At 45.8% G+C, this 71,883-nt stretch overlaps 3 protein-coding genes across 11 annotated transcripts in view; 2 read left to right on the top strand and 1 right to left on the bottom strand.

The window, feature by feature from the left end:
- Positions 1-19,911: 19,911 nt before the first annotated feature.
- EDA3 (DnaJ/Hsp40 cysteine-rich domain superfamily protein) lies at positions 19,912-22,355 on the bottom strand. Its single transcript, XM_087542896.1, has 5 exons — positions 22,157-22,355; positions 21,872-21,954; positions 21,234-21,411; positions 20,608-20,700; positions 19,912-20,278 (listed from the first exon to the last, which is right to left on the bottom strand). Exons 1-5 carry the CDS (start codon positions 22,263-22,265, stop codon positions 20,148-20,150), a joined length of 594 nt encoding a protein of 197 aa, XP_087399022.1. The 5' UTR covers positions 22,266-22,355; the 3' UTR covers positions 19,912-20,147.
- Positions 22,356-22,451: 96 nt separating this feature from the next.
- On the top strand, positions 22,452-59,675 carry LOC125532061 (uncharacterized). 9 transcript variants are annotated; one of them, XR_015615635.1, is made up of 5 exons: positions 22,454-22,724; positions 22,828-22,914; positions 47,214-47,284; positions 47,424-47,477; positions 47,572-47,860. XR_015615635.1 is itself a non-coding variant. In XM_087542899.1 (3 exons), the coding sequence occupies exons 1-2, from the start codon at positions 22,515-22,517 to the stop codon at positions 22,888-22,890; spliced, it is 273 nt and encodes a 90-aa protein (XP_087399025.1). In that variant the 5' UTR covers positions 22,454-22,514; the 3' UTR covers positions 22,891-22,914; positions 47,572-47,860. The 9 variants fall into 9 exon arrangements, 7 of the variants coding, with proteins under 7 accessions (XP_087399029.1, XP_087399025.1, XP_087399027.1 ...); XR_015615634.1 differs by lacking the exon at positions 47,214-47,284; XM_087542899.1 differs by lacking the exons at positions 47,214-47,284; positions 47,424-47,477.
- A 4,600-nt stretch (positions 59,676-64,275) lies between these two features.
- LOC147983380 (uncharacterized) overlaps positions 64,276-71,883 on the top strand; it is a 13,354-nt gene continuing 5,746 nt past the window's right edge. The window contains exons 1-3 of the mRNA XM_087539488.1: positions 64,276-64,455; positions 64,564-64,717; positions 68,603-68,613. Coding sequence (XP_087395614.1) covers positions 64,276-64,455; positions 64,564-64,717; positions 68,603-68,613 — 345 coding nt within the window. The remainder of the gene's footprint in view (positions 64,456-64,563; positions 64,718-68,602; positions 68,614-71,883) is intronic.

Here is a 71,883-nt window from a genome sequence, read left to right as displayed (position 1 = left end):
GCAATGAAAGAGCTAAGCTATATAGAGAAACTTAATGACAGGAGTAGTACTACTTACAGATAGTAGCAGGCGACCGTTGTTTTATCGAGGGCCAATTGATTGAAAAACTGATAGAACTCCTCAAATGGAACAGGCAACAGATCAGTTCCAACGAGGTCATGCTCTTTTTTAACTTTCACATACAAAGTACTCCTCCCCCCAGAGTCTCTGCAGATTTTCAAGTACCAATCATGCAATCTTCGCATCATCGTCGATAGAGATCTTTCATCTTTGACGAGAGGCTTCCCGTACTCGTATCTTTGTATCTGCACCTCCATGGGTTCATAATGTACTTCGTCGGGCAGGTAATCTGCAAGATTGCTATAACCGGGCACCATCCTCGGATCATTATCGACGTTGTGGCTAGGCACCTTGAGCGGGGGGCACGATTGCTTCGCTTGTTCGCTGAGCTGGGCAATTTGTTTCCCAGCTCGTCGTTCTTTCAGCCTTTGATCACTGACAGTACTTCCCGACCGCTCCGCTTCGGCAAATTCCTTTCCAATAATGCGGTCATAGTTTCCTTTCGGTGGATCAGACTTCGGTGGTTTTGTCAGGGCAGCCAGAGTGCGCTTCACTTTCACCCGATCTACCTTCTCCTCCGGAGGTGGATGTTTCTTTGCTTTCACCCCTTCAAAGAAGCTCCTCACTTCTTCTCACACGATCTCGGCGTTCTCCTCCAGGGTCCTCTCATATGGTAACTTCTCTGGAGTCTTCAGAGAAGGACCGAATCTGTATGTCCTCCCACCTCTGGTTGTACTGCTAGACGCCGACCGAGAAGACGTAGCGGTTGTCTTCTTTACTTGCTTAAGAGGTGGACGAGAAGGACTACGACACGCCGGAGCAGCTGGAGCGGCGGCAGGTCTCTTCCGCCCTTGCTGACGAGGCGGAGAAGGAGGAGGCTGGCTGCTCGGGCGCGTCGGCGCAGGCGGAGAAGGAGGCGGAGTGCCGCCGCGCGCCGGAGAAGGAGACGGCCGAGGGCCCTGATCGTCACTCGCCGGAGGAGGAGGCGGTGGAGGCGGAGTGCCCTGACTCGCCGGAGGAGGAGGAGGAGGAGGCGGTGGCGTCCAGTTCGGAAGGTTGATGAGCTCCTTCCGCCATAGGCATGGAGTCTTCAGAGCAGACCCCAACCGAGTCTCCCCTTCACCGGTAGGGTGGTCAAGCTGGAGGTCCTCAAATCCCTCCGTTATCTCATCCACCATCACCCTAGCATATCCTTCTGGAATCGGCCGGCAGTGAAAAGTTGCGCCGGGTTCAGTAGGAAAAACAGAGCCAACAGCCGCCTTGACCTTCAAATTCATCCATTGCGTCATAAGGTGGCAATTTTGAGACTCCGTTATAGCATCCACGGGATAGCTGGCAGGAGCCGTCAAGGCATGCTCCGGCTGAAGCAGCTCGGTGGAAGCCACGCTGCTTCTGCGCTGAGATGGCGGGGTAGCTTCGGGGGAGGCTTCGGCAGTACGTTTGCTGCGATTTGCTTCTCGTTCCTCTATCGCGTCTACCCTTGCTTGCAGCGCCTGCATTTGGGTCTGCTGCACTTTTTTCCTCCTCTCATGGGATTTGTAACCGCCTGCGTCCGGAAACCCAACCTTCCACGGAATGGAGCCTGGCGTGCCTCGTGTCCGTCCAGGGTGCTCAGGATTCCCGAGGGCCATTGTGAGCTTGTCGTTCTCTCTGTCTGGAAAGAACGTCCCTTCCTGCGCTGCTTCGATATACTGCTTAAGCTTACTGACTGGTATGTCCATTTGATCGTTCGTCCAAATGCACTTCCCTGTTACAGGGTCCAGTGTTCCGCCAGCCCCGAAGAACCAAGTCCGGCAACGGTCTGGCCAGTTAATTGTCTCTGGTTCGATCCCTTTATGAACCAGATCATTCTCAGTCTTGGACCACTTAGGCCGGGCTACGAGGTAGCCACCTGACCCCGTGCGATGGTGAAGCTTCTTCTTCGCAGCATTTTACTTGTTTGTCGCCGACATCTTCTTACTCTTTTCCGATGTCTTGTGGGCCACAAATGCGGGCCAGTGATCTCTGATATTCTCATATCTGCCCTTGAATTCTGGTGTCTCATTATTTTCGACAAACTTATTCAGCTCTTTCTTCCACCTCCTGAATAGTTCTGCCATCCTCTTCAGAGCAAAAGACTTGATTAATTCCTCTTTAACTGGGTTCTCTGGATTATCCTCAGGCGGTAGGGTGAAATTTGACTTCAGCTCAGTCCAAAGATCATTTTTCTGCATATCATTGACATAAGAGACCTCAGGGTCTTCTGTAGCCGGCTTAAACCATTGCTGGATGCTTATCGGGATCTTGTCCCTAACCAGAACCCCGCACTGAGCAACAAATGCGCTCTTTGTCCGGAGGGGTTCAATAGGTTGGCCGTCGGGCGCGATTGCTATGATCTCAAACTTTTCATCCGAGCTCAACTTTTTCTTCGGGCCTCGTCTCTTTACCGAAGTTGTGCTCGATCCGGAGGGCTAGAAAAAAGAACAAAGACTTAATTAATATGTGTACATACCAAAACAATGAATGCATCAATCAGCTAGTCAGCATAGGCTTAACTAATATATATACCTGGCCGGACTCGGTTCGGTCACCGGAGCCGTCATCACGGTCTCCTTCTTGCACCGGCATTGGGTCACCGGAGCCGTCCTCATGTTCTTCTTCTTGCACCGGCATTAGGTCACCGTAGCCAGCTTGTTCACCCTCTCCTTCCAGACCATCGGTTTCGTTGAGAAACAACGAGATGGCATCACTTCCTTCTGCGATTATGTCCCTCAACAACGCTTATTTTGTTACTTCGTCTAGGGCGGTGTCCATAGTTTCTACAAATATTTACAACATGGCAATTATTATTCAAACATGACAGATGGATATATTAGTGCCAAACGTAGAACTAGCTACCTAATCATAGTAAGCTATCGGGAGGGGTATATATCGACAACGACGACACTACATCTATGTCCCTCGACGACCCTCGTTCCCGATAAAAAAAAGAGGAAGAAGAAGAAAAATAAGAGGAGAAGAAAGAATAGAGGAGAAGATCTCCTCTATTCTTTCTTCTCCTCTTTTTTTCTTGTTCCTCTTCTTTTTTTATCCTCTTCTTCCTCTCATGTTCGATAGGATCGCCGAGGGGTCGGGAGGTTGCCTAGTGTCAAGGGATTCAACAAAACCATGTCTTCATCATTAGGCGAAAGTAACATGTGCATGATGGTACGAAGCTCTTCAAAGTTGTTCTGGAACGGAGTCCCAGATAGGATAATTCGCATTTTGGTACAAAGTTCAGCAAGAGCCTTCCGAATATTGCTATTTGGAAGGCCTTTGCTGAATTCGTACCAAAAGGCGGATTATTCTATCCGGGACTCCATTCCAAAACAACTTTGCAGAACTTCGTACCAACATGCCCTGGTTACTTCCGGCTAATGATGAAGGCATGGATTTCTTCAATACTTTGACACTAGGAAACCTCTCTCTACTTCCGGCTAATAAGAATAAGAAGAATAAGAAGAAGAAGAACAAGAAGAAGAAGAAAAGAAGAAGAAAAAGAGGAGAAGAAGAAAGGAATAGTGGAGAAGAAGAGAAAATAGAATATATTCTATTTTCTCTTCTTCTCCACTATTCCTTTCTTCTTCTCCTCTTCTTTTTCTTCTTTTTTCTTCTTCTTATTTATTTCTCCTCTTCTTTTCGGTAGAGGAAACCCTAAATAGCTAGCAAGTATCGTGGGTGTGAGATACATGTGGCCTTCGGTGTCGGACACTACATCCACGTCCCACAAGTGACGTGGGCGTCGAAGCCCGCGCCACTTGTGGGATGTGGGTGTAGTGTCCGACACTGACGGTACATGTATCTCACACCGACGATACTTTCTATTTAGGGTTTCTCCTCTACCGCTCGGCGACCCTCTCGACGACCCTCGTTCCCGATAAAATAAAGAGGAAGAAGAAGAAGAAAAAAGAAGAGAAGAAAGAATAGAGGAGAAGACTTCCTCTTCTTCCTCTCCTCTTCTTCCCCTTCTTCCTCGCCTCTCTCATGAATGTCCGACGTTCTCGACCCCCCCCCCACGTGTTGAAGAAAAAAAAGAAGAAAAAGAAGAGGAGAAGAAGAAAGGAATAGTGGAGAAGAAGAGAAAATATTCTATTTTCTCTTCTTCTCCACTATTCCTTTCTTCTTCTCCTCTTCTTTTTCTTCTTTTTTCTTCTTCTTATTTATTTCTCCTCGTCTTCCTCTCCTCTTCTTCTTCTTATTTAGTTCTCTCGACCCCTCGTCCCTCTCTCGACCCCTCGATGACCCTCGTCCCTGATAACATATTTTTTCTCCCCTCGACACATCTCGACCTCTCGTCCCACTCTCGACCCCTCATCATCATCTATCACCCCCCTCGTTTTCTTTAGCATATATCCATGAACAAAATAGAGGAGAAGATCGAAGAAAAAAAAGAAGTCTTCCTCTTCTTATTTTCCTTTTTCCACTCCTTCCTTTTCTTCTTCTTCTTCTTCCTTCTTCCTCTTTTCTTCCTTTTCCTTATTTTACTTTTTCCTCTACACTAACCTAAAATTGATATCTACTAATTAACAACCTACATAAAAAAATGAATACATATATGAAAAAAAAACATCATATAAAAAAACATTTTTGACATATTTAGCATATTCTGATCCATAGTTCAAAATTTTCAAATTTCATTCAAATGAAATTTGAATCGGATTCAAATAACTTGTTGAAAACCTATTCTAAACCTCTCCAAAATTTCTGAAATTTTGCCATCGCCTTTGTCTTGCATCAGTACCTCACCACAATTTTTTTTAAATTCCAAAAATGCCCAAAGCCATCTAGCATTTCATCAAACACCTTCTATATGGACAAAAAAAATTCAGAAATTCCAAAAAATTCAGAAAAGTGGACAGCGTGTTGCTGCTGCTCCACTTCTCCTCTCCTCTACTTCTCCTCTCCTTCTACTCTTGAATGCATCGGGGCCGGCGGCGACCATGGAGCAGGGGCGGAGCAAGGGCGCTCGGGCGCAAGAGTGGCACTCGAGAGGGGGGCTCACTTTGAGGGGGGCGGCGACGGCTGGAGTCCGGCGACGAGGACGGCGGGCTCGGGGCGGCACGCGGTGACGGGGACGGCAGCCTCGGGCCGGGCGGCACGCGGTGACGGCCGGGGACAAGGAGGCGGGCTCGGGGAGGCACGCGGCGACGGGGACGAGGGCGGCGGGCTCAGGGATGCCGGCGACGAGGACGGCACGGGCTCACAGAGGGCTCGGCGGCGACGAGGACGAGGAGCAGCCTGGCGGCGTCGTTGGAGGAGAGGACGAGGAGATCGATCGAACTGAATCGAGAATTTCAAAAGTGTTGGCTTATATAGCCAGAGCATTGGTCCCGGTTCGTGAAATCAACCGTGACCAATGCCCCCCTTTAGTCCCGGTTGGTGCCACCAACCGGGACCAAAGGGCGACGGCCTTTGGTCCCGGTTGGTGGCACCAACCGGGACTAAAGGGGGGCATTGAACCATGACCAATGCCCCCTTTAGTCCCGGTTGGTGCCACCAACCGGGACCAATGGCCTTTGCTGCCCCGAGCCCAAAAGTTTAGTCCCACATCGCTAGCTGAAGGGCGCCGGCACTGGTTTATAAGCGCTGGTGTTCCTACCCATTCGAGCTCCTCTCTAATGCAGGCTTTCGGGCCTAAACTTGCTACTGCCTGTGGGCCTATTGGGCCTTCTGCGGGCCTGAATCCTGGCCCATGTAGGGTTTCTAGTCGTATTCAGGCCGTGGAGGCCCAGTAGGAGGCATTTTTTTTGGTTTTTTCTTTTTTATTTCTACTTTTTTTTGGTTTTTTTATTTCTACTTAAAACTAAATACTTATAGTTTTTTAGTGATTTCTTTTTGCTTTTAGGTCACAAAATTATAAACTTTCTGTTAGTGCCATTAGTTTTAAATTTTGAATAGTTTAAATTTGAATTTTTAAAAATTTGTGTGAATCACTAGTTTATGAATAACTTTACTATAAAAATAGAATTTTTTTTCTATTTATTTTTATTTATACTTACAACTAAATACTTATAGTTTTTTAGTGATTTCTTTTTGCTTTTAGGTCACAAAAATTATAAACTTTCTGTTAGTGCCATTAGTTTTAAAATTTTGAATAGTTTAAATTGGAATTTTATAAAATTTGTGTGAATCACTAGTTTATGAAAAACTTTACTATAAAAATAGAATTTTTTTTTCTTATTTGCTATTTATTTTTTATTTATACTTACAATTAAATACTTATAGTTTGATTTTAGGTCAAAAAAATTATATTCTTTTTGCTATTGAAGAATATTATAGTTTTATTTTAGTTGATCATAACATAATATTTTAATTGATTGTTTTTATTTTCATAAAAGTTTTGTAGTTCATTCTGTTTGCTATTAATTCATTCTTTGAGCTAAATGACTCTGAAATTGGAAAGCATTTCAAAATGAACTCTGAAAAGGTTGAAAGTTGGCATGGTATCATCATTTCACCCACATAGCATGTTCCAAAAAGTAGAGAGGGTTACGACAAAAACTTGATGCACTTCGTGTACAAAATGGACAATCACTTTCGAAGTATCAAAGTTTCGAACCATAAGACATGAAAGCATTTCAAATGAACTCTGAAAAAGTTGAAAGTTGGGATGGTATCATAATTTCACCCACATAGCATTTGCTTATTGCGGGAGAAAGTCTTCACTTTTTCTTCGCTTGTGTCATTTGCTTATTGCGCCGTAACCATGGATAATCTTCATTGTTTATCAGGATATTTGGGTCAGCCTTGACATTGAAGGGAGGAATTTCATGAAACTTTTCATAATCTTCAGACATGTCTGTCTTGCCGTCCACTCCCAGGATGTCCCTTCTTCCTGAAAGAACTATGTGGCGCTTTGGCTCATCGTATGATGTATTCGCTTCCTTATCTTTTCTTTTTCTCGGTTTGGTAGACATGTCCTTCACATAGATAACCTGTGGCACATCATTGGCTAGGATGAACGGTTCGTCAGTGTACCCAAGATTTTTCAGATCCACTGTTGTCATTCCGTACTGTGGGTCTACCTGTACCCCGCCGCCTAACAGATTGACCCATTTGCACTTAAACAAAGGGACCTTAAAATCAGGTCCGTAGTCAAGTTCCCATATGTCCACTATGTAACCATAATATGTGTCCTTTCCGCTCTCGGTTGCTGCATCAAAGCGGACACCGCTGTTTTGGTTGGTGCTCTTTTGATCTTGGGCGATCGTGTAAAATGTATTCCCATTTATCTCGTATCCTTTGTAAGTCAATACAGTCAAAGATGGTCCCCTGGACAACAAGTACAACTCATCACAAACAGTGTTGTCACCTCTGAGACGTGTTTCCAACCAACTGCTGAAAGTCTTGATGTGTTCACATGTAATCCAGTCGTCGCACTGCTCCGGGTGTTTGGAGCGCAGACTGTTCTTGTGTTCATCGACATACGGGGTCACCAAGGTAGAGTTCTGTAGAACTGTGTAGTGTGCTTGAGACCAAGAATATCCGTCCCTGCATATTATTGAGTCTCTTCCAAGAGTGCCTTTTCCAGTCAGTCTCCCCTCATACTGCGATTTAGGGAGACCTATCTTGTTAAGGCCAGGAATGAAGTCAACACAAAACCCGATAACATCCTCTGTTTGATGGCCCATGGAGATGCTTCCTTCTGGCCTAGCGCGGTTACGGACATATTTCTTTAGGACTCCCATGAACCTCTCAAAGGGGAACATATTGTGTAGAAATACGGGCCCCAGGATGACAATCTCGTCGACTAGATGAACTAGGACGTGCGTCATGATATTGAAGAAGGATGGTGGGAACACCAGCTCGAAACTGACAAGACATTGCGCCACATCACTCCTTAGCCTTGGTACGATTTCTGGATCGATCACCTTCTGAGAGATTGCATTGAGGAATGCACATAGCTTCACAATGGCTAATCGGATGTTTTCCGGTAGAAGCCCCCTCAATGCAACCGGAAGCAGTTGCGTCATAATCACGTGGCAGTTATGAGACTTTAGGTTCTGAAACTTTTTCTCTGGCATATTTATTATTCCCTTTATATTCGACGAGAAGCCAGTCGTGACCTTCATACTGAGCAGGCATTCAAAGAAGATTTCTTTCTCTTCTTTCGTAAGAGCGTAGCTGGCAGGACCTTTATACTGCTTCGGAGGCATGCCGTCTTTTTCGTGCAAACGTTGCAGGTCCTCTCGTGCCTCAGGTGTATCTTTTGTCTTCCCATACACGCCCAAGAAGCCTAGCAGGTTCACGCAAAGGTTCTTCGTCATGTGCATCACGTCGATTGAGGAGCGGACCTCTAGGTCTTTCCAGTAGGGTAGGTCCCAAAATATAGATTTCTTCTTCCACATTGGTGCGTGTCCCTCAGCGTCATTCGGAACAGCTAGTCCACCGGGACCCTTTCCAAAGATTACGTAGTGTAAATCATTGACCATAGCAAGCACGTGATCACCGGTGCGCATGGCGGGCTTCTTCCGGTGATCTGCCTCGCCTTTGAAATGCTTGCCTTTCTTTCAACATTGATGGTTGGTCGGAAGAAATCGACGATGGCCCAGGTACACATTCTTCCTGCATTTGTCCAGGTATATACTTTCAGTGTCATCTAAACAGTGCGTGCATGCGTGGTATCCTTTGTTTGTCTGTCCTGAAAGGTTACTGAGAGCGGGCCAATCGTTGATGGTCACGAACAGCAACGCCTTAAGGTTAAATTCCTCCTGTCTGTGCTCATCCCACGTATGTACACCGTTTCCATTCCACAGCTGTAAAAGTTCTTCAACTAATGGCCTTAGGTACACATCAATTTCGTTGCCGGGTTGCTTAGGGCCTTGGATGAGAACTGGCATCATAATGAACTTCCGCTTCATGCACATCCAAGGAGGAAGGTTATACATACATAGTCACGGGCCAGGTGTTGTGATTGCTGCTCTGCTCCCCGAAAGGATTAATGCCATCCGCGCTTAAAGCAAACCATACATTCCTTGGGTCCTTTGCAAACTCATCACAGTACTTTCTCTCGATTTTTCTCCATTGCGACCCGTCAGTGGGTGCTCTCAACTTCCCATCTTTCTTTCGGTTCTCACTGTGCCATCGCATCAACTTGGCATGCTCTTCGTTTCTGAACAGACGTTTCAACCGTGGTATTATAGGAGCATACCACATCACCTTCGCAGGAACCCTCTTCCTGAGGGGCTTGCCGTCAACATCACCAGGGTCATCTCGTCTGATCTTATACCGCAACGCACCGCATACCGGGCATGCGTTCAGATCCTTGTATGCACCGCGGTAGAGGATGCAGTCATTAGGGCATGCATGTATCTTCTCCACCTCCAATCCTAGAGGGCATACGACCTTCTTTGCTGCGTATGTACTGTCGGGCAATTCGTTATCCTTTGGAAGCTTCTTCTTCAATATTTTCAGTAGCTTCTCAAATCCTTTGTCAGCCACAGCATTCTCTGCCTTCCACTGCAGCAATTCCAGTACGGTACCGAGCTTTGTGTTGCCATCTTCGCAATTGGGGTATAACCCTTTTTTGTGATCCTCTAACATGCGATCGAACTTCAGCTTCTCCTTTTGACTAATGCATTGCGTCTTTGCATCGACAATGACCCGGCGGAGATCATCATCATCGGGCACATCGTCTGGTTCCTCTTGATCTTCAGCAGCTTCACCCGTGGCAGCATCATTCGGCACATCGTCTGGTTCCTCTTGATCTTCACCAGCTCCCCCCGTTGCAGCATCACCGTATTCATGGGGCACATAGTTGTCATCGTACTCTTCTTCTTCGTCGTCTTCCATCATAACCCCTATTTCTCCGTGCCTCGTCCAAACATTATAGTGTGGCATGAAACCCTTGTAAAGCAGGTGGGAGTGAAGGATTTTTCGGTTAGAGTAAGACCTCGTATTCCCACATTCAGTGCATGGACAACACATAAAACCATTCTGCTTGTTTGCCTCAGCCGCATCGAGAAACTCATGCACGCCCTTAATGTACTCGCGGGTGTGTCTGTCACCGTACATCCATTGCCGGTTCATCTGCGTGCATTATATATAATTAAGTGTCCAAATTAATAGAAGTTCATCATCACATTAAAACCAAAGTGCATACATAGTTCTCATCTAACAACATATAGCTCTCCAGAGCATCTAATTAATTAAACCATACATTGAAACTATGTAAAACATTTCAATGCGAAAACAAATGCGATCATAATCGCAACCAAGGTAACAATTGATCCAACGGCATAATGATACCAAGCCTCGGTATGAATGGCATATTTTCTAATCTTTCTAATCTTCAAGCGCATTGCATCCATCTTGATCTTGTGATCATCGACGACATCCGCAACATGCAACTCCAATATCATCTTCTCCTCCTCAATTTTTTTATTTTTTCCTTCAACAAATTGTTTTCTTCTTCAACTAAATTTAACCTCTCGACAATAGGGTCGGTTGGCATTTCCGATTCACATACATCCTAGATAAATAAAATCTATGTCACGTTGGTCGGCATAATTTTCATAAACAATAAATGAACCAATAGTTATAAAGATAATATACATACCAAATCCGAATCATAGACAGGACGAGGGCCGACGGGGGCGGATACCAAAACCATCGCACTATATAAGATGCAATAATAAATGTAAGAAAATGATACAAGTATCTATCTAAACATACAAGTAAGAATATTTTTCCTTTCAGAAAGAAGATAAGAACAAGAGGCTCACCACGGTGGTGTCGGTGATGAGATCGGCGCGGGTGATTGACGGCGGTGAAGACGGGGATGGGGCGTGACGGACCGCTAAATCTAGACAAATCTCGAGGAAAATGGAGCTTGGAGGTCGAGCTTCGAGAGGAGAAAGCTTAAGTAGTGTGGCTCGGGCATTCCATCGAACACCTCATGTGCATAGGAGGTGAGCTAGAGCACCACAAAGCCCTCTCCCCCTCGGCCAGAAAAAACAGAGCACTGTGCTCTGCTCTTGCGCGAGGGGGTATATATAGGCACCGCATTGGTCCCGGTTGGTGGCATGAACCGGGACTAAAGGGGAGCCTTTGGTTCCGGTTCAAGCCACCAACCGGGACCAATGGTGGTGGGCCAGGAGCGAGGCCCATTGGTCCCGGTTCGTCCCACCGACCGGGACCAAAAGGTCCAGACGAACCGGGACCAATGGCCCACGTGGCCCGGCCGGCCCCTGGGCTCACGAACCGGGACCAATGCCCACATTGGTCCCGGTTCTACACTGAACCGGGACTAATGGGCTGAGCCGGCCTGGACCATAGCCCTGTTTTCTACTAGTGAATGGGGTTAAGCGCTAATTATCCACTGCTCGCGGTTGCATGCTGGAGTACCCGTTCATCCATGTTCAACAAAAAATGATCTAATTTCAGATGGACCGTCCGCACACAAGCAATGAATGGATGTTCAACAATTGCAAATGATATGTGAGACTAGTGCACTATTTCGAAGGTTCCAAGCCAGTAACCGGGGTGCATGTGAGATGGTGTGGTGATCAATATATAGACCTTGACGAGCAGACATTATTTCCCCAATATGTTTAAATCATATGGTCAAAACATAATCTATAATGGCCAAATAAAGTCCAAGCTATCATTTTCAACCAAACGCATCCATAGTTATAGAATTCCGCACATACACATGTTATAGTGATTACCACATAAAGATCTAGTGATTCATCCCTCTTGATTGAGAATGCCCCCGAGGGTCACTATAGTTCTAGAACTAACTATCCATGGCATCCTTTTTCGCCACCGACCATCGATGCTCTAACCGCCGGACCAAGTCACCCGCCACCTCTTTAAAGAATGTTTCTATATTTTTCTTTTCAGGGGTAACACAAGGGTGTTGTGCTAGTGACAAATAAATGTGTGGCTCGTCACTTGTTGATTAACAAACTATTTTAATCTAGGCCCCTGTATTTCGGTAGGGCCAAATGCTACTTATGAGCAAACTTAGAACGGTGGGTGCACTTATATAAAGCAGAAGTCTTCTAATGATGGACTTGGAGTCATCCAATCCAGCACGGGCCAATCGATCTCACTGGCCACTTGCAGGCTGCACTAGTGCACCAGCTTGACCAGCTTGAAGTAGTGGAAGTCTTCCAACGTGAGCATGCACATGGAAGCCTAGTGCATATTAGCGCGTGAGCATCCAAAGGGGTTCGCATATACAGTATGTTGCACATGCAAGTCTACTGTTCAGTGGAGCTTCGCTTTGACGTCGAGGTCTTCTAGACGTGTGTGGCTGGCATCCATGAAGAACTTAAGAAGGTGACATATTAGCATACTCGATGGTGAAAGAAGGTGACGTCAAAACTTGTAGTGCCATACCTGCGACCTGCGTCAGACGTTTCAGTCACCGTGACGCCGTCCTTAACAGTGAACCCAATCCGGTGACTCCTTTTGTTGTAGGCACACTGGCCGCCAAGATCATCAAGACAGGAGAAATTTTCAGTATAAAGTCTTCTGGTGAAACTAGAGACGCTCATCGACTAATGCTATATCTACGAAAAATTTCTTACAGACTAGTTTTACAAGTGCGGTCATTTTGGCTCACGGGGAAAATCACGATCAGGTTAGTTGGGAAGAGAACACATAATATCGTATATCCAATCCGTAGTACTGCTCCCATAAGTTAAGCATTTTCGGGGATCATCTGCGCTGCAGTGAGGCAATGGTGCTATCAAAGTAGCAAAAAATGACCCACCGCACGCGTGTTTCCAGATGCCGTTCCCACCGGTGAAGCCACTATACCAGGAGATGAAGAACACACCCCACGCCGCACAACTTCCCAATACCGCCAACAGATCGGCAAGCACACCACCGGACCGCCATAATTGTCACCTATGTAATATACGCTTAGCTCTTGATGTCTAGCCAAGCATTGGTGTTTGCATATTACTTGTCGATAATTTGAAAAATATTCAACATAGACTGTTACACACACATCATGACAGGGTGAACTAGCTAATTAAATTCTAATGGAGACGCAACTTGATTAACCCAGTAGCAGACAACAGTCATATTTTTCTGGTAGACATATGCATCATGGATGTTTGAACACTATTACCATCTTGAGACGTTGAATCGGTAAATCCGACTGCATAAATTTTTGGAAAAAACTTTTTAAAGTCGTGCGGCATGACTCCACCTTGGGGTGGTTAAGCCTCAAGGTTCATGCATGTGCATACATGCTTGTTTCTGGCGTGTTACCAAGTTTGATGCATGGGTGACTCTTGGACCCTATCAAAGAACGCATTAGTGATTAAATTAGTTAACGTGTACGGACTGCACAAATCTAATATTCTCAATTTGCTAAACTTGTACTGTTGGCTTGACTATGCAGCGACCAATTGTTCTGGCCGGCTGGCGGCTAGGTGGTTACATTCCCTGCACCATAAAGTGTCAACAAACGTAAAAGACATCAACTGTAGGTAAAATAATCCAAATGGCTAATACAATAGTTGGTTAGTAAGAATTATTGGGTGGCCCTCACAGATCTAATAACTAAAGCCTAGTGTGTACAATGAAAACGTACACATGGACCGTAGCTCAAATGATAATCAAACCTTGAGAGTTCGCTACCTGCTTTGACATTTCATATGTGATGCACCTCTTTTTGTATCGTACGCACTAGTAGGTACTACCGTACTAGGTAGTTCATTACTAGGTAGTTCATTGGATTGGGTTAATATTTGATGCCATCTGCTCCTATTATCAATATTTTATTTTACTTAACAAGTGATAGGAAACGATGGACCTTTCCTCGCAGCTCCATGGTAGAGGATATTCCAAACCCAGACCAGAATAACAAGACAATAGATGAATAAGGTACAACTATCATCAAACGCGTGAGATTCCTGGTCCGGAGAAAATTATCAAGTGTCGCGGCATGGTGAAATTCTCAAAGCACGGGAAACATATTCTTTTGAGGATGAAACCGAAGCTTCTGGTCAGGGTGTGCGGGGGGGGGGGGGGGGGGGGGCAGAATTACATCAATCCATCCAAGATAGGTCTACCTGTTATTTCCTTGCGGCTGGAGGCAGATAGAGCCCTACATAACTAAGGGCATCTACAACCACGACACCAAATCCGGGCTCTCAAATGCCCACGGACGTGTCCATGGGTGATGATCGGTCACACCTCAAAATATGTCCGCTGCATCCAAGTACCTAAAAGTTGATATGTCAAATCCATACAAACCATGCATAATAAAAAGCCTATGTACTACGTAGATATCCTATCTACCCTAGACTACTCATCGTTTGAGATGTCCACGGTCATCGTGCTGGGGTCCGGGTAGATAGGCGCATCCGTCAACTCTGGCTCATCGTCAGACTCACTAGAGGCAAAGATTCCGTCGATCTCCGCCCTCTGCTGGCGGAGGAACCGACGGTTGGCCTCCACTGCGCCTCCAACTGGATGGACTCCAGGATGAAGGTCTGCTCCACCGCCTCCTCCTCTTGGGCGACTTTGAACCCCGCCATGGTGAAGCCCGCAGCCAGCTCCGCCTCCTCCTGTGGATCCGCCCCCACCATGGGCTGGGGGTCCTGCTCCCCCTCTTGAGGTATTTCGAGGTGAAAACTTGACATTTTGATTAATTAAAGAGAAGTGAGCATTTCTCGGTTAAATGCAAAAGGTTGGGTTTAACCGATACAACTGGCCGACATGGTACACATCGGAATATCACACACACTGTCGAGGAGAGAAGCACACCGAGGTAGCACACAAGCAACATCGTCATTACTCCTCCTCGAGCAAAAGAAGGATCTTGGTATGAAAAATGATGCCTAGAATTTTGAAGATTGATTATCCTTGATCTATTAGTTGTTATGAAACTGTGCTAAGTTCTAAGTTTTGTAATGGTTGCAGAGAAGTAGAGCAATTAAGTAAAGTACGTGTCGGTTTTACGGACTTTGTCAAAACAGCTAGCGGTTTCCCTAATGCAAATCAACGGCAGGCCCCCTTGTTTCAGAAAAAAATAATCAATATTGTATGCAAGGGTATACCTCCCATCCCACTAATTTCTGATGAAACTTCATCAAGCTTTCCGTTTGATGCGACCCGTTCTACCGTGTAGATTCTGTTGGACTAGTTTTCGTTTCTTATGGCAAATCTAGTGAGCTCAAACAGCCCCAACTTTCTTTAGTGAGCTCCTGTCGATAGATACAAACACGCAGTTCTTTGCTTGGATTCATCCTGCCCAACAAGTCATTTCTTAATCCCCATGGCACGTTGAAGTTAACTAATCACATGCCTTATTGGTACAAAATGTATTACTAGCTACACGCTTGCGAGGCTGAGCATGGATGACACATGTGGCATGTGGTAGTGGGACAATTTTATGTGTAGGCAGTCAATTTTATATGGCTGGACGCGCAAGAGAGCCAGACTGATCGGCCAGTATATATTCACACCATCGTATACAGATAGGAAGAACACGAGTATTTAACAAAAACTATCACATTTCACGGAAACGTGACAGAAAACTATCACTTTACGATTTTGTACGGAAAACTACCACTTTTGTCCTAATCAGTGGCAAAAAACTACTAAGTCTCGAAACCGGTCGCTTCACCCGCGCTAAACACCAAACTAACCAGCCGGTCCCACGTTTCAGGCGCCACGGTGGCCAACCGATGCCCGCCGCACGTTAACGGCGCGTCCGCGGTCGGAAACGGTGCTGTCAGAGGATCAACATCAAATGGCCGGTCCCACGTTTTGGCGCATTGAACGCAAACCGACAACCGCCGTTTCCGACCGCGGACGCGCCGTTAACACGCGGCGGGCGTCGGTTGGCCACCGTGGCACCTGAAACGTGGGACCGGCTGGTCAGTTTGGTGCTTAGCGGGGGCGAAGCGACCGGTTTCGAGACTTGGTAGTTTTTTGCCACGGATTAGGACAAAAGTGGTAGTTTTCCGTACAAAATCGTGAAGTGGTAGTTTTCTGTCACGTTTCCGTGAAATGTGATAGTTTTTGGTTAAATGCTCGGAAGAACACAAACAAGCAGCTAGCTCTGCCTAACTTGTTCATTGATCTGATCTGAGCTTGGCTAATCTCTTCGATTCCATCTGTTTTCACCACTCTTCCTCGACCCCACAAATCACTAATGGCGCGGTCGTCGTCTCCTCTCGTCAACAAGGCTTCGTCCACCGAGCAGCGCCGCCTGCTCCGCCCTCGCTGTTCATCGAAGCGCGTCACCGCTTTGAGCCCGGAGGCCCTCCTTGATGCCACCCTCCCTTGCGTCGAGCACCTTGTGCCGGTCCTGCAGCAGGACAACACCAGCGTCGTCGCTGCCACCACGGCGCCGAAGCGAGGTGCTATTCTCTCCGACGAGACCATGGCCGTCCACGCCGGGGAGAAGATGGGTGGCATGGCGGGCACGGACTCGATCGCGACGCCGATCGTGAGCGGCACAACGCACTGGTTCAAGAGCTCGGAGGACCTGATCGCGTTCAAGGAAGGCCGGCGCCACAGCTTCGAGTACGGCCGCTATGTAAACGTACATTAGGGGGGACACATAGGCTTTGCAAATGTGTTATGATGAAGGATGGAGGGGATGCAGGAGCTACAGACATCAAATCCCACTAGTCTAGAGATATATAGCATATGTGAGTATAAGAACCTTTGGATCTTAGAGATATATGGTTGATTTTACATTTATAATCTCCAATTGCACATGTCTCAGACTACACCGCTTGCAAGCATCCCTCCCCGTGGATTAATAGTGAACACACTCCCATTTACCAGTGGCTACCAACTTGTCTGGCCTCTCCTCCTCTAGTGGTTGTAAGTGCACCACTCCAAAGGACATGTGTGAGATCTGCGTGGGCACTTGAGGTCTTACCAAACATTGAGAACTGGCAGGCTTTTCTTCCACTACTAGTAGTCACAGATATTAGACCATCACATATGACTCCATAGTATGCCCCCGTCCCTCTCAATAAGATTCCACAATATTAGACCATCATATTGTAGTTTGTTTTATAGCTAGGAGCCAATGCAGAGACAACACGAAGACTTCTAGGAAGACAAAAGAGTTGCCAAATAAGTGGACTCTACATGCATTCCGAGAAGGAGACCGACCTCCAATGGCTGGTCGCCTTCTCGAATCTCGACGAATGCGTGTCTCATTGGTTCTTCATTCCAATAAGGAGGCCGACCTACAAGTTTGTGATCCCGATGCCATTCAAAACACGGATCAAAGGCGTAATCCTTCGATAATCAAGTTAAAGACATTTCCCTACTCTTCATTATTCTATAAAAAAGGCCAATTTTATTGACTCATAATGTCACATCATGACAAGACAAGTGATGAGTTCACTGCATGACTAAAAAGCACACAACCAATATAACCCCTCCAGAAGTGAAAAAAAAAACTCCAGCAAAAACAAAGTGTACAAGACCAAGACAAGGCCCCTGCTATGGTTACCATAGAAAATATTGTTTGAAACATTAGCAATTATCTGATTAATTTAATCGATAAATAAAACATGCAACAACAGTAGCAGTATCAATCTCATATTGATATCTAAACATGTGAGCATGTACTAAGTATAGAGCATGAACATCTATGAGAACAACAAGTATGCCTAGCACATGAACTAGCAAACAATGAATGACATATCATAACCTCCAATCGGAAAGGTCAAAGCCGACGTGACGGCAACATTACTTTCATCGGCCTTCTTCTAGGCGTCATCAATCATGGTGATCTCGAGAATGTCAAGGACGTAGTTGGAGTAGAGGACAAAGACGAATAATAGCGAGCAGTCACGTCGAAACGCTCCCAAAACACCTAATTGCGCTTCTCTTGGTGCAAGATCGCAAAAGGCGGGATACTGTAGGCATGCACTCCAGTATAGCCATGCACGCAGTCGACAGGATAGGACCACCAGAAGCGACAACAACGATAGGAACAATAGTTGGTTGTGCATGAGGAGGCAGAGCAGATGCGTTCTGATCAGGTGACCATTAGGGTTGCCAAAACCTTTAATATATAGTGGCTCGGATAGGGAGGTGTGAGGTGAGGCCTATGACCGAGTCAATAATATCTCATGATCGACAGTTCAGATATGGCTGTTACATAATTAATTATCTATTTCTAACCGGTAAAAATAAAGCGCACACATGACATAGGTGTGAGATTTGCTTGGTTCGTTCACGAAACACGACTGATGCGAGGCAAGGTGGACGACAGAGAAGGAGCGCGCATCTACCACTCTTCTTCTCAATCTCCAATAGCATGTGAAAAAAACCCTTATATGTTGGTCTCAACTCTCCTCCAAATCGACGTGGTACTAAACTTCCCATCATGTCATGAAACTCCACATGGTCCTATGAGATTTACATGAATTCTTGTTTATATGGGCTTAATGCCCATCTTTAATTCAACAAATATCAGAGGTGAGGCTGATGCCCATCATGAGCCCCCCCTTTCCCTACCCTAGCCGTCAGCAAGACTCCTATACGATGCCGCCTTGGTCCACCTCATCTCTTCTGTCCAGCGGTTCGTCGGCGGCCAGAGGAGTGGGGACACAAGACCCGTTCTCTCATTTTTTTTCTTAGTTCTTGTTTGCCTTAGATTTTCATAGTCGAGTCAATAAGACTCCTCTATGCCGCTGCCTCGGCTCACCTTCTCTCTCCTGTCCAGCAGTTTGGCGGCGGCCCGAGGAGTGGGGACTCACGAGTTTTTCTTAGTTCTTGTTCCAAGTTTTCATAGAGGAGTCAACAAGTCTCATCTACAATGTTACCTCAGTCTACCTCCTCTCCATCGTCCAATGGTTCATTCGACTAGAGGAGTGGGGATTCAAGACCCATCCTTTTTGTTTTTCTTAGTTCTTGTTTGCCTTAGATTTTCGTAGATGAGTCAATAAGACTCCTCTATGCCGCCACCTCGGTCCACCTCCTCTCTCCTGTCTAGCGATTCAGCGGCGGCCCAAGGAGTGGGGATTCATGAGCTTTTCTTAGTTCTTGTTCCAGGTTTTCATAGAGGAGTCAACAAGACTATTCTACAATGCTGTCTATGTCCACCTCCTCTCCACTGTCCATCCAATGGTTCATTCAACCATAGGAGTGGGGACTCAAGACCCGTCCCTCTTGTTTTTCTTAGTTTTTGTTTTCCTTATATGTTTGTTTCCACAGCGGTATCGATGAGGTGCTGGTGGCGATGGCGCATTGGAACAAGGTCTTTCCAGCCACTCCTTACCTCGATGACGTCTAATCCAATGCCGACGAAGGGTCTGTGAGGGTATGCGTTCCCATATTTGTTGGATCTCTTGGGATCTTGGTGCATCGTGTCAATTGAGGGAAGCAGTTGGCTGGGTCTTGGTACAGTGACTTCGACCTCCTCTTTTGAGTTGTTTTGCGGTATGTGGCATGGCCAAGGTTTCTCCAATCCTCTGGGCTGGCGGTGAAGGATTTCTCAAGCTCCGGTGGGCGACGTACAATCAAAGGAAGAAGATGGCCAATACAATTTTTGATGTATTTTTACTTTTTGCTGTCCTGGTGTCTTCTCATTATACTATCATCTACTGTTTGCCTTGATAATATTCAAGTATTAAAAGAAAAAGGAGACAGAAGACCCCTGCTATTCTAGGCACGTGCAACTGAAGCTCTTTGCCGAAGAGCTCATTCTACAACCAAAAGGAGAAGGGCACCCAGCAGCCAGCACCCTGGTTTTGAAGGTCAAATTAAGGGAAGTCGCACGTGCAACTGAAGTGTATGGATTTATGAGCTCCACGGAGAAACTGATCGTTTGCCCTAAACACAACATTTCCACCACCCAGTGGGTAGACTTGTGTACCCATATACAGATAATTGGATGTCCATGGTCTCTGTTTTACTACATGCATGCTTTATCTCCTGTTTACGTGTGCATCCGACACTCGAACAAAATCATACAAGCTTTACGTGTGTGTCTCGCGCAAAAAACGTACTACATCCGTAGATCTAATACGCATCTCAAATTACAGTATTACACCAACACAAAAATCTTCTGCTTTCAAGAGGTGGCCCTATACTTCTGGCTATGCAGTACCGAAGATGCTATGTATCTACGAGCTGGGCAATAGCTTGCCATTGTACATCTTGTCCAGCAGCTCTTTGGCGCCCGGTCGCCGCAGGAGTCCTTTGTTGTTGGGCACGCCGGTTCCGAGACAAATTGGGCACACCAGTTTCCCACGGCCTACATCGACAGGCAAGCACAGATCAGAGAAGCATGATCGACCGGGACCATACGGCTTATAAACGACATGTAAACAGACAAAGAAAATGTATTCAGAAAAACTTTTATGGCCGTTTGTTGTTTGAAATAGGAAAGGGCTGACTTGACTGAAATGCAATGCCGGGTGCTTTTGGCTATTCCACGAAGAAAACTACAAACGGCCGATGTACCAGAATAAATGAATCTAAAAACATATCTTAGATGCGGAGAACTACACTTGATTCATTTACCAGAATTACTGATTCTGAAAATGCAGAACACCAAATCACTAAAGCACGAGTAAAGCATACCATAGCAATTTGGGCATTCTGTGAATTCGTAAACATCTTTTGCTCTCTTTCGGTTGAGGGCCTTCCATTTTCCTGTGCCACCACACATGTCACCTGAATCCAAATGGTTGAAATATCATTCGAGGGAATACATTCTACAAGCTTGATGACAGAAGTACCGCTAAAGTAAAACATTTGTGTGCCTAATTGGCCACTAAGTCAGAAAATAAGATGAAATCGCTACTGCTGTTTTCTTGTCATACACAGTGACAGGTGAAGAGTCAATAAGGTTATTATAAGTGATAAAACGGAAATCATAGGCAATGCAGGAACTAACAAGAAATTGTCGAGTAAGGCCTGACATGAGTATGGCCAGATGATTTTGATTTCTCTGAATTGATGGAGGTAAAACAGGTGGCTACCAGCTCAGCATGTTTTGCTTTTACTGAATGTATTTCTGAACGACATACTTCTAGTACTACTGTACTAGTAATTACAATCAACGAAATTGTTCTTCACAAGCACAATTCCTAATAACACACTGCTGAAGCTGGAAGTCTACTCACCAGACTAATCAAGGGTCAAGGCATGGAACTCAGGAAGACATAACAACATAGAAAGAGACCAAGGTGATGCAAAGCTCTTACATATTATAGCACCGCCGCCACCGCAATTTCTGCATACAGCTTTTTGAATGCCAGGCTTGTTCGTCATGTCCGCGGCAAATCCTTTTGGCGCATAAAACGTTGGGCCCGTTGCACTGATTAATGTTACAGCACAGAGGCAAGCTAGACATCTTCGCCTGGAGCTAATACTTTCTTCTTCCTATATGAGAAGGAGAATGTGCATCAGACATGAAAGCAAAACGAGCCTCACAAAGTTTGCTGCAGAGGAGTAACAAATAAATAAACATAAAAAACCACAAATTGTTCATGGCCCTTTTGGTTCTTCGGTCATTTTATTTTCCAAAATGGTACTGTTCACCATTTGGGTATCATACATCTGACATTTGCCGTAAACATTTCTCAAGGATTCTTTAATTGTATATAATTTGGAATCCTCTTTTCTTAGATAAAACCTGACTAACAGGATATACATAGAGCCTGACTGGAGCAGAATATTGGTTTCTCAAGATGTTGCAAGACCGTAAGGTTCTGACTGTCTACTACCACTCCAAATATGAGATGAAAGTCTCTCCATCTTTGCCTAATCCACCTTATGCTAGTTAGATGAATTTGTATGGCTGAAACAGAGACAACTCAAAGAAGAGTAATACACGGCCAACCTTGGAATCGCTGGGAGGCTCGCTTCTCGCGCAATCCTCCTCTGAATTGTTGGGTTTGGAGCAGCAACTGATCCGAGTTCGCACTGAAACACACATAAGAAAACATTCTCAGCACCTAATTCAGCAGAGATGTCTCTCCTAAAAAAACCATATCCCCCCTCTCCCCAAGCAACCTATGAACTACAACCAATTCTGCCTATCTGAAGAACAAACTAATATCGGAGCCACCCAATTTGCAGCCCCGAAATGAGCACTCCCCTCCCCTGCAGGGATAAAAGAACTCACCTCTGCCCGGCCAGTGGGCGCGGCCACTGACGGCGGGGAAGCTCGGGCGGGAGCGCAGCGGCCTCGCCGGCGCCGGCGAGGTGAGGAAGTGGCAGCTGACGCCCGCCATCGTCGCGGCTCTGCCTTCCGCTCGCTTCTGGTGGCGTTGTGAGGACCGGAGGAGAGCGGGTGGCTCAGCCGTATTGGAGATTGGGGCCGCGCCACATCGCTCGGTCGGTCCTTCTGTCCGGGCCCGACCCTGGCCCGTTCGGGTCCGGGCTCGGCCCAACCCTACACTATAATATCTGCCGCGACCGCACAGGAAGACCAGTGACGGCATCCACCCACCCATCTCCTTCACTCGCGGCGGCGGTTGACCATGTCGGCAGGGAGCGAGCGCTCGAACGCCGCCTACGCGACGCCGGCGGCGGTGCTGGCGGACTTCTCGCGCGGATCTGGCCCGTCCGTCTCCGGCGGGGCCGCCGGCAGCGTCAGCGGCAGCGGGAGGAGCCAGGCGGAGGGCGGGGCGAGGAAGAAGCCCTCCTTCCGACTCGCGGCGGACGACACCAAGCCCATCCTCCGCGACCCGGTCCGTCCGCCCATCCTCCGCACGCATAGATTTATTTGTCGCTGAATCGTTCCTGGCAGTGGCGGTGCTCAACTGATTGGGTGCTGCTCTTGGTGGTGTGCAGATCTCGCGGTCCGACCCCGTGGAGACCGAGCAGGCCGTGCTGCGCCTGCCGCCCTTCCCCTGAAGCCCGGCCGCGTCGTCATGGATGGTACACCCCTCTGCCCCTCTGTTAGCAGTATCTTGTAATTTTCCTCTGTGCTGCACCTGCACACAGGCTCTGTATTTTGGGAATCCAGTGGTAGTCAACTATTGGGCTACTGACCTCATGAGTGATCAGGGTTGCGGGGGATGTGTCAAATGCTTAGGCAGCCTTCAGATTTTTGGTCAAGCATGTCAGCTGAGAAATAAGTAGCATGTGGTGCCTCTGCCTTCTGATTTTGTACACACTGCAGGCCGCTGAAATGTTCGCCCAAATGGCTTGGCTTTGGTGCAATTTGATTACAATAGAAAATAGAACCAACAATAGCATCATTGTGGTTGGAAGTTGTGCGTAGTCTAGGTCTTGCTGATCAGTGTTGGCTTACTATGACCATCTCACAATTTTTTATTAAGATTGAAATTATTCACATACTACAGGCCGTGCTAAGTTTATTGTTAGGGAATCAACATACTTGCATATATTAAATATGATGGAAGAATGGAAAGAAAATTGATTGGCATATGCACCTATCTAGGTCTAGAACTAGAACAGGCTAACGGGGTCTGATATGGGGTTCGTCAATGGTACGGACACGAAGTTGTCTGGTGGGTATATATTGGTACATCGAGTTGTCGAACAAGTTCATCACTAGTCCAAGACAGTCTGTTCAGGCAGAATTTGCCAATCTGGCTCGACTAGGCAGCTCATAGGGTCTAATGTTTTGGAACCTCTTTGCTGTGCTATCAAATGTGACGATCATGTGGATAATATATCTTTTGGCATTGTGCTTTGGGTTGTGCTGACTCATGCTTTCGTTGCCATTTTACAAAATAAAGTCATAATCAACGATATCTAGCACTAACCAACGATATCTTATTAGTCGAGTGAACGGAAGAGTCGACTGGAACCATTAATCAGACATGAAAGTCCTCCATGGTGCCTCCGCTAGATGACCTCCTGGGGGAGAGCTCTCAGGCTGGGCATTCGGTTAGACTGAACCGATTGGTTTGGTATCTTGGTTTACTTTGGCATTCAGTTTCCAAATTTTAGTGACCGATCGGTATTCTGAGAAAACCGAGATTTTGGTCCACTGAGAATTCGGTTCAGTCGTCGGTATAGCTGAAGAGAACTGAGATTCGCGGAGTTGAAGAAATCACAAGTCAAATCTGTAGTAAGAAATGATGAACAGCCGAATGGAAATCAATTAAAACCGTAGAAGGAATGGTAGAAGGAAGTGCTGCAGGATATCGTCACACGTGGGTCGTCGCCCGTGAAGGACTGAAGCTTGTGAGAGCCATGTTGGCCAACGGCCGCCGTCCTGTGGGAGCTATGGGCGCCGGGTGCCGATGGCTCGTGGGAGCAATGGCCGCGCTGGTCGCCGTCACGTGGGAGCTATGGGCACCGGGTGCCGGTGGCTCGTGGGAGCGATGGCCGCGCTGGTCGCCGTCACGTGGGAGCTATGGGCGTTGGGTGTCGGTGGCTTGTGGGAGCCATGGGCGTGCTGGTCATCGCCATGTGGGAGCTATGGGCGTCGGGTGCCGGTGGCTCGTGGGAGCCATGGGCGCGCTGGTCGCCGCCGGGTTGGAGCTATGGGCGTCGGGCACCGCTGCAATGTGGAAGCTACGCGTTGGAGCCATGGGCACCGGTCGGCCGGCCGCCGCTGCTAGGATTGCGGTTGGTGGGCAAATCCACAAATGAAGATGACGGCTCTGGGTGATGTGCGTGAAGCCTCGAGCGCATGGAGATAAGCTGCTACTGCTGCGCGTGTGTTGCGTGCATGAGCACACCTATTGGGATTTTTTTATGTGGGTGGCTATTGGGCTTAGCTTTTCTGAATTTAGGCTTAGTTTTGTTGGCTTGTAATATAATATTTGGTTAATTCGGTGTACCGAGCTCATTGGCCGAAATCATCGAAGCAATTTCGGTTTTTGATGTTTGCTAACCGAGCAAACTACCGAACATTTGGTCCTTGTTTTTTTGGCTTCGGTCTTAGATTCTTGGTATTTTGCCCGCCCCTATCCTCCCCTGCCTTCCCCGACACATGGTCTCCCTCCCCCGTGCCTCCTTTGCCTCATTTGTGCCTCAAGGACAATGTTGAGATCAGCCAACCCTTTTTGCTCGTGGTTCTGTTGTGTGCTTTCTTTTGACACTCAACTATTATGACCTCTTCCTCGACTGCTGCCATGGCCTCACCCTCGTCCTCAATCAGCAACACTACAAGTTGTTAGGGATCATGTAACCATGAGACCACCACTTTGTTAATTGCACCATATTACAAAGTATGGTCGGTGTCTTGTTGTTACGAACAATACATTGGACCATGGTTATCAAACAAAGGCAAAACAAATCTTTTAGAGGCCCACAATGCTCAAGTTTGCTCGAAATATAATTTGATGGAATGATTGACTTGCCATGCATGAAGATAAGTTTATTGAACTATATTAACAAGTGTATTTGGTAATAAAAAAAGATAAACAAAGAAAATAATTATAGAAATACTAATACAAAACTTTGAATTACAATATCATTTATGAGAATTAAGCAACATGACCTAAATAAAAAGAGGTGTGGGCAAACCTAGCCTTGGTGTTCCGGAGACGGCTATTGGCAGAGGGTTGATAGCGATGTGTGTATCACTTATGGGCCCTCAGTTCCACATTAGGCAGCACAAATTAACCATAGCTTAGCAGAATTAATAACAACACATGCATGGAGTTGAGTTCCGGGAAGCCCTACATCCACCACTACCAACCATCCTCCCATGACTGCCTCGGCATTGCCCATGATAGATTTTTGCCAATTTTGCTCTTTATACAGGTCATGTTGCTTGCTTCTTATCAAAAAACGAGATGGTGACTTTAAGTAGTGTGGTAGTACCTTATAATTCTTTCTTTTATCTTTATTTATTTATTACCAAAATATATTAGTTAATGAATATAGTTCATTGAACCAATCGTATTACACGCCTGTCATTTCATTAGATTAAATTTTGTGCAAACTTGAGCCCTGTAGCCCTTTAAAAATGTTGGTTTTCCTTTATTTGATGATCTTTAGGCTACACTAGTAGAATCACCGTGTGTTGCCATGGGCTCTTGAAATAGTTTACAAGAGTTATATGTTAAATTCCACACGTACAAACAATATAACACAAACACAATTATTTAATAACTGAAGTCCATTTTTGCAATGTAAATTGATAACATAAAGAAAAATTAACGACATGTCCATGTAATAAACTGAGCGATGTTTCAACTAAACATCTATTACAAAACTATTAATATCTTGATGACGCGCTTAAGAAATTCTTTCACAATATGAGGAATGTTTCTTTAGCTTCATTCCCACGATGTTTTATCAAGTATAATAAAAATTTCTTCCTCAATTCATACCCATACCCATTCTGCACAAACAATACATGTAGTTAGTATGAAAAAATTTCACGCCAAAGGTCTTAAAACATGTAACAGACAATACTCATCGCGCAAATTGGCTAGACCAATTCTTTACCGTTCCACAGCATAAAATGAAAAATAAAATAACCAGACACATTCCTGTAAAACTTTAAATTAATAATATAAAGAATATAGTGATAACAAAAGTAAATGTTTTTGTTATGAATTCATTACCCGCCTATGTTGGAACACTGAAGGAAATAAATGTTGCCATGTAGATATATCATAATTCTAACCAGACAGCTTTATTTCGAGTGCTTCTTTGAAATTCCTTGCAAAACTTTTTAATTACAGTGCATGCCTCAATTTTTTATCCTCTAATGATTGTGATGTTTGAATAGGATCCATAATATATAAACGAAGTGCCTCTTTGTCGACGACGTACAAGATGTATTGGTTGATGAATGCATAGGGAAGATAAATCTACAAGTGAAGCTATTAGAAACAACAATAAACCATGATAACAATGGACAAAATACTTTACTTGTTGCATAATGAGATGTTGTTGTTCATCCCAGGCTAGCTATCAAATAATGTTGCCAATGTCTGTTTCTTTCTTGTAAAACTTCTGACCTTGTGTTGCCTTTAGCATCATGGACTAAGCAAAAAAAGAAATATTGTTTCAACATGTTGATACTAATGACACATAGAATGAAGAGTTACGATAACTTGCATAAAATCGTAGATCCATGTAGTGTACAGGAGGGTCTGTGAACAATACTCCCTCGTCACATGCCAGGCTGCTTCATGTTAAGTATGTACTGAAGTTTCTTAAGACTTAAGCCCATTGGATCGAGTGTCGAGCTCTGGACCCATACCTTTCTATAAATTGGATGATAAGAAGAACAATAATATACATCCGCACATTAAATATTGATACATGATGCTTACTTCAAACACCCGGCATTATCGATCGACATGATGTAGTTGCAGAGGCCGGCAAGTAATTCATGTTGGTCCGTGGGTATGATAATGATTGGGGCAGGACGTTTGTCTTTGACTATGTCAGATGGATTCTTCAGGATCTCGAGATCAGAATTAGCTAAAGTTTCTTCATCGTCAGGTTGATGGTATATATGGGACCTCTTTTTAGCTTATTCAACTCTGAATCGAGCTAAATTTACAGCTAATTTTTGTTGAAAATGTTTCATGTATTCCTACAAAATATATATATATATATAAACAATTTATATAATATTTTGAGATAAAATAATGAGATAATGTATAAAAACGAAATACCTGGGTGAACTGGTCTGATAGTCCATGTAATGTCCATTATTCCATATAATTTAGCATAAACAGTCCACATAATATGCTATAATATCATAAAATAAAGCTTTAGAATATCACATAGATGAATCAAATAAATAAACCATTGTAACAAGTGCTTACCCATCGGCTTGTATTGTCTCATGAAACTGCTCTACAACTGTCTATTTTGTAACATTGAGATCGGGTCAATTATGACCTCTGGTAAACTTCGGACTATGCTCTACAAGTTTCAGACGCTTCTTGAGTCCTAGTAACTATTCTATATGTGAGAAATATTAGGGATCAAGGCAAACAAAACATATGTTAAGATGAGTAAAAAAATAGATAGTTACTGTAGTACCAAGGTCATTGCGTTTGACCCGAGAACCAAGTGAGTCCAATACTTGAATTTCATGTTTTTTGGCATTGGCGACTGCTAGATACCAATGATAGCCCGACATATTAATCAGAATAAATAATTGGTGTAAATATCATACAAGTCACGGTCGCAATTAGATATAAATATTAATAAATCATTATACATTATGAATTAAATAAAAACAATCCAATTAGATATAAATATTAATAAATCATTATACATTATGAATTAAATAAAAACAATCCATAATTATATGCATGGATAACGAAACAAAAACTAACCATATCTTGCTGTAGATAAGTACGAATATGATGCATGATGCGGTGATATTTTGATGGGTCTGTCTCTTTCCTCGTCTTCTTTTATCTGACCAGATACAAACGTGCTAATAATGTGTACCTTTTCATTCGCACTGTCTTGTAGATGGTCGTGAGCAAGCATGAAATATATGTAAGCATTTATCACCCATAATCAACATTTAAATTATATTTATATTTTATGATACCATATATTGTTCATATTATTAATTACAAAGTTTGTGTAATTGGTCTTACATCGTTATGTAAGAACATATCATCTTTCTTAAGGCATTTCAAATCGTCGGTTAATAACAAGGCATCTCCAATTTCCATGAACTGGGTATTCTTGGGGCAGACTTGATTGATTCGATGACTGTAATATCTTTAGGAGTACAAATATAGTCTGTCGAATTCATAAAAAAATGAGTCAGCTTAGCAATCAAAATGAGCAAAATTAGTTGAATACAAAAGGTAATATCACGAAAATAAGATTGATAATAATATTAAAAAAACATTGTGGGATAACATGTAAATTAACATCCTTTTTTGGTTTGTTACGAGATATAACCTCTTCGACAGTTTTATGTTGTGAATTTTCGTCCCCTTTCAACGACATTACATCTGAATTTTCAATGGATTCTTTCCGTGCATCTCAAAAGTCCATATCCATGTCTTCTATATTCTGAAAAAACAAAAATATAAAAATAGATCTTTCATATTATCATCTCTAATATACATAGAGGAAGGTTAGCTATATGCACCGCTTCTCGTAGTGTTTCAGTGCGGTCTGTCATTGTTACATCAGTGCGTATGTCGGAACCCATCACTTTATATCTATGCTGAAATATAAATAGTATTTTTTGCTGCATCATATAATGTGAAACTAACACAACTATTTTCTCTATGATAAAAAATGCTTTTGATTATAATGCCAAAGGCAGGGGCGAACTGGGCCGGCCCATTTGGAGGTAACAAGCTTCAGCAGCGTAGAAAAATGGCCAAAAACTAACCACATGTCTTAAAGAAACCTAGTGATAGGCTTGCGGAGCGACCTATTAAGTATCAAACTTATTTTGAAAAAATTCAAAAAAATACACACTGAACATTCTGTAATATACGTTGAACATTTTCTTGACATACAATGAACTTTTTTCATTATAGAATGAACTTTTCTTAACATACATGAATATTTTTTTAAACATACGAATATATCCTCTGAACAAATTTTGAATACCCATTGAACATTATGTAATATAAGTTGAACAATTTTTTAATACTCATTGAACATTTGTGTAATATACACTTTACAAATTTTAAAAACACTGATTATATATTCATTGAACAATTTCTAATAAATGTTGAACAGTTTTGTAATGGATGATGAACTTTTGTAAAAAACCATGAAAATTTCCTTAATATACCGATGAACACTTTTGTAACATACAATGAACTTTGTATATTATAATAAAAAGGAAACAATAGAAATAAAGAATAAAAAAGTATAGAAAAAGAAATATAAACAGAAAAAAGAAAGAGAAAAAGGAAAAGAAAAGAAACAGAAAACAGAAGAAACAGCGAGGCAACAGCGAAACAACTCTGGGCCGGCCCAAACGGGGCTGTTGCGAGGCGAAGCTTCAGCGAAGCCACTGTACAATAGCCTCACGGCCCGGCACGACGGCCCACCTGGCACGCAGGCCTCTCGGGCGACACGAGCACTGGAGCGACGCGGCGTCGCCCTTTCCCCTCCCCCGCCGCATTCTACCTACCTTATCCACATCACTCTCTCCTCTCCTTTCAACTCACTCACTCAAACCCTCTTGCCCTTCCCCTCCCCCCGCCCGCGTCGACGAGTAGGCAGCCGCACTCTTCCGCCCGCCGACCACCGCATCGGTCTCCTGCATCGACGGACCTTGGGGCTTCGTGTTGTGTGCTGCGCGACCGAGCGGGACGGACGGGGCGCGCTTCCTGGAGCACCTGCGGGTGCTCGATCCGGTCCCGTTCCGGTCGGATCTGCGGCGGCGCTCCTCTTCGGCGATGTCGCAGGTGGATCCGAAGCGAGGTGTCCCAATCTGCAACGCCACAGCTCCGGTACACCACTCCCCATGCCTGATAAATCCATTCAACGCACGCTGCTCCAATCCGCCCCTTCCTCGTCTTCTTCGAATCTTTGCGTCCCTGATCTCGTTCCTCTGATCTTTCTGTGCCGCGGTGCCGTGACCAAACCTCACATGCACGGCGAGGACGACGACTGCTGCCCGACGCCGTCGCCCTCGGCAAGGAGGGATGACATATACAAGCACTCGGCACGGCGTGCACCGACCGCCGTGCCGCGGGGACACAGCCGCCTCAACCAACGGCGCGGTTGAGCACCCGTCCACATCCCCACCGCTCCAGCCAGCCGGCCACACGACATCGCTCCCGTCCAGCTAGAAGCATGCGCTGTCGTGCCCGCCTCCTGCTGCTGCACCAGGCCAAGATAGCGGAACGCCCCGCGCCGGTGACCTCGGCATCAACTTCCTCTCAGCAACCACTAGCTCGCACGGATCCCGCTTAACTGATGGTAAGCAATTGAATCTTAAGATGTGGCAGCATTTCTGCATCCTTAGCTCTCTTTTTTAGGGGTTTTGCAGTAGCAGTAGTTGCTAGAACTTTGAGCAATTTTGTTTGCAGATGTTGCACTGAATTTCAAAGAAAGAGTACTCAAGGATTACATGGAGTACCCTTTTGGATCTTCTTTACAGTAGATGCACTGAAAATTTCTGAATTTTGTTTGCAGTAGGGGTAGTTGTATCTAAACACCGATAGTTTGTAAACCTCGATGATTATAGGATAGACCTAAACCTCGATGATTATTTGATGATACCCGTGCCTAGGTTTAGAATGTTTGTAAATTAGCTAGTCAAGTTTTATTATCCCGATGAATCAGTGTCGCACAAATTCTAGTTAAGTTACACAAAGGTTAGTGAAGCAGTACCATTGTATTATCACCGGTTCAGAATGCTGCCATTCTTTTATGTGTGCAATTTAGCTGTTTCCTAGCAGCAAGTATATATGTCAAAGTTACATTCTTTCTGTCAAATTGGCAACTTTAGATAACAAATGTTATAAAATTGTATAGTTGATGCGTTCTATTCTTAGTTTAAGCTATCTTTTTAATGCCATCTCTTAATTTTTATGTAATTTCTTTTGCCCTAAAGTTTAGAACATCTGAGGTTAATAGCAACGTGATAAATAGACGTCTAGCTCACAAATAGGATTTTTTTCGTCCAATATCCTTATTCAGAGGAGTGATATATATATACATCTTGCTCTAAAGTAAGACAAATACTTGCAGAGTTGAGTCAACTTTTTCTTTTAAATTTTGTTTTATTATTATGGCTGGTGTCTTTATTATAAATAGGAATTTATCTCTGTATTCCACAAAGGCGTCATTGCCCTAGTGGCTACCATAAGTGTGCACCTGTGCGCCCAGGTGGGATCAGTGCAGTTTAGCATATTTAAATATATGATGTTTTTAGAAATTTCTCAGTCATTGACATATGGGCCAATGCCACGTTGGCACGCCAAGTTGGCAATGCATATGATTGGATACAACCAGAGGCATCGTATTTGAACACTCGGACAAAGTTTTGGCACTCGTTTTTTGCATTTTACAAGTTTAGGCACCAAAACGACCGCGACGGACAAGGTCTGGACCGCAGTCCTCCTTAGCCACCAATAAATCTCAACGCTGCACTAACTTGCTCTGGAATGTTACCCTTTGCTTCATTCTGCCTGACCATCAACATCTGGACCATTAGTCGCTTCCTGAGACTTTGTGGATCCTTCAAATTATGCATAAACAAAATCAGAAGATATATTTAGCAAATATGTGAAAGCTGTAACCTCATTACAAATGCACTTACGTCAGTCCTAGGCATGTTATGAACCATGTCATTCCTGATGGTTTCATACAGATGGGCCATCTCCTGTAGGACTTTGAATCCGGAGTCCATGATGTCAAATAAAAAACACCATTTTGTAATAGTTATATTAGTGCACGCACTAATATGCAAGCCAAATTTAAAATAGTACCGCCGAGATGAAACATGAACGTTCTCTTGTTCGGGCCATTCCACAAGTTCAGTGTCATGGAAGTCCTTAAAATGAAATAAATCTTGGTTCGAATAATCAATAACGATAGTCCTCTCCATTTCCATGTTCACTGCTAAAAGACCGTAGGACAAATCCACAGAGTGCCAGTGGGAGAAGATACTGCATTTGGTATACTAAGGTAAATGGCAAACAAAGTAACCAAACTAATTTATAAGAATGAGAACACGTACAATTGTAGGGGCGTGAAACACGTCGTATCTTGGAAAAAGCTCAAGCACGACATTGTTAATCAGCGCATTGGTGCGCTTTTCTTGGCTTAACCAAGTCTGCCTTAGCGCCCGTGCTTGCTCATGGAATCCCAAATTGAAAAAATGTGTCTTTCCAACAGAGCTGGTGCCTGCGCTCCTCTCTATTGCGTCGGTAGTAATCTTACGCACAGTAAGATTGAAGCATAACGGATGGACAAGTCCATCTCCTCGGATGGTGTCTCGGATGATCCGTAGGCTAGTCTTGATAGGGAATGGGCGGGAGCTCCTAATCCAGATTGTGCTGTAAAAAGGAAGAACAAGGTTCATAACAATTATGCCTTTAAGTAAACGTAAACTCAAACGATAAAATTGTGTTAGTGTCTATAACATATGAATAATTTAACAATAGTATATCTCACATCAAATGACCTAAAAGAGTTTGTAATCTCTACCAAGTTAAGTATTTTTATATTATGCACGGGCAAGAACTTAACAGATTGCAGTGTTTTCATAGTAGTACATGGATTTTGGATGGATGTGGTAGCATAGTAGTTTATCACTTGTTCAACATTGTTGTAGAAGGTGTTAGACCCCATAGTTTTCGACCACAGTTTCTTACATATTTTGTTTGAATAGACAGGAAAGTTTGCTAAATAAGCATATTCACAATATGAAAGTAACCCATGTTTTATGAAAAACAAGTTCTCGATTGTTTTTATGTTAGACGCCGCAAAACACTGTGGTTCTAGACACAATTTACCAATACAATATAATATTTGTTAACATCCATTGAATATGTATTGATATACTGGTTTTAGAAAAATGTTTCCTAATATATGCAAATAAATCAGTGACAGATTAAATGTTTCCTAATATATGTCTCCCTTTCTCCATAACTTTCCCAAATGAAAAATAGAAAGAAACCGGATTTACTCTTTCGCGAGCGATCGCTGCAACGCTCGATGCCCACACGGAAAGCGTTGATGGTTGCGTGTGTTGTGCGGCCCAGTGTTTTACTTATAATACATCTGTCCCCCTCTAAATAAATCTGCACCCCCCTGATTTAACCGGTGGGGCACTGATTTCTTTCCCTAATAAATCTCCTCCTGATTTCAACTGTGGGCCCCGATGCCTTTCCTCTAGTAAATCTTCCCCCTCCTTTTTTTAGACGGAAATCAAAGTTTCCATTAACCAAACAGCTCAGCACAGTCGCTGGCTACAAGACCGTGCACAAACTCAGGTGCTTGATCCGGCCACATGACTGTGGCTATAAGATCCGATTCTGCACCAAACGACGCTAACACATCCGCTACTTTATTACACGCCCTGGGGCAAAAAGAAAATACCACTTGGTTAAAGTTTAAGCTAGCAAAGCATCTGATTTCTTTGAACATCACTCCATTGGCTGCAAGGTCAAGGTCCCTAGTGTTGAGAGCCTGGACCAAGTTCAGTGAATCTGTCTGCACTTGCACTCTCATCATACCCCAACTCTTAGCTGCATACAAACCCTATAGACATGCTGTCGCCTCCGGTTGGAGAGGATCGCAGATGTGCTGTATGTGATCCTATAGGCAAATGGTCAGCTGTTAAGTAGTCTTTATGGTCATTATAGCACTTTATTAGGGGCGTTACCAGTAATGCTCGAGCTTAAATGTACCTTAAAACCCTGCATTACTGAGGGCAGGAGGGGGCCGACGAACTCTATATAAGCCACCCCCTTCTTAGTATGAAGGGTTCGCATCCCTGTAATTCACACGCGCATAATCCAGTCGACCGCCTCCGGGCTTCGAGACGTAGGGCTATTACTTCTTTCGAGAAGGGCCTGAACTCGTAAACCTTGCGTGCTTACAACTTCTCCATTGCTGAGATCTTGCCTCTCCATACTTACCCCCTTACATCACTGTCAGAGTTAGAACCACGACAGTTGGCGTCCACCTTGCGGCTGGAATCTTAGCGCCTGATTGGAGAAGTTGTGATTTTTTCGATCCCTTCGATCATGGTTTCGTGCGGAGTTTTGGTGGAGGGCCGCGAGATCCGCCTCGGCGCGCTCACGTTCATCGCCGACGACTCCGCCTGGCTTCAGGAGGCGCCACTCGACATCGACGCGCTCCCCGTCCGCGGTGCGACGCATTTCCGCGCACGCGTTCGTGGCGTCCTCCTGCGGCAGCCGTCGACCCAGTATCGGTCGGCCCCTGTATCGTCTTCCCGCTCTGTCTCCCACCGGCGCAAGCGTTCCGGTCGGTCGAGACTTCAGAGGTGGGTGAGGCATGTCGTGGCTCGCCAGTCGGTCGCCCCGCAAGTCGCGGCAATCGAGCCCGACGAATCCCTCTGCGGCCTGTTCGACCTGTCGACTGGCTCCGCGGAGACCGCATCCGAGTGCGACCGCAGCGACCCAGCGGCTGAGATTCTGGCGGTCGATGGAACGCACAGTCCTCCCGGTTTCCCTCGCGCTGATGGAGGCGCGGGTGGGGGCGACCCGTCGCATCCCCACGATGAGTATCTCCCTGAATCTCTCACGTCATTACAGCGAGAGGAGCTTCGCCGCCGGAACATGGACGCACTCCGCACTTCTATCGTCGGAGAGACCCCCGAGGCCCGGGCCTTGGAGGACGCGCGCTTGGCTAACTTGGCCAAGCGCACTCGACTGGAGAATCTCCAGCGAGCACTCGATGAGCAAGCGCGTCAGCGGGCTCCCGAGTCTAGTCGACGCCAGCTCTTCCCTCCGACGCAGGTATATCGAACCCCGGTTCAGAATTTGGCCGCCGCGGCCGGTATAGCAGAATCGATTCAGCCCTCCCAGTCGGAGGCTGGCAGGGGCTTGTTGCAGATCAGAGCGTTGCTCCGGGCGGCGGGAAACCAGAATTTCATTGTTTCTCAGTCGCGAAATAGGATCCACAGTCGATCCGTTGCAACAGATACAGTCCAGTCGGCTCACAGCCCGAGGTCGCCCCGAGGCGTGAGGGACGTGGTGACCGGCATGATCAGTACAGAAGGAATGAGCAGTATGATCAGCGATCCGATCGTGATGATCGACGTCGAGTGCCAACCCCTCCCCCGAGGAGTGGGTCATATGCGCCTCGACATTGAGATGACAGGCGCCCTCATAGCGTTGGGCAGAGGATTCCAGTCGACCTCAGGGACCCAGGCTTTGACGCGAGATCTATCCTCGTTCAAGGTTTGGTTGACAGGAACAGGGCTCATCGGGAAGGCCAGAACAGAGATGCGCCTGCCAGCAGGAGAGTACGTGTTTCAGGGCCAGAGTGTTTCAGTCGAGCCATTAGGGCCGCAGTGATTCCTTCCAACTTTCGGTTGGCGACTGGAGTCAGCAAGTTCACCGGTGAGTCTAAGCCTGACACTTGGCTCGAAGATTACCGAGTGGCTGTACAGATTGGCGGTGGCAATGATGAGGTGGCCATGAAGCATTTACCTCTCTTGTTAGAGGGCTCGGCCAGAGCGTGGCTGAATCAGTTAGCACCCAGCAGCATCTACACTTGGGAGGATCTCTCTCGAGTGTTTGTCACAACCTTTGAGGGAACATGCAAGCGACCCGCAGGCCTTACAGAATTGCGGTCTTGCGTGCAGAAGCCGAGTGAAACTCTGAGGGATTACATCCAGTGGTGGATCACTTTGCATCACACAGTTGAGAACGTACCGGATCACCAAGCAGTTTGTGCCTTTAAAGAAGGCGTCAAGAACAAAGAGTTGAACCTGAAGTTCGGTCGGACCGGAGAAATGTCCCTGAATCGGATGATGGAAATTGCCACCAAATACGCTAACGAAGAAGATGAAGATCGACTCCGGAGTGGCAAGCAGAAAGCAGTCGCCCAGGAAACCGGAGGCAATTCCAGTCGGAAGCAGAAGCGGAAGGCCGAGCCAGCCGCCCCTGGGAGGCCCTGGCCGTAACCAAGGGAAATTTTAAGGGAAAACCCAAAGGCCCTTGGAAGCCCAAGAAAGTCAAGGATCAAGATGAAAATGATGTTTTGGATCTGCCATGTCACATCCACACCAAGAAAGATGAAGAGAGTAATTTTATTTACCCAAAGCATACCACTCGACAGTGCCGGCTCCTGATCCAGCAGTTTCAGGGCAAACAACCCAAAGATAAGGAAAAAGAGTCGGACAGAGTTGAGGACAAGGAAGATAGCGACGATGGATACCCCCAAATCAATTCCACCCTGATGATTTTTGCTGATGTCGAAAGCAAAAGTCGACTGAAAGTCATTAACCGTGAGGTGAATATGGTTGCTCCGGCGACACCCAGTTATCTGAAGTGGTCTCAGACTGCCATCACATTCGACCAGTCCGATCACCCTACGCACATTGCCACCCCTGGGAGGCAAGCTTTGGTGGTCGACCCAGTTGTCGAAGGCACTCGACTGACCAAAGTCCTGATGGATGGTGGCAGTGGCCTGAACATATTGTATGCTGAAACATTGAAAGGGATGGGCATTCCGATGTCCAGGCTCAGCGCCAGCAACATGAGCTTCCATGGGGTCATTCCTGGAAAGAAAGCTGAGTCACTCGACCAGATTGCTCTCGACGTGGTTTTCGGTGATTCAAAGAATTACCGCAAGGAAAAGTTGACATTTGAGGTTGTGGACTTCCAAAGTGCTTATCATGCTATTCTGGGCCGGCCAGCTTATGCACGCTTCATGGCTCGACCGTGCTACGTGTATCTCAAGTTGAAGATGCCCGGCCCCAAAGGTGTGATCACCGTTACAGGCAATCGGAAGAAAGCAGAGGAATGTTTTCAGAAAGGATCAAAGATCGCTGATACTCAGATGTCAGTAGTCGAACTGCAAGAGTACCAGAAGACTGCTGATCCGAGTGAATTGCTGCGAGCCAAGAAGCCAGCTTCAGAATCAGCTTTTCAGTCGCCCGGTGAAACTAAGCAAGTTCACATTCACCCGACCGACCCCAATGCCGCCCCGACTCACATCTCAACGACGCTCGACTCCAAATAGGAAGAAGCGCTCATCCAGTTCCTCCGTGAGAACTGGGACATCTTCGCATGGAAGTCTTCTGACATGCCTGGAGTTCCCAGGGGGCTGGCTGAGCACCGTCTACGAGTCGACCCGAAGTTCAAGCCTGTGAAAGAACATCTTCGACGGTCCGCCGTCCAGAAGAGGAAAGCTATTGGCAAGGAGGTGGCTCGGCTCTTAGCAGCGGAGTTCATTCGAGAGATTTACCACTCCGAGTGGCTCGCCAATGTTGTCATGGTCCCCAAGAAGGACAAGTCACTTCACATGTGCATTGACTTTAGACACATCAATCGGGCCTGCCCGAAAGATCATTTCCTCTCCCCCGCATCGACCAGGTAGTGGACTCGACCGCGGGGTGTGAGCGTTTGTCTTTTCTAGATGCTTATTCAGGGTACCATCAGATCCGTCTGTATGGACCCGACGAGATCAAAACGGCTTTCATCACCCCATTTGGGTGCTTCTGTTATGTCACCATGCCCTTCGGCCTCAAGAATGCTGGAGCCACGTTCATGAGGATGATTCAGAAGTGTTTGCTCACTCAGATCAGTCGGAATGTAGAAGCATACATGGACGATATTGTGGTTAAGTCACGGAAAGGTTCCGACCTACTGACTGACCTTGCCGAAACCTTTGCTAACCTCAGGGGATACGATATCAAGCTCAATCCATCAAAGTGCACATTCAGAGTTCCAGGTGGAAAGTTACTCGGTTTTCTCGTTTCTGAACGAGGAATCGACGCCAATCCTGAGAAAGTTGGCACCATACTCCGGATGAAGCGCCTTGTGCGTGTACACGATGTCCAAAAGCTTACAGGTTGCTTGGCCGCTCTAAGTCGATTCATTTCTCGTCTCGGTGAAAAGGCGTTGCCTCTTTACCGACTGATGAAGAAGTCTGACAAGTTCGAGTGGACTCCAGAAGCTGACGCAGCGTTTGCAGAGCTGAAAGCTCTACTCTCCACCCAGCCGGTGCTTGCTGCCCCAATCAGTAAAGAGCCTCTGCTGCTTTACATTGTGGCCACGAGACAAGTTGTCAGTACAGTACTTACGGTCGAGCGAGAAGAAGAAGGAAAGGCCTTCAGAGTTCAGCGCCCAGTATATTATGTGTCGGAAGTTTTGACTCCTTCGAAGCAAAGATATCCCCATTACCAGAAGCTCGTATATGGGATTTACATGACCACGAAGAAGGTTGCACACTACTTCTCTGACCATTCCATTACAGTCGTCAGCGACGCTCCACTATCAGAGATTTTGCACAATAGAGATGCAACTGGTCGAGTGGCTAAGTGGGTGATTGAACTCCTTCCCCTTGATATCAAGTTTGAAGCAAAGAAGGCTATCAAGTCCTAAGCAATTGCAGATTTCGTCGCCGAGTGGATTGAACAGCAACTTCTGACTCAAGTTCACTCGGAGCACTGGACCATGTTCTTCGATGGATCTAAGATGCTGAATGGTTCCGGTGCTGGGGTAGTATTGGTCTCCCCCCGAGGAGATAAGCTCAGATACGTTCTCCAGATTCACTTCATTCCTCCAACAATGAAGCAGAATATGAAGCACTCTTGTACGGGTTGCGCATGGCCATTTCACTCGGCGTCTGGCGCCTCATGGTCTACGGCGACTCAGATTTGGTGGTTAATCAGGTGATGAAGGAGTGGGACATCAGAAGCCCAGCTATGACTGGCTATTGCAACGCAGTGAGCAAGTTAGAAAAGAAATTCGAGGGGTTAGAGCTTCATCACATCCCCCGACTGAAAAATCAAGCAGCAGATGATCTGGCAAAGATAGGCTCCAAGAGAGAAGCCATTCCCAGCAATGTGTTTTTGGAGCACATCCGCTCGTCGTCAGTCCAGGAGGATCCTTTCACAGAAGAAGCCCCGCAACCGAAAAGTGCCACAGATCCGACTGAAGTCGAAATTCCTGCTGTGGTCGACCTAGTCATGGAGGTCTTGGCTATCACTCCCGACTGGACGGTACCATGCATCGCGTATATCTTTAGGAAAGAACTCCCGGAGGACGAGGAAAAGGCTCGACAGATCGTACGCCGATCCAAGGCCTTCACAGTCATAAAGGGACAGTTGTATAGGGAAAGCGCGACTGAAATCGGTCAGAAGTGCATAACACCAGAAGAGGGTCAGATGATCCTTGATGATATCCACTCGGGGACCTGTGGTCACCATGCATCCTCTCGGACCATCGTGGCTAAAGCATACCGAGCAGGATTTTACTGGCCAAGAGCAAATGAGATGGCAAAAGAGATAGTCGACAAGTGTGGAGGTTGCCAGTTCTACTCCAACATGTCACACAAGCCTGCATCAGCCCTGAAGACCATTCCACTCGTCTGGCCCTTTGCTGTCTGGGGACTGGACATGGTCCGTCCACTGAGAACAGGCAGGAGCGGATTCATGCATGTGCTTGTGGCAGTCGACAAGTTCACCAAATGGATTGACGCCAAGCCTATCAAAAATCTTGATGCCAGCACTGCTATCGGTTTCATCAGAGAGTTGATATTCAGATATGGGGTCCCGCATAGCATCATCACTGACAATGGGTCAAACTTCGATGCAGACAAATTCAGAACTTTTTGCGCCTCTCAAGGAACACGAGTCGACTACGCGTCGGTCGCGCATCCTCAGTCGAATGGACAAGCTGAAAGAGCAAATGGTCTGATTCTCAAAGGATTGAAGCCTCGATTGATGCGCGATCTCAAGCACGCAGCAGGCGCTTGGGTCGACGAACTTCCGTCGGTTTTGTGGGGGCTGAGGATCACCCCGAACCGGTCCACCGGAAGAACGCAATTTTTTCTGGTTTACGGAGCCGAAGCCGTCCTGCCGAGTGATCTACTTCACAACGCCCCCAGAGTCGAGCTTTATAACGAAGACGAAGCAGAGCAAGCCCGGCAAGACGCAGTCGACCTCCTAGAGGAGGAGAGGGAAATGGCTATGATCAGATCGACCATCTATCAGCAAGACTTGCGTCGACTCCATGCCAGAAATGTGAAGAGCCGAGCCTTCCAGGAAGGAGATTTGGTCCTCCGAGTGGATCAACAGAAACCACACAAACTTGCTCCTACTTGGGAAGGCCCCTTCATCATCATCAGAGTCCTCCACAATGGAGCATATACCTTTACAATGTTGATCACCAGATCGACGAGCCACGGGCTTGGAATGCGGAACTGCTCCGCCCCTTTTACAATTGAGTTCTCCCTTGGACGAGATGTAATAAGAAAAAATTTCTGCAGTTCATTTTTACCAAAGACAAGAGTGTCCCAATAATTGCTGTCACTCTTGTTTGCATACGAAATCCCCCAGTGGGTGACTTAGCTGCGAATCCGTTTCGCCTAAGTTTGAAAAATCCTATCGAGTGGAGAGCAATCCTCCCACTCGGGGGCTTAGCTGCAGTCCAGTACTCGCCTAAGTTCTCCCACTTAGAGGCTTAGCTGCAGTCAGGCGCTTGCCTAAGTTTGAAAAAATCCTACCGAGTGGAGAGCAATCCTCCCACTCGGGGGCTTAGCTGCAGTCTAGTACTCGCCTAAGTTCTCCCACTTAGAGGCTTAGCTGCAGTCAGGCACTCGCCCAAGTTTGAAAAAATCCTACCGAGTGGAGAGCAATCCTCCCACTCGGGGGCTTAGCTGCAGTCCAGCACTCGCTTAAGTTCTCCCACTTAGAGACTTAGCTGCAGTCAGGCACTCGCCTAAGTTTGAAAAAATCCTACCGAGTGGAGAGCAATCCTCCCACTCGGGGGCTTAGCTGCAGTCCAGTACTCGCCTAAGTTCTCCAACTTAGAGACTTAGCTGCAGTCAGGCACTCGCTTAAGTTTGAAAACATCCTACCGAGTGGAGAGCAATCCTCCCACTCGGGGGCTTAGCTACAGTCCAGTACTCGCCTAAGTTCTCCCACTTAGAGACTTAGCTGCAGTCAGGCACTCGCCTAAGTTTGAAAAAATCCTACCGAGTGGAGAGCAATCCTCCCACTCGGGGGCTTAGCTGCAGTCCAACCACTCGCTTAAGTATTTGAAAATCCTATCGAGTGGAGAGCAAACCTCCCACTCGGAGGCTTAGCTGCAGCCCAGCGCTCGCCTAAGTATATAAAAATCGTACCGAGTGGAGAGCAAACCTCCCACTCGGGGGCTTAGCTGCAGCCCAGTGTTCGCCTAAGTGTTTAAAAATCCTACTGAGTGGAGAGCAAACCTCCCACTCGGGGGCTTAGCTGCAGCCCAGCGCTCGCCTAAGGGTTTAAAAATCCTACCGAGTGGAGAGCAAACCTCTCACTCGGAGGCTTAGCTGCAGCCCAGTGCTCGCCTAAGTACAGGACACAACCCAATCCGCAAGTCGACTGCTACCTTCTCCTTCGGAGCTGCGCCGCAAATACAAGGTTATTCCGAGTGAAGATCAAGTTCCACTCGACGGATCAAACCATGAAGATATTCAACGAGAAATCAAGATCAGATAAAGCCTAAAAGGTCCCAGACCTCAGATCAAAGTACTCAAGCCCTCGGCTCGGCGGAGTTTAACGGTACAAATCCACTCGGCATTCCGAGGCAAATTTAAAGTGAAGCATAAAAGTTTTTCATTCCTCGGGAGGAGGACTGGAAGGGGCGACGAACTCGTCCAAGTCGATCCCGTCTGCAATACGAGTGGCAGTAGCAATGAAAGTCTCCATGAAGTCTTGAAAGTTGCGCTTCCTGGTATTGGTAACTTGGATGGCGGCCAGCTTTTCTTCTCGCATCTCCTTGCAATGGACGCGGACAAGAGACAGAGCGACATCAGCACCACATCTAGCAGAAGATTTCTTCCATTCCGCCACTCGACCCGGGACTTCATCCAGTCGGACCATCAGGGACTCGAGGTCGTTTTGAAGCGTCGTTCCAGGCCAGAGTGATGTGTCGATCCGCGACATCGCAACCTTCAGCCGAGCAAGATAATCAACAACGCTGGTAACACGAGACTCCAGTCGGAGCACGTTCATAGCAGCCTCGTCCTTCACGAGAGAATTGGCGGGATCCAAGCTTGGCTCCACTCGACTGGTTTCCTCTTCGAAGCTCTGGCAGAATTCTGCAAACACGATTTAAGAATAAGACAGTGGCCGTACGCGGGCTCGGTAACTGCAAGACAGCCGGGTTGGAATAATTACCTTCGAGCATGACGAACAGCTTCTTGGCGAGTCCATCGAGATAAGCCTCCAGATCTTTTACCTTCCCCGCCAGCTCACCCGCCTTGTCGTGCAGAGCCATCTTTTCTTTCTTCAGTCGACTGGACTCTCGATTAGCTGTCTCGAGAGCAGTTTTCAGTCTGGAGTTCTCCTGTTCAAGAGTTTCGACCGAAGCCAGTTTCTCTTCTGCGAGCTTCGTTTTGCTCGAGGCCTCCTTCTGTGCCTCTGCAAGATCTTGATCCTTCTTCTTCAGAGCTTCCTCCAGTTTATCTGCGGCGCGTCGAGTGGAACCAACATCAAGAATGGATAAGAAAGAAAAGCCACCCGTTAAGAATGGAGAACCTCACCAGCCATACCTTTTGCTTCTTCTTGCGCCTTCTTCAAATTCTCCTGAGCAAGCTTCAAGTTAAGGTTGAGCTGGATCTGCTGATTCTCCAACTCAGTATAGCGAGCTACAAGTTCGCAAGATTTCTGTAAAAAGAAAAATCAGTCGACAGATGTCCAAGACAAGTTGCTTCCGAGCAACCAAGAGACAATGATGACGTTTCTAAGACTACAGCCGAATCAAGAACATTCGACAGTAGTCTCGGGGACTACACCCAGTGGGTGCACTCAGCGTGCCCCCACTGTAAAAAAAAAGTCGACTGCCCGCAGTCGACCGGATACAGTCCCACTCGACATGGCCTGACCAGACCGAGTGAAGAAATACAGCTACAGCAACACAATATAAAGACTACAGTCGACTGCCAGCAGTCCATCGTAGTCTCGGGGACTACACCCAGTGGGTGCACTTAGCGTGCCCCCACTCGTCCAAGAATTGACAGACACACCCAGTGGGTGTACAGATACAAAGATCTTCGGAAAAAAGATCCTTCAAACAACATATCATAACAGACCAAGTGTTGAGTCGACTGACCTGGACATTGCTCTGAAGAGCCGAGCTCGCGTCATAAGCTGTTTGGCTGGCCTCCCGAGCCACCTTCACTTGCTCCATCATGATCCCCGCCTGGCGTATAGCCTCTTTTGCAGCAGCCGCTTGGTCCTCAGGGACGGGGTATGCGGCAAAAAGCGAAGACGGATCCGCAGTCGACGTCGAGGGCCGTGCACTTGCCAGAGGAATGGCGAAGGTCACAGAAGCCCGAGTGGTGTCACCACCATCCCGAGCTACGGCCTCAGACGCCGGAGCGGATTGGGGGGTCTTGTCAGCCGACGCCCTCTTGTGCCTCCTCACTCTCAACGGATCGTTGTCGTCGTCATCCGGGAGGTCGATAACATGAGGAGGGGCTACAAGGGAAACATTCAATCGACCGGGGTTGCAATAAATGTTTAGTCGACTCAAAGCGGAACGTCAGTAATCGTACCAGGGTTGGAGGTAACAGCATCCTCCATCTCTTGGTCGTCATCCTTGGCGGAGATCTCAGAAGTAGCAGCACTGCAAGCCTCGAAAGTCAGTCGGTTGGCTCAATGGATCGACCAAGGATCCGTCCACGGTCGACAAAGGAAAACAAGTTTTATTATTACCCAGAAATGGTGTGGACGGCCATCCTCATCTTGGGCAGAGCCTTGGGCGGCTTGGACGGCGCTGCGCGTGGGTGCTTGGGAGCCTTTCCAGTCGGCGTAGGAGAAGAGGTCCGAGGGCGTTTCGACGACTGCCCAACAGGAGCAGTCGCCCTACCACGCTCCCACGCTGGATCGTGTGTGAGCTTGGATCGCCCCTCCGGGCGGGGGGGGGGGGGGGGGGTCAACCTCCTCCTCCTCCTCTTCGCTGGAGTCGACGTCGTCGCCTCCCTCTCCTTCACCGTCGGACTCCCACTCGCCTTGATCGTCCCCGCTCTCACCTCCGCTCGCCTCCCCTTCCTCAGTTGGCCCCTGTGTCCCGTTGGGCGTCGAGTACATCTCAGTAGTCGCCTGAAAAACAACAGACAAGACAAAGGTTAATCGACCAACTCAAAGAAGACCAATGAAGAAAAACAAAATCTCAGGCAGGAGCATAAAGACATACCTGGTCCACGTCATACGAGTTGTCAAGTGGAATTACCCTCCTGGCTCCTCGGGGGTTGTCCTTGTTTCCTGTGATGCTCGACAGCCACCCCTCCAGCATCTCATCAGTGACCTCCTCTGGGTGGATCCGAGTGGTGTCGTCGAGACTCGAGTACAGCCACATCGGGTGGTCACGAGCCTGGAGCGGTTGGATGCGCCTCCGGAGGAAGACCTCCAGCAAATCCATACTCGTCACGCCCTCACGGACAAGCTCAACCACTCGACCGGCCAGCACTTTGACTTGGGCCCTTTCCTCCGGCGCCACTTTCAGAGAAGCAGGTTTTTCAGCTCGGTCGAGTGAGAAAGGCGGGAGACCAGTCGACTGTCCTGGGGTCGCCTGGTCTTGACAGTAGAACCAGCTCGCCTGCCAGCCACGGACCGACTCCGGGAAAGTAATAGATGGAAAGCAACTCTTTCCCCTCATCTGGATCGCCAGGCCCCCGCACAGCTGGGTCACCTGCGTCCTTTCATCACTCGACTTGGCCTTCTTGACCGATTGAGAACGGCAGGTAAAGATGTGCTTGAAGAGACCCCAATGGGGACGGCAACCCAAGAAACCCTCACACATGGAAATGAAAGCAGCGAGGTACACGATGGAGTTGGGAGTGAAATGGTGAAGCTGCGCTTCGAAGAAGTTCAGGAAGCTCCGGAAAAAAGGATGGGGCGGCAGAGAAAATCCGCGGTCGACATGGGTGGCTAGGAGCACGCACTCACCGTCACGGGGCTGAGGTTCGATCTCTCTCCCCGGGAGACGCGCGGCTTCATGGGGAATGACCCCCCCCCCCTCGACCATGTCGTCGAGATCTTCTTGCCGGATCACCGACGGCATCCAATCGCCTTGGATCCAGCCTTGGGGCAGAGCAGACCTTGAGGAGGATCCGCCCCGAGCAGACCTCTTCCCTTTCCCCTGCGCCGCCGCCTTCTTCGCGCGCTCCAGGGCGGATGTCTTGTCCTTCGCCATCGTCGCCGGCAAATCTTGCACGGACCCGCGGCCTTAGGGTGAGAACGGAGGTGGCGGAGGAACTCGCGAAGGGAGAGAGGAAGAAGGAAGCGCACTGTTTGGAAACCCCGAGCCGGCAACTTATAAGGGGCCGCTTCCGAGTGGCTGACTGGTAGGCCCAGGCTATCCAGTCAAATCCCGCAGCAGACGCGCGTGCAGTACGTGGCGAAAAAGGCGACGCGAGGATCGAGGAGCTTCCACTTTATCGCTTCCGATTACTGCGGCCGCTCCCGTCCCGCGCGCTTCCCGAAATTCGAATCCCGCGACACCCGCGGGCCGCAGAACAACTTGTTAGAACAGAAGACCCCGCTCGCGCCGACACTCGGTATGTCACACATAAAGAAATTCACTCGACGGAAGGCCTGGAATGGATCAAGGCGACTGAAAGAGGTTGATGACGTCATCCGTGACGGTTGGCCCAAAACGAGGCGCTCACGTAGCCCAAAGAACCAGTCGGAAAGATCTCCAACTCTTTCCCCACTCTAACCTCGATCCATTCGGGGGCTAATGATGAAGCCATGTACCTAGGGTAGGGGCACGGGCCTGTCCAAAGAGCCCTACCCTGGGACATCCCTAGGAGAAGTCACCTTTCAATCGACTTGAAGGTATCCCACTCGACGGGTTCAAGACACTCGACCAAGAAGCCATCACTCGACCATGAAGCCAACCACTCGACTACCAGGGGGCCTATAGTCACTCCGCAGGCAAACGGTCAGCTGTTAAGTAGTCTTTATGGTCATTATAGCACTTTATTAGGGGCGCTACCAGTAACGCTCGACCTTAAATGTACCTTAAAACCCTGCATTACTGAGGGCAGGAGGGGGCCGGCGAACTCTATATAAGCCACCCCCCTCCTCAGTATGAAGGGTTCGCATCCCTGTAATTCACACGCGCATAATTCAGTCGACCGCCTCCGGGCTCCGAGACGTAGGGCTATTACTTCTTCTGAGAAGGGCCCGAACTCGTAAACCTTGCGTGCTTACAACTTCTCCATAGCTGAGATCTTGCCTCTCCATACTTACCCCCCTACATCACTGTCCGAGTTAGAACCACGACACGGGCTGTTAGGTATTCCTGGATGCCTCAAGGAGAGCGCACCACGATGCTAAGTAACAATGCTGTTGTCCAGCCCTTCCCTAAATATGATATATTCAGCTCTATAGTTGTAAGAGACGCTTATTCTTAATGCTTATTTTAATATCATAATAGCAATTAACATGTGTCGACCTGCTGTACTATCTACTACCGTTGACTATCCCGGATTCCTCATACGGGCTACCTGTAGTAAACCGTATGAGAAGGAGGGTTATCATACTGGATCCATCACGAGACGTCGGGCAAGTTGGAGAGAGCACTCATAACAAAGAGATGATGAAGGAAATCACATTGATGAAGCAAGAATTCAACGATGTGTTGCAGGCTAGGATCCTGGGTTGGAATACCCCACTCATGGATTGGCGACAAGATAGCATGTCTTCTAATGCTTGCCGGTAATGTGCTAAATTGATCTTATACAGAAGATGCATACCGTTATAATGCTCGCTGATAATGTACTAAATTTAGGACGTCTTGTAATATGTAACACTTTTTTTGTGTCACAACAAATACTCTGGTTTCTTTGTCCTACAGGAGATGGCCCACCCGCTTGTTTGTTTGTGTAGCATGACCTAGATGAATACTACCGTAAGTGCATATACGATGAGTTTCTGTGTGAAGTTTATTAAAAAAACACTTCATCATATAATGGTTGATGTGTTGCATATTTTCTATGATCCAGTACTGCTCAGGAGCCAACTGACGGTCCAGATGCTGATGGTGAAAGACAATAAAGCAGCGGGAAACATCCCACAAGAAATCAGGGTGGCCTTGAGGGTTTTAAGCAACTGAAGATGGATCGATGCATGCAGAAACGACAATAAAAAATTCCTATACATCAGCTATTTAGGGCTGGAAACAATAATTATCTATGTTTTTATTCAAATAATTATATAATATTTTATCTTCTATGTACGTACATTTGAAAACTCTATTGTGTTTTTGTATTATTAAGGTTTCGTACGCTACCATATTGTTGGATTATGGATTGATTTTGTTGCAACGTTGTCAGTAGTTTTATTGTTTTTTGTTTGTCTATCATGAACGATCATTTAGCCCCAGATGATAAGTGGTAGGACGCATTTTGGTTACGGCTTGCGATGCAAGATGATATGAATTTTCCATGGTACCGTCCTTATAAAATTCAAATAATTATAATGCAAAGAATGGTCAGAGACATCCAACAGCAGCCACAAGCACGTTCAAACAGCCCTAAGTTTCAGTATATTTTTTAGAACGTACCAACCCTTTAACAATGTAGTCGTTGCTCGTTGCTTACACAAGGTTTATAATGCCCACACGGAGCCCAACGCTTGAATTAAGGAGGGGGAAAGATAAAATTTGGCGTCTGTTCCAGGGGTGGAAGGAGCGGGTTCTGTCAAAGATGGGAAAGGAAATACTTGTGAAAGCATGTGCCCAGGCAATTCCCACCTTTGCTATGAGCTGTTTCGATCTGACAGAGGGGTTTCGTGAGCAGCTGAACACAATGATCAGCAGGTTCGAGTGGGCGCAACAACAAAATGAAGCAAAGATTAATTGGTTGTGCTGGGATAAGTTGACCCGGGCTAAACAATAGGGAGGTCTGGGGTATAAAGATTTACATCTTTTTAATCTATCTATGCTCGCTAAGCAGGGATGGCGACTGCTAACTGACCACGATACTCTGTGTGCGAAGGTTCTGACCAAGTAAACAAATTTAATTGGATGACAATCTGGAAGAGTGAATGCCCTGGTAAAGTAAAACAATTCCTATGGAGGTTGGCACATAATAGTCTCCCACATCGCTGGAGAATCGAACGAAGAGGTATGGAAATTGACACACTCTGCCCAATGTGTGGGCGACTGAATGAGGATGGAGCTCATTTGTTTCTCAAGTGTAAGTTTGCCAAATCATTGTGGCGAGAGATGCAGTTGAATGAGGAAAGAGAACGCTTGCTGGCTTGTGATGGTCCGAAAGAGATGATCTATAACATCCTAAAGCTCCCTGAAGAAAAGAAACTGAAATGTGTAATGATGCTGTGGGCATGGTGGGATGTTAGAAATAAGGAGATTGCTGGTGAGCCTTCATGGAATCCTAGCTATGTGGCAAGGAGGGTGAATGTTTTGGTTGAGGATTGGCTGAGGCACGGACTGAATGCCCAACTTGGGAGCCAAGACAAAACTGAATGCAGTGTACACTTGGGTCAGGAAGTTCTTCAGATAAATGTGGATGGAAGCATGAGGGAGAACCCTTCCCGAGGCGGCTGGGGATTTATAATCAAAGATGCTAAGGGCCAGCCAGTGGGAGCCGTAGCGGGTCACATGCAGCACATCAGCGATCCTCTCCAAGCGGAGGCGACAACATGTCTACAGGGTCTGTATGCAGCTGAGAGTTGGGGTATGATGAGAGTGCAAGTGCAGACAGATTCACTGAACTTGGTCCAGGCTCTCAACACTAGGGACCTTGACCTTGCAGCCAATGGAGTGCTGTTCAAAGAAATCAGATGCTTTGCTAGCTTAAACTTTAACCAAGTGGTATTTTCCTTTTGCCCCAGGGCGTGTAATAAAGTAGCAGATGCGTTAGCATCATTTGGTGCAGAATCGGATCTTATAGCCACAGTCATGTGGCCGGATCAAGCACCTGAGTTTGTGCACGGTCTTGTAGCCAGCGACTGTGCTGAGCTGTTTGGTTAATGGAAACTTTGATTTCCGTCTAAAAAAAGGAGGGGGAAGATTTACTAGAGGAAAGGCATCGGGGCCCACAGTTGAAATCAGGAGGAGATTTATTAGGGAAAGAAATCAGTGCCCCACCGGTTAAATCAGGGGGGTGCAGATTTATTTAGAGGGGGACACATGTATCGAGTGTTGCAGGGAGACATATATTAGGAAACATTTAATCTGTCACTGATTTATTTGCACAGTGCAATCAAAATAAATATCTTGCCTTAATTGTTGATAGTTTTTTTTGTTATGGAAACATGCAAATAAGGAACGATAGGGACACCTTCCTAACCATTGTCGCACAATTCCCTACGGCCCTCATCTCTACTCAATAAAATCCTACAGGCTCCTCCCTCCCTCGCTTTACCAGTGCTACGACAGACGTTTTACCCCAGTAATGGAAGCAATGGCGAATTTTGGGGGAGTGCGACGACTACATGTACGATTTCATCACACTTTCCTCAGACGAAGAACAACTAGAGTAAGTTCTCACAGCCCTATACATCTGATCTTTTTTGCACTTTATCGTCTAACTCCACTGCCCTGTACATGTATACTTTTTTTACAAGTGATCGAGTCCACCCCAGTCACTTCCATTATAGTTGGTAGTATCGAGCTCTTAAAACTAGATGATACCCCGCACGTTGTTGTAGGGATATTTTGTAATATTTCAGTGTGATTCGTTGCATGACACATGAATATTGGAAGTAATAATATAAAAGGCTCAAACAGAAAATACATATAATTTATTATGTTTCATTACTATATAGTTGTAATTCTTTTACTAATACAAAAATAGCATGATAGAATGAAATTTCTTATGTATGTTTGGATGTTGAGATGAGTCTTTTTTTCATGCATGTTTAATGATGAAGTGCCATGCTTGTATGTAGAGAAATATGATAGTGGGGGTGGGCATTTTCTCATGCATGTTGTGGGATGATGTGGCGTGCTTGCATGTTGAGAGAAATAGTTAGTGGGGGCTAGCTATTTAGATATAGAAGAAATATTTCAGTGTGATTCGTTGCATGATACATGAATATTGGAAGTAATAATATAAAAACCTCAAACAGAAAATACATATAATTTATTATGTTTCATTACTATATAGCTGTAATTCTTTTACTAATACAAAAATAGCATAATAGAATGAAATTTCTTGTGTATGTTTGGATGTTGAGATGAGTCTTTTTTTCATGCATGTTTAATGATGAAGTGCCATGCTTGTATGTAGACAAATATGATAGTGGGGGTGGGCATTTTCTCATGCATGTTGTGGGATGATGTGGCGTGCTTGCATGTTGAGAGAAATAGTTAGTGGGGGCTAGCTATTTAGATATAGAAGATATACCCCCATAAAAAATATTCCATGCCAATGAGTTAGGCCCTTAGGAAAGATGTTTGCGTAGTATTAAGCACTGGTCAGGATTGCGTGGTCTTGTCTAACTTCAGACGGCTGTTACAAAAGCTAATTGTGTAGTTATTTTTCTGAAACCAGTATATCAATACATATTCAATGGGTGTTAACAAACATTATATTGTATTGGTAAATTGTGTCTAGAACCATAGTGTTTTGCGGCGTCTAACATAAAAACAATCCAGGACTTGTTTTTCATAAAACATGGGTTACTTTCATATTGTGAATATGCTTATTTAGCAAACTTTCCTGTCTATTCAAATGGAATACGTAAGAAACTGTGGTCGAAAACTATGGTGTCTAACACCTTCTACAACAATGTTGAACAAGTGATAAACTACTATGCTGCCACATCCATCCAAAATCTGCAACATTTTTAATGCAGGTCCATGTACTACTATGAAAACACTACAATCTGTTAAGTTCTTGCCTGTGCATAATATAAAAATACTTAACTTGGTAGAGATTACAAACTCTTTTAGGTCATTTGATGTGAGATATACTATTGTTAAATTATCCATATGTTATAGACACCAACACAGTTTTATCGTTTGAGTTTACGTTTACTTAAAGTCATAATTGTTATGAATCTTGTTCTTCCTTTTTACAGCACAATCTGGATTAGGAGCTCCCGCCCATTCCCTATTGAGATTACCCTACGGATCATCCGAGACACCATCCGAGGAGATGGACTTGTCCATCCGTTATGCTTCGATCTTGCTGTGTGTAAGATTACTACCGACGCAGTAGAGAGGAGCGCAGGCACCAGCTCTGTTGGAAAGACACATTTTTTCAATTTGGGATTCCATGAGCAAGCACGAGCGCTAAGGCAGACTTGGTTAAGCCAAGAACAGCGCACCAATGCGCTGATTAACAATGTCGTGCTTGAGCCTTTTCCAAGATACGACGTGTTTTCACACCCCTACAATTGTAAGTGTTCTCATTCTTATAAATTAGTTTGGTTACTTTGTTTGCCATTTACCTTTGTCTACCAAATGCAGTATCTTCTCCCACTGGCACTCGTGGATTCGTCCTACGGTCTTTTAGCAGTGAACATGGAAATGGAGAGAAATGGAGAGGACTATCGTTATTGATTATTCGAACCAGGCTTTATTTCATTTTGAGGAGGACTTCCATGACACTGAACTTCAGCGGGGAGCCCTTTTAATGAAGCAGGAATTCAGCTTTTTCTTGCAACAGGAGGCCCCTGATAGGAACATCCAACTTGTGGAATGGCCCAAACAAGAGAACGTTCATGTTTCACCTCGACGATACTATTTTAAATTTGGCTTGCATATTAGTGCCTGCGCTAATATAGCTATTATAATATGGTGTTTTTTCGTGACAACATGGACTCCGGATTCAAAGTCCTACAGGAGATGGCCCATCTGTATGAAACCATCGGGAATGACATGGTTCATAACATGCCTAGGACTAACGTAAGTGCATTTGTAATGAGGTTAAAGATTTCATATATTTGCTAAATATATCTTCTGACTTTGTTTATGCATAATTTGAAGGATCCACAAAGTCTCAGGAAGCGACTAATGGTCCAGATGCTGATGGTCAGGGAGAATGAAGCAAAGGATAACATTCCAGAGCAAGTTAGAGCAGCGTTGAGATTTATTGGTGGCTAAGGAGGACTGCTGCATCGATAAATACCTAAAAATAAAGTGATGTTTAGTTGCTTGCTAGGCCATGTTCTGTTTGATGGCATGAGATGATCAGATGACATTTTCTCTTATATTTTTAAAGTTTAAATAGTGATTGATGTTGGCATGCACTAGCTATGTTGGTTGTATATTTATCTTTCCTTCTATCTAAATTTTACGGTGTAGACCAGACCAGTTTGGACCAGGTTTGGTGCTCCAGGTGAACCCGAGTACTTTTGTGTTGGACCATGGCAAGTTCACAACGTACTCAAAGACCGGCAGGTGATGTTTTCAGACATTTCGTGCCTCACATCATATACTACCTTGTATAGTATAACTCCATCCATACACGCACTGCTATACTATGCGAGGTTTTCTTCGTCTAAATTAATCACATTCCAGCTAGTCAAAAAAAAAAATTAGACGGTCATACGGCACGTACCTTGCATATATTCTTTAATTTTCAAGTTCTCCTTGATCTTCCTTCCTCGCCGTTGCCTTTAATTCCAGCTAGCGAATAAACGCTGATTATCTTTTATGTGTTCCTGAATAGAGTAACAAAAATTAGAGAGGAATGGGTTTTCTTATTGATCAGTACCTACAGTAAAAAAAAACTAAAACCACTATAATAGTAGATATGTTAGTGTGCACGCCGTGAATTTTCTATTGCGATACATGCAAATCAATGATAAGTTCATTATTTAATGAGTTAAATACACCACGGGTGCCTCCACTTGTCCAGCGTGGTTGTTTTGGTGCCTAAACTTGTAAAATGCATAAAACGAGTGCCAAAATTTTGTCCAAGCGTTCAAATACGGTGCCTCTGGTTGTATCCGACCGTATGCATTGCCAACTTGGCGTGCCAACGTGGCATTGGCTGACTGCAAAAAAACGTGGCATTGGCCCACATGTGAATGACTGTGAGAGGAGAAACAGCTGTGTGAGTGTCGCTCGATGTTTGTTTTATAGAAAACTCCATGTTCTTCAACTAAATTTCTCAAAACATCATATATTTAAATATGCTAAACTGCACTGATCCCACCTAGGCGCACAAGTGCACACTTATGGTAGCCACTAGGGCAATGACGCCTTTGTGGAATACAGAGATAAATTCCTATTTATAATAAAGACACCGGCCATAATAATAAAACAAAATTTAAAAGAAAAAATTGACTCAACTCTGCAAGTATTTGTCTTACTTTAGAGCAAGACATATTCCTATTTATAATATCGCTTCTCTGAATAAGGATATTGGACGGAAAAAAAAAATCCTATTTGTGAGCTAGACGTCTATTTATCACGTTGCTATTTACCTCTTCAAGCATTTGCCTTATTTTTATTGTAATGTATGGCACTCCTATGGGCCCGTAGAAGGTTTCTTTTTATTTATTTCCCAAATTCATGTTTAGTTTTGATATTGTCTTACCTGTTTAAAAAAAGGCAATGTAAGCTGCCACAGACCTTCCTCGTATCGTATAACTCCATCCAAGATATGTGAACTAGAACTCGAAATATGACGTCAATGAGAACAGTAAAGTCATGAACGATATATTTGGCAATAAGAACTATATATAACTATCACGTCAATGCCTACTTATCAACACCAGAGCTAAAAGAAAAGCAGTTGTCGTAAATCATAGGCTGATGGAAAGTATGTACCTCATGTTCAAGTCTTACTGAAATCCAATAAAGTGACTGCATGCTTTGCCTGCAAATTAAAGTGGAACTTGACCCTATTAGAATGATGTAATGGACTCAGTTATCAAAATTTAGTTGAGCATACTCTTGCATGAGAAGGCTTCAAGGCTCCCCCTGATTGTACATTCACCAAGGTTTAGTTGATCAAGGAACACATTTACACTGAAAACAGACATATGTAATACTATACATTAGGCCCAAGGAAATCCCATGTTACCAGGAGCACGACGAGTACAAGAAAGAAGAAAATATGTCATACCAGTCGAACGAGGTGTATTCTAAAAGCTTCATGTCAAATGTCTTGTGAACTCATACAAATAACTACCAGATCAGATGTGTATCTACAAGCTTAACTTCATAATAAAAGCTGCCAAATCAACACATCAAAAGATTACTACAATGAGTTAATATACAGTCAACCAAACAAGTGACATAAAAGGCCAAAGCATTATTTTTCAGTGAGAAAAGAAGTGAACAAAAAAATTCATTATTATTTCACCGTTACCAATTTAATAGTAGATATGTTTGTGTGCACGCTGTGAATTTTCTATCGCGGTACCTAATCTTGGCATGCTGATCAATGATAAGTTCGTTATTTAATTAATACAAAATTTAATTATTTAGAAAGTTTTAATTGTTGACATCTTTTCTAATTTATTAACATGTGTGCATTTGATCTCAAAAGGAAATAGATCTGCAACATACAACAATATATGGTAGGACTGGAATAGCCATGATCTCCTACCTATATATATTAACCTCTGCCATCCCTCCTCTCCCTTCACCCATCACATATAGCACAGGATCAAATTAGCCAGACCTAGAGGAAAAAATTTCGAGGAGTACCTTGTGTAAGCTAGGAGCATCAAGAAGGCGAGTTCCTCTAGGTATGAACATTTCTGGATCTGTCTCTTCTCTAAAAGTATAATAGTTATTAGATTATGATCATGTTTTCTTCAGGTATACTACAATTGATTGTAGATTTAATCAAGCAGTCCTATTAGGTGGGCTGCAACTCAAGAAAAATATATTCATCATATATTTTAGGCTGCATAGCCAAGCAAACTAGTTTCATAGCCAAGCAAACTTCCACCACAACATGATGAACCTCTGTCAGCATATTTGCACCTGATGGACCCCCCATCCAACTTCCACCACAAAAACCCAAACTTGTAGAACATAAGAGATTGGCTGCAAATATTTAAAGTTTAACGTAGCCCAACTTCGCTCCTGAATCTTGTTTAGCAATAACAAACAAATTTGCTACTCTTGTTCTTTAAATACACATGTACCCCATGATCATACTGAATGCTAAATTATTCAGCATGACTGTATTACAAGCTAAAAATCTTAATTGCTCAAGAGTTATATAAACTGTCCATTTAAAGAAGACATGGTGAACTTTTAGATGGAATTAAAAAGGACATTTACTTCTAAAAAAATTGTTTTTAGTAAACCAGGAACAATGGCGGTGAACCAAGCAAGTTCCATACATCATATTACCATGACTGAAAAATTGGGTGCAAGCAATGTCTACTAAAACAAATCAGATTTTGTAATATTACGAGCCCTTCAAATACGTTGACTGATATTGCCTAAATTTTGACTTTGCAAATTGCCTATTTTTCTTGTATGTGACAAATCTGGTGCCTGCATCCTGTGTGTTTAAACGTGCGCGGCCACTATATTTTCCTGCCCTCCTATTGCACAATGCCTGTGTCACTCCGATGCTGTGAAACTATACTCCATGGGAGTGTTTTACTTTTCAAAAAAATAATGATTTGGCCCCAAAGCAGGAACACACAATGTTGCCAAAACAAAATGTGTGGTATAGTTTCATCTTAGTATCATATATTTTGTGTCTGTTTGGTCCTTTTATCCTTGTAATGTAGCTGGAGCTAAACTCCAATTAGGTGAACGTATGTCTATAGTTTAAAAAATGGAAGTAGTAGCAGCAATTTGTACAAGGAAATCAAAGAGCCACCACGACACCGAAGTATATTCATAAAAAAAATTATTAAAAAAAGAGACTAATATTCAACAGCCAAATACATTTGAACTTATAAATTTGCTTAACACCATTGGTTTTTTTAAACAATGCGATTATACCATGATTGAGCTTAGCAATAGTAATATTTCATTTGAGGAAATCATCAAGCAATATAGGTTTTAGATCTCATTTAATTAAATTCAAAGTGTTTGTTATAAATTATTTGGAAAACCATAATCTCTATGGCTCTTATTACTAAACAGACTAGCCTAGTACTATTTTATATATGAAATTGGGGTTGGCTAGATAACCCGACACAGGTAGTAAAGGTAAATTCTCTTTATAGATTTGACAAAGGTGATATTCCTCAAAGTCTGCTAGACAATGTTTAGAAGAGTTTGATAATTTTATTGTCAAAAAAGAAGACTTCAATGCTTATTTTGGTAGACAATTGAAATACAATTCAAATATGCTTGAACACTTGGGTGGTTATATGGCTAATGTCAAAGGTGAACTTAAACTTATTAGTAAACATGCTTCCATGGTTACCACTCAAGTAGAACAAGTACTTAAGGCTCAAAATGATTTGCTCAATGAATTGAATAGTAAGAATAATGATTATGCTGTTAGAGTGGCTACTAGAACTGGAAGAATGACTCAGGAACCTCTGTATCCTGAAGGCCACCCTAAGAGAATTGAGCAAGATTCTCAGAGAAATAATATAGATGCACCTAGTCCTTCTAAAAGGAAGAAAAAGAAAAATGATAGGACTTTGTATGCTTCTAGTGAACCTATTGCTGAAACACCTGAGAATCCAAATGATGTTTCTATTTTCGATGTTGAAACACAATCTGGCAATGAACCTGAAACTAGTGATGATGTTAATGATAATGTACATGATGATGCTCAACCTAGTAATGATAATGATATAGAAATTGAACCTGCTGTTGATCTTGATAACACACAATCAAAGAATCAACGTTATGATAAGAAAGACTTTGTTGCTAGGAAACATAGAAAGAGACCAAGGTGATGCAAAGCTCTTACATATTATAGCACCGCCGCCACCGCAATTTCTGCATACAGCTTTTTGAATGCCAGGCTTGTTCGTCATGTCCGCGGCAAATCCTTTTGGCGCATAAAATGTTGGGCCCGTTGACGCCCACCATCGTCGTGGCACTCCCCTTCCGCTCGCTTCTCTTCTCCCCACCCCGGTGGCGTTGTGAGGACCAGAAGAGAGCGGGTGGCTCACCCGTATTGGAGATTGGGGCCGTACCACATCGCTCGGTCGGTCCTCGGTCGTTCTGTTCGGGCCCGACCACAGCCCGTTCGGGCCCGGGCTCGGCCCACCCCTACAATATAATGAAAGAAGTCTATTTTTCACCCTCAAATGTGTCTCAATGGACAAATACCCCCCTAAAATCGATTTTGGTACATTTTTAACCCTGAAATCTTTGAAACCGGATAAATTTGCCCCTTGAGCAGTTTTGTAATGATTTAGGTGGTTTTGGGAGATGGCGTCATCTTCCTCCTCTCCCTCTCTCCCGCATGTCATTCATCCGACACCATGGACGCCGATGCTCGCCACCGAGCTGCTACAGCGCCGCCTCGGGCCTATATAGCTCGCCCCCGAGTGCCCTAGCCCATCTATCCCCTGCACCTCCCCTCCTCTTTGCCTCTCATAGAACGAATCGCACGCCCCGCGCGCACCCGTGCTGCGGTCACCACCGATGCCGTTGCCACACACAAGGCCACCGGCTACCTTGAGCCACGCCGCCAAGTCACAAAGCTTCACCGCGCCTCCCTCGTTTATTCTGCAAAAGCGACTGCACCTAGTTGCCCAAAATTACAGCCTGTAGTCATCTTCACCATGTTCGGTATGCCTCTGTCGTGGCAGAATCCCTAGCTCCGACGAGCTCGGGCGCCTCTGTCGCGTTCCTCGAGCTACCTCCGGTGTTCCTGACGGCTGACGCTCCCGGCGCCTCCTGACACCGAGCTCCCTCCTCCATGATGCGGTGCTCCGGTAGCCACCGCAGCCGTCCTCCCCGACCTGCCGCGCGGTGCAGGGTGATATCCTCTCTCATTGCAGCGAGAGCTCCTAGCCTAGTCGTCGGCACCGCATGCGACAACAGCAGAGGCGAAATACCTGTACTCCTCTCTCTCGCTCTTCTCCGACCAGAGCGCGTCGGCGCCGCCCGCGACCACTGTTGTCCGACTCCGTTTCCCCGCCACTCACTGATGAACAGGGCATGTGAGATCCACCAATGGCCACCCAAGAGGAAGTGGGGACCAGAGCGGATGCGGCGCCCAACGTCGTCGGGTTGGCACTCAGCCGCTCCAAACCCAGCGCCTACGTCCTCTAGTGGCGGCTTGTCAAGTTCGCTAAGGACGCCAACATGCCCGCCACTCCCGCCTTCAAGCTCATCCATTTCCTACCCCGGTCTGGGCGTGCCACACCACATACGCTACAGCTTCGCCCGCCCCTCTCTTTCTTCCTCATCGCTTCCACCTACTTCACTTGCTTTCAAGAGATGCTCACCATGTGTTTGTGTTTGTGCTTATGCATGACTTGGCTTCGGTGGAGACAGAAGAAGACGGCCTCAACTCACCTAAATCACAGCAAAACCACTCAAGGGGCAAATTTACCCGGTTTCAGATATTTCAGGGTTAAAATTGTACCAAAATCAAGTTCAGGAGGGGGGGGGGGGGGGGATTTGTCTGTTGAGGCACATTTGAGGGTGGAAAATAGACTTCTTTCCAATATAATATGTGCCGCGACCGCGCAGGAAGACCAGTGACGGCATCCACCCACCCATCTCAACTGATTGGGTGCTGCTCTTGGTGGTGTGCAGATCTCGCGGTCCGACCCCGTGGAGACCGAGCAGGCCGTGCTGCGCCTGCCGCCCTTCCCCTGACGCCTTGATGATGACGGTACGCTGCCCTGCCCCTCTGTACGGTGTACGCGGCATCTTGTGATTCTCTCTGTGCTACACCTGCGCTTCAGTGTTTGTGTGTGAACTAGTGACTGTTAAGTCATGAGTGATCAGGGTTGTGTGGGCAGAATAATCATGTGTCCAACAATTAGGCATGCTTCGCTCGTTGTAGGTCTCTCTGCTTTTAGATTTTTGGTCAAGCATGTCAACTAAGAAAAATAGGAGTACATTTTGTGCCTCTGCCTTCTGATTTCGTACAGACTACAGACCGCTCAAGTGTTGGCTCGACTTGCTTAGCGTTGATGCAATTTATTACAGTAGAAAATGGAACCGACAGCATCATCATTTTGTTTGTAAGTTGTAACCGCCGTGTGTAATGTTGGTTTGTGACCCTCTCACGAGTTCTTATTAATAGCTCGCATACAACTGGCCGCGCTACAAGTTTATTGCTCGAGAATCAACATACTTAGATATAGGATGTATGATGGAAAAGTGGAATGGAATTAAAATTCATTGGCAGCATATGCACCTACCTAGATACAATATAAAACTATAACAGGCTAAAGGGATCTGATATGGGGTTTATCGATGGTACACAAAGTTGTCAGGTGAGTTCACTTTATTTCAGACAAATTAAAAACTGAATATATTGGTACATCAAGTTGTCGAACAAGTTCATCACTAGTCCAAAACAGTCCATTGTGGCAGAGTTTGCTAATCTGGCTTGATTAGTCAGCTCACAGGGTCTAATGTTTTGGAACCACTTTGCTGTGTTGTCGAATATGACGATCATGCGGAAGGTATGTCTTTTGGTATTGTGCCTTGGGCTAGGCTGACTCATGCTTTCTTTGCCAATTTTACATAAATAGGCACGGACCACAAGCTAGGCGCATGTGTAACTAGTGTGGTATATGGACTTGACCCATCTAGCCCAAACCAATGATATCTTATTAGCCGAGTGAACTGAGAGGAGTCGATTGGAACCATTAATCAGACATGAAAGTCCTCCATGGTTCCTCCGCTAGATGACGCCCTCTCAGGCTGGGCATTCGGTTAGACCGAACCGATTTGTATGGTACCTTGGTTTGCTTTGGCATTCGGTTTCTAGATTTTAGTGGCTGATCAGTATTCTGAGAAACCAACAATTGAGATTTTGGTCCATCAAGAATTCGGTTCAGTCATCTTAGCCGAAGAGAACCGAGATTGGCGGAGTTGAAGAAATCACAAGTCAAATCTATAGCAAGAAACGACGAACAGAAATCAATTAAAACCGTAGAAGGAATGGTAGAAGGATGTGCTGCAGGATATCGTCACACGTGGGTCGTCGCCCGTGAAGGAGTGATGCTAGTGAGAGCCATGTGCGCCACTGGCCGCCATCCAGTGGGAGCTATGGGCGCCGGGTGCCGGTGGCTCGTGGGAGCAATGGCCACGCTGGTCGCCGCCACGTGGGAGCTATGGGCGTTGGGTGCCGGTGGCTCGTGGGAGCCATGGGCGTGCTGGTCGCCGCCACGTGGGAGCTATGAGTGTCGGGTGCCGGTGGCTGTGGGAGCCATGGGCGCGCTGGTCGCCGCCATGTGGGAGATATGGGTGTCGGGTGCCGATTGCTCGTGGGAGCTATGGGCGTGCTGGTCGCCGCCACGTGGGAGCTATGGGCGTCGGGTGACGGCGGCTTGTGGGAGCCATGGGTGCACTGGTCGCCCCCGAGTGGGTGCTATTGGCGCTAGGCATCGCGACAATGTGGAAGCTACGTGTTGGAGCCTTGTCTTCGTTTGTGTCTTAATCCGCAAAAAGATAGGCGCTGCTACGATTCGAACCAAGTACCTCTCCCGTGAAAGAACGCCAGTGTAACCACGCGGCCGCCGGGAGGGATCTAGTTACATTTTAATATTTCCATCTATTATTCGTTCTCCTCCCATTTTTTTTCGTTCTTTTTTTGTCTTTGTCTTGGTCCCATGAATTGGTTCGCAAGTACATGAACGTTTTGTCAAATCGATGAACTTTTTTTTAAAATTAATAAACTTTTTAAAATTTTGATGAACTTTTTTTAATTCGATGAACTATTTTTCAAATTTGATGAACTATTTTCTAATTTCGATGAACTTTTTTCAATGTCGATGAACTTTTTTTCAAAATCGATGAACTTTTTTAGAAAATTGATGAACTTTTTTCAAAATTGATGAACCTTTTTTGAATTTTGATGAACGTTTTTAAAATCTGTGAACTTTTTCTCCAGATTCGTGAACTATTTTTTCAAACGATGAACCTATTTCAAAATCGATAGAATTTTTCTCAAAATTGTGAATGTTTTTTCAAAATCGATTAATTTGTTTCGAAACAAATGAACTGTTCTGTAATTTATGAACTTTTTCCCAAATGTTTTGAAAAAAATTAAAAATCAAAGCGCTACAGTAGTGTACTTAAAGTCCTTTTGCCTGCATTTGGTCAGTAGCACAACGAAGCTCAGGTGGTTAGCATTCTTCTTCGTTGTTCTAACGGCGAGAGTTCGATACTTGCTGACACCGAATTTCAGGTTGTTTCTGTGCTTTTTTTCGCGCCCCTGTAGATTGTTGCTGGGCCGGCCCAGTCGGATCGGCTTCGGGCGCCGATACGAGAAACCGGCGATAGCTCCTAACCGGCGCTCTCAGCGCTGGTTCCTCCTACTGGCGCCCGAAGGTGGTGCGACTGGGCCGTCCCAGCAAAATTCCATCGGTACAGGGATAGCGCGAAAAAAGCGAACAAAACATAGCGGAAATAGGTTCTCAGCAAGGATCGAACTTGTGCCGTGAGAACAGCGAACGAGTATGCCCAACCAACTAATCTAGCTTGCATTCCTAGCCGCGTAATTTATTACCGTAGTGCTTTGATTTTTATTTTTTAAAAACATTTTGGAAAATGTTCTTGAATTACAGAAAAATTCATTTATTTTGGAAAAATAATGATTTCGAAAAAAAGTTCACGATTTGATAAAAATGTCTATCGATTTTTAAAAAAGTTCATCGGTTTGAAAAACAGTTCACAAATCTTGAGAAAAAAGTTCTCTGATTTGAAAAAAGTTCATCAAAATTCAAAAAAGGTTCATCGCAATTGAAAGAAAATTCATCAAATCTGAAAAAAGTTCATTGACATTGAAAAAAGTTCATGAAAGTTCGAAAAACTTCATCAAATTCAGAAAATAGTTCACCGAATTTGAATAAAAGTTCATCAAAATTAAAAAAAAATTCGTGGATTTTGAAAATAAGTACAGTGATTTGAAAAATAAGTTCACCGAATTTAAGAAAGTTCATGGAATTTTGAAAAAGTTCATCGAATATGAAAAAAAGTTCACCGATTTGGAAAAAGTTCATCGATTTCGAAAAAAAAGTTCATTGAATTGAAAAAAAGTTCACTAATTTTGAAAAAAAGTTCATCCATTTTGAAAAAATTTCATCGATTTGAAAGAAACTTCATAAAGTTAAAAAAACGTGCACAATTTTGGGGGAAAAAGTTCACGCACTTAGCAGAAAGGAAGAATGAAAAAAGAAAGAAAAAAACGAACAAAATCCTTTCCATGAAAAAAGAAAACATAAACAGTATAGAAGAAAAGGATGAAAAGGCTGTAAGAAAACACTGGTGGAGTGGTTATGGCAGCGCGCATGTACTGGTGAGATCACCAGTTCGAATCTCACCCACGCGTAGAGGTTTTTTGCGTTTTATAAACAGAAACAAAATATTTGTCAAAAAAAACAAACAGAAACAAAATATTGAAATGGGCCGGCCCAGTGCGGTGGAAGGGGTGTGCGCCCGATTGCCGAAACAACTAAAACGGGCGCTTAAGGCGCCGTTTAGGAATTGCCGTTAGGAGCTCCCGGGAAAGCTTCATGGATGGCTTATTGGGAAAGCTTCATGGGTAGACAAAAAGGCTGGGAAAGCTTCATGGATGGCCTATTGGAGTTTTTTTTATGTGGGTGGCTATTGGGCTTAGCTTTTTCTTAATTTAGGCTTAGTTTTGTTGTCTTGTACATAATATTCGGTTAATTTGGTGTACAGAAACAAAATATTTGTCAAAAAAACAGAAACAAAATAAAAAAATGGGCCGGCCCAGTGCGGTGGAAGGGGTGTGCGCCCGATTGCCGAAACAACTAAAACAAGCGCTTAAGGCGCCGTTTAGGAATTGCCGTTAGGAGCTCCCGGAAAAGCTTCATGGATGGCTTATTGGGAAAGCTTCATGAGTAGACAAAAAGGCTGGGAAAGCTTCATGGATGGCCTATTGGAGTTTTTTTTATGTGGGTGGCTATTGGGCTTAGCTTTTTCTTAATTTAGGCTTAGTTTTGTTGGCTTGTACATAATATTCGGTTAATTCGGTGTACCGAGCTGGCCGAAATCATCGAAGCAATTTCCGTTTTTGATGTTTGCTAACCAAGCAAACCACCGGATATTCCGTCCTCGGTTTTTTTGGCTTCGCTTACGATTTTTTTGGCTTTGGTCTTTGATTCTTGGTTTTTTGCCCAACCCTATCCTCCTCTGCCTTTCCACACACATGATCTCCCTCCGCCGTGCCTCCTATGCCTCATTCGTGCCTCCAAGGACAATGTTGACATCAGTCAACCATTTTTGATTGGGCAAATAGCTCCCATGCGCCGTCGTTGGTGTAAATTGTTTCTCATGCGACGTCGTTGGTTGTAATAGCTCTCATGCGACTTCTGCGTTGGAAAAAATAGCTCCCATGCGACACTGCTGCCTAATTCAAAGACACATGTTTAAAACTCGAATCAGGTGAGCGGGACCCACAGCATGGGACCCACTAATTTATCCAACTCAGCATTGGTCAGGTGAACGAGACCCACAGTGTGGGACCCACTAACTTATCCAGGTCAGCATTGGTACAAGAGGACACCGAGCCTTACCCCGAGCCGTGCAGCACCCGAGCCCATCCTCCCCCCTCCCCCTCCCCGACCGTTGTTGTTCTTCTTCTCCGGCGACGACGCGCAGCAACGCCGTTTCGAGCCGCGACCTAGCAATGTCGAGCTCCGCTTCAGCCTCCCGCCGCTCATGGCCGCGCTATGGCGCAGTGCCCATGACAAGGTGCCCTGCATGCCCATGTATCGCACCCCTGAAGCGGCTAGTCACAACGACCGACAAGAATGGCAACCTTGGGCGGGAATTCGTGAAATGCGAGAGCAAACCAGAGCAGGGAAAGGTGAGATTTTACTTCTCAATATGCCAATTTTGGTTTTTGTCTCGCAACTTCATATTTGCCCAATTTTTCATTGGATTTGGGATTTAGGGTTCATCTTTCCAATTTCAGAAATTGAAGCAATGCACCCATTTTGAGTGGCTAGATGAGTACATAGAGCGGATTCAACTGGAGGGTGCATCAGGGGAGCTCGATTTACTGTTGGAGGCGGAGAAGTTGGGCAAGTTTGGATCGGGCGCGTCTGGATCTGGGGCCCCTGGCACTGGTAGAAAAAGGGCCTATTGTCCCGGTTTGTAAGGGCCTTTAGTCCCGGTTCCTGAACTGGGACTAAAGTGTCGGTACTAATGCCCTGTCCCTTTAGTCCCGGTTCAATCCAGAACCGGGACTGATGGGCCTCCACGTGGCCTGTGCGCGGAGCCCAGGCAGGAGACCCTTTGGTCCCGGTTGGTGGCACCAACCGGGACCAATAGGCATCCACGCGTCAGCATTTCTGTGGCTGGGGTTTTTGTTTTTTTTAAAGGGGGGGTGGGGTTTGGGGGGTTTTGGGGGTTTTGGGGGGTTAATTTAGGTGTTTCATATATTGTGTTAGCTAGCTATAATTAATAGAGAGAAGTGTCCTCTCTTATGTCCATGCTTGGTCGACGCTACGTACTATACATACGTATAGAGAGGACTAGACACGCTAGCTAGCTAGTAAGCAAACGAAGGAAACAAAAGATCGTCATGAACATATATGCATACAGAGAGAAGTGATATCGACCACCTCTCCTTCTCCGAGAGATTGGTCGAACAACAAGTTCTCGTATATCTATCCGACACTATCGGCTACATATATACAATAATTATCTCTTACAAATATAATCATACGGACTCATGGTCCACATAGTATTCTCCGTCTTCAGCGATCACGTGGTCAAGAAAGAATGCCGCCAATTCCTCTTGAATTGCTCGCATGCGAGCTGGTGCTGGGAGTTCATCCCGCTTCCGAAACATCTAATTTGAAGTAGGGGGTCAATACATATATATATGAATGAATGAAACTCAACACAAATGATGGTATTGAAATAAAATTGTGAATGTTGTTATTTACGTACTTCATATTGTTCGTCAGAGTACCCGCTCCGCTCACAAGTCGTGTGGCGGATGGACTCGCAGACGTAGTATCCACAGAAATCATTCCCTTGTTCCTGCCACAACCACTTTACAAGAAATAAAGGTCAATCAAACTAATAAGCAAGAATGCTAAATGGTATTGATGAAACTAGCGCTTGAATCACTAGGAGATGCGCAGAACATGCTACTATATTACTTACTTTCGGGTGTCTAAATTCCAGCTCCTTCGGCAGTCTTGGAACTTTTCTGGTGAATTTTCTCCAAACCCTGCCGGACAAATAAAACAATTACTTGATATCAGAAAATGAACAAAGTTGCTGATACGGTGGATAATGATCGATTTAACTTACTTCTTGAGGATTTCAGTCATGTCCGCATACTCCTGGGGATCTTTTCGTTTAGAGTCCAAGACGGTTACTACTCCCTGCTCAAGCCTAATCTCTAGGAGAATATAGTGGAAACTGCACACGCATGCATAACTCATCAATTACATTACTATAACCTGGACTAATATATAAGGGAAACCGAATATGCACAAGACAGTAACACTCACTTGAAGTTGTAAGGAAAGAGTATTATATCTTTGTTTTCATTTTTTTGAATGATCATAGCAAGTTGGCCTCGGTATCTTCGGGACGATGTTCAACCTCAGTTGCATCTATGAGATATGTGTTAACGAATCCAATATCACCGATTTGTCTTTTCTTTAATTCGGCGATCTTCAATCTGCATAATATAGTGAGGATAATTATAAATACATGCAATGAAAGAGATGAGCTATATAGAGAGACTTAATGACAGAAGTAGTAGTACTTACAGACAGTAGCAGGTGATCGTTGTTTTATCGAGGGCCAATTGATTGAAAAACTGATAGAATTCCTCAAATGGAATAGGCACCAGTTCAATTCCAATGAGGTCATGCTCCAGTTTAACTCTCGCATACAAAGTACTCCTCCCCCCAGACTCTCTGCAGATTTTCAAGTATCAATCATGTAATCTTCGCATCATCATTGTTAAAGATTTTTCATCTTTGACGAGAGGCTTCCCGTACTCGTATCTGTGTATCTGCACCTCCATGGGATCATAATGTACATCGTCGGGCAGGTAATCGTCAACATTGCCATAACCGGGCACCATCCTCGGATCGACGATGTCGCTAGGCACCTTGAGCGGGGGGCACGATTGCTTTGCTTGTTCGCCGAGCTGGGCAATTTGTTTCCCAGCTGCTCGTCGTTCTTTCAGCCTTTGATCACTGACTGTACTTCCCGACCGCTCCACTTCGGCCCATGTCTTTGCAATAATGCACTCATAGTTGCCTTTCGGCAGAGACTTGGGTGGTTTTGCCAGGGCAGCCAGAGTGCGCTTCACTTTCACCGGATCTACCTTCTCTTCCGGAGGTGGATGTCTCTTTGCTTTCAACCCTTGAAACCAGTCATCCACTTCGGTTCGCGCGATCTTCGCGTTCTCCTCCGGGGTCCTCTCGTATGGTAACTTCTGTGGACTCTTCAGAGAAGGACCGAATCTGTATGTCCTCCCGCCTCTAGTTGTACTACTAGACGCCGGCCGAGCAGATGAAGCGGTTGTCTTCTTTACTTGCTTACGAGGCGGAGGAGAAGGACTACGACGCGCCGGAGCAGCTGCCGGAGCGGCGGCGGGTCTCTTCCGCCCTTGCTGACGAGGCGGAGAAGGAGGAGGCTGGCTGCTCGGGCGCGCCGGCGCAGGCGGAGTGCCGCCACGCGCCGGAGAAGGAGCCGGCCGAGGCCCCTGATCGTCACTCGCCGGAGGAGGAGGCGGTGGAGGAGGCGGAGTGCCCTGACTTGCCGGAGGAGGAGGAGGCGGAGGCGTCCAGTTCGGAAGGTTGATGAGCTCCTTCCGCCATAGGCATGGAGTCTTCAGAGCAGATCCCAGCCGAGTCTCCCCTTCACCGATAGGGTGGTCAAGCTGGAGGTCCTCAAATCCCTCCGTTATTTCATCCACCATCACCCTAGCATATCCTTCCGGAATCGGCCGGCAGTGAAAAGTTGCGCCGGGTTCAGTAGGATAAACTGAGCCAACAGCCACCTTGACCTTCAAATTCATCCATTGCGTCATAAGGTGGCAATTTTGAGACTCCGTGATAGCATCCACGGGATAGCTGGCAGGATCCGTCAAGGCATGCTCCGGCTGAAGCAGCTCGGTGGAAGCCATGCTGCTTCTGCGCTGAGATGGCGGGATAGCTTCGGGGGAAGCTTCGGCAGTACGTTTGCTGCGATTTGCTTCTCGTTCCTCTATCGCGTCTACCTTGCTTGCAGCGCCTGCATTTGGGTCTGCTGCACTTTTTTCCTCCTCTCATGGGATTTGTAACCGCCTGCGTCCGAAAACCCAACCTTCCACGGAATGGAGCCTGGCGTGCCTCGTGTCCGTCCAGGGTGCTCATGATTCCCGAGGGCCATTGTGAGCTCGTCGTTCTCTCTATCTGGAAAGAACTTCCCTTGCTGCGCTGCTTCGATATACTGCTTAAGCTTCCTGATTGGTATGTTCATTTGATCGTTCGTCCAAATGCACTTCCCTGTTACAGGGTCCAAGGTTCCGCCAGCCCCGAAGAACCAAGTCCGGCAACGGTCTGGCCAGCTAATTGTCTCTGGTTCGATCCCTTTATCAACCAGATCATTCTCAGTCTTGGCCCACTTAGGCCGGGCTACGAGGTAGCCACCTGACCCCGTGCGATGGTGAAGATTCTTCTTCGCAGCATTTTGCTTGTTTGTCGCCGACATCTTCTTACTCTTTTCCGATGTCTTGTGGGCCACAAATGCGGGCCAGTGATCTCTGATCTTCTCATATCTGCCCTTGAATTCTGGTGTCTCATTATTTTCGACAAACTTATTCAGCTCTTTCTTCCACCTCCTGAATAGTTCTGCCATCCTCTTAAGAGCAAAATACTTGATTAATTGCTTTTTAACTGGGTTCTCTGGATTATCCTCTGGCGATAGGGTGAAATTTGACTTCAGCTCAGTCCAAAGATCATTTTTCTGCATATCATTGACATAAGACACCTCAGGGTCTTCTGTAGTCGGCTTAAACCATTACTGGATGCTTATCGGGATCTTGTCCCTAACCAGAACCCCGCACTGAGCAACAAATGCGTTCTTTGTTCGGATGGGTTCAATCGGTTGGCCGTCGGGCGCGATTGCTATGATCTCAAACTTTTCATCCGAGCTCAACTTTTTCTTCGGGCCTCATCTCTTTACCGAAGTTGTGCTCGATCCGGAGGGCTAGAAAAAAGAACAAAGACTTAATTAATATGTGTACATACCAAAACAATGAATGCATCAATCAGCTAGTCAGCACAGGCTTAACTAATATATATACCTGGCCGAACTCGGTTCGGTCACCGGAGCCGTCATCACGGTCTCCTTCTTGCACCGGCATTGGGTCACCGGAGCCGTCCTCATGTTCTTCTTGCACCGGCATTAGGTCACCGTAGCCAGCTTCTTCACCCTCTCCTTCCATACCATCGGTGTCGTTGAGAAACAACGAGAAAACATCACTTCCTTCTGCGATTATGTCCCTCAACAACGCTTCTTTTGCTTCATCTCGGGCGGTGTCCATAGTTTCTACAAATATTTACAACATGGCAATTATTATTCAAACATGACAGATGGATATATTAGTGCCAAACGTAGAACTAGCTACCTAATCATAGTAAGGAATCATATATATTAATTAGTGGCCTCGACGCTGCTTCTCTAGGGTTTGGGGTGGCCTCGACAACGCTTCAAGGGTTTGGGGTGGCCTCGAGAACGCTTCAAGGAGGGGGTAATATCGACCCCCCCCCCCGACGTGTTGAAGCTATCAGGAGGGGGTATATATCGACAACGACGACACTACATCTATATGTCCCTCGACGACCCTCGTTCCCGATAAAAAAAGAGGAAGAAGAAGAAAAAAAAGAGGAGAAGAAAGAATAGAGGAGAAGAACTCCTCTATTCTTTCTTCTCCTCTTTTTTTCTTCTTCTTCCTCTTCTTTTTTTATCCTCTTCTTCCTCTCATGTTCGAGAGGATCGCCGAGGGGTCGGGAGGTTGCCTAGTGTCAAAGGATTCAACAAAACCATGTCTTCATCATTAGGCGAAAGTAATAGGTGCATGATGGTACGAAGCTCTCCAAAGTTATTTTGGAACGGAGTCCTAGATAATATAATTCGCTTTTTGGTACAAAGTTCAGCAAGAACCTTCCAAATATCGTTATTTGGAAGGCCTTTGCTGAAATTCATACAAAAAGGCAAATTATCCTATCCGGGACACCATTCCAAAATAACTTTGGAGGACTTCGTCATGCCCTGGTTACTCCGGCTAATGATGAAGCCATGGATTTCTTCAATACTTTAACACTAGGAGACCTCTCTCGACCCCTCGGCGATCCTCGACCCCTCGAGCCCTCGATGACCCTGGAACCCTCGACCCCTAGACGACCCTGGAACCCTCGACCCTCGATCCCTCGACCCTCTACCCTAGTTCCCGACCCTCGACCCCTCGGCGATCCTCGACACCCTCGTTCCCGATAAAAATTAAGAAGAAGAAGAAGAAGAAGAAGAAGAAGAAGAAGAAGAAGAAGAAGAAGAAGAAGAAGAAGAAGAAGAAAGAGGAGAAGAAGAAAGGAATAGCTAGAGGAGAAGATCGAAGAAAAAAAAGAAGAAAAAAAAGAGGAGAAGAAGAAAGGAATAGTTGAGAAGAAGAAAAAATAGAATATATTCTATTTTCTCTTCTTCTCCACTATTCCTTTCTTCTTCTCCTCTTCTTTTTCTTCTTTTTTCTTCTTCTTATTTATTTCTCCTCTTCTTCTTCTCCTCTTCTTCTTTCTTTCCTCTTCTTATTTTCTTTCTTTCCTGTACTTCTTTTCCTTCCTTCTTAATATCACTTAACAAATTTTGCAACGATAGAGCGGGGGTGCTCCCGTGGTCTAAAATCCGTCTATGCACGATAGAAAATTCTGAAAAAATACATCTATGATCCCTCAACGTCCCCGCCTCTCTCATGAACAAAAAAAATATGTGAATTAAAAAAACATCATGTTCTATGAACAAAAAAACATCATATTTCATCCACATTCGTGCATACATCATATATATGATCATCTATGAAAAAACATCTCTATAAAAAAATCATTACATATATATATATATAAACAAGCATATGTATATATAAAAAACAAGCATATATATATATAAAACAAGCATATATATGAAAAAATATTGCAAAGGGAGGGCGCCGGTGGCCGGACCAAGCTGAGGAGGCGGGCAGGGGCGCAGGCGACGGCGAGGGCGGGCCGGGGCGGCGCGCGTCGGGGCAAGGGCGCGGGCGACGGCGACAGGGGCGGGCCGGGGCAGCGCGCGTCGGGGCAGGGGCGGGCGGCGACGGCGACCGTGGCAGGGGCTCGGGGCGCGGGGCGGCGCGCGCGAGCAGGGGAGCTCGAGGCGACGGCGGGGGCGGCGAGGGCGCCGGCGCGCGGGGGCTGGCAGGGGCAGGGCGACGGCGACGAGGAGCGGGCGGCGATGGCGAGCACGGGGCAGGGGCGCGGGGCGACGGCGACGGCGAGCACGGGCAGCCTGGCAGCGTGGGGGGCAAATGGTCGATGAGAAACTGAAAATTTCTTAAGTCCTGCTTATATACACAAAGTATTGGTCCCGGTTCATGGCACCAATCGGGACCAGTGCCCCCCTTTAGTCCCGGTTGGTGCCACCAACCGGGACCAAAGGCCAATTTTCAGCAGCCCAAAGGGCGGGAAGCGGCGGCCTTTGGTCCCGGTTGGTGGCACCAACCGGGACTAAAGGGGGGCATTGGTCCCGGTTGGTGCCACGAACCGGGACCAATGCCCCCTTTAGTCCCGGTTGGTGCCACCAACCGGGACCAATGGCCTTGTGCTGCCCCGCGCCCAAAAGTTTAGTCCCACCTCGCTAGTTGAGAGGGCTCGGGAGTGGTTTATAAGCGCTGCTGCGCCCACCCTCCCGAGCTCCTCTCAACTGCAGGCTTTCGGGCCTAATCTGTCACTGCAATGCATGTGGGCCTACTGGGCCTGCTGCGGGCCTGAATCCTGGCCCATGGTAGGGTTTCTAGTCGTATTCAGGCCGTGGTGGCCCAGTAGGTGGCATTTTTTTGTTTTTTTGTTGCTTTATTTATTTTTCTTTTGTTTTTTGCTTTATTTTTTTTAATTCTTTATGCTTTTAGTTTTAGAAAAATTATAAACTTTTTGTTAATGCCATTAGTTTTCAAATTTGAAAACTCTTTTTTGGTTTTTTTGTTTTCTTTGTTGCTTTATTTATTTTATTTTGTGATTAACTTTAC

This window comes from Triticum urartu, chromosome 2A (genome assembly GCF_056163025.1).
Source record: "Triticum urartu cultivar PI428250 chromosome 2A, HENAU_Tu73, whole genome shotgun sequence".
NCBI lineage: Eukaryota > Viridiplantae > Streptophyta > Magnoliopsida > Poales > Poaceae > Triticum > Triticum urartu.
Note: the sequence above shows the minus strand (reverse complement) of the source record. Positions and strands in the feature narration are given on the sequence as shown.

Coding starts and splice junctions, on each gene's coding strand:
- EDA3 (XM_087542896.1), bottom strand. CDS start 22,265: ATGGCGGGCGTCAGCTGCCACTTCCTCACCTCGCCGGCGCCGGCGAGG. Junction 21,955..22,156: donor CGCCCACTGGCCGGGCAGAG/GTGAGTTCTTTT, acceptor TGTGTGTTTCAG/TGCGAACTCGGATCAGTTGC. Junction 20,701..21,233: donor TGGCGGCGGTGCTATAATAT/GTAAGAGCTTTG, acceptor ATTTGGATTCAG/GTGACATGTGTGGTGGCACA.
- LOC125532061 (XM_087542903.1), top strand. CDS start 22,515: ATGTCGGCAGGGAGCGAGCGCTCGAACGCCGCCTACGCGACGCCGGCG. Junction 22,725..59,198: donor AGCCCATCCTCCGCGACCCG/GTCCGTCCGCCC, acceptor GGTGGTGTGCAG/ATCTCGCGGTCCGACCCCGT.